Below are 71,141 nucleotides of genomic sequence, written 5' to 3' on the forward strand. Positions count from 1 at the left end.
CTGCTTACAGATTGCTGCTTGGAAAGGAGGGAGAACATAAAGCCTTAAGCAGGGGGGGAGTAGGTCCTACTTAGGTAAATTAAAGGACAGAAAGGCCCCAAGTCAGCCAAGAGTGAATCTCCCTTAGCAGCATTAAACATCCTTCACACTTCCAGCTGTGAAACTGAAGTGAGAGAAATATTTCCCCTTACCAAAAAGCAACCCTAGCAGATGCAGAATGCATGCCATCTAACCAGAGATATTAGTAGATACTCCATAGGTTAACCCTCACCCCAGGTACAGCTCTGCTAAAGCAATTGCTCATCTTGCTGTGGCAGCTCAGATCCAACTCCCATTACTCCCATCACCTCCTCTGCTTCAAGTTGGCTGCAAATGGTCAGGACCAAGGCTGACAACATCCCTTGCTCTTCTGTTAAATCCTACCCTGTAAGACAAAAAAATGCAAGGTCCTCACACATCCACAGCTGCTTTCTGCAGAGCAGAACAGACGTGTCTAGTGCATATGTACATAACTGCCCCCATTCTCAGTGTTTATCATCTGAGAAGACTTGCAGAATCACATTTGTTTAGATTTGTTTAGTCTGGGGTGAGATCCAAATCCAGTTTCAGATGCGGATCTGCATTTCACAACCGGCCTTTATTCCTCTCGTGCACAAAACCAACTGCACCGAGAAACCTGCAACCTTCAGTGGAGCCTTACAGCCAGAGCTCACCTGCTGACAGCTGGCGAGGTGTCTGCAGCCCTGCAGAGCAGTGTTTCCTTCGGTTCTCAGACACTGGGGGAGAGTTTCCCTGACTTCACAGGACCGTATTGGTACACAGCAGTAGCCAAATACTCTAGATAACCACATAAAGCAGGAACAGAAAGGCCAAGAGTGACTTTGGCACAACTAAAAGAGTGGTGACAGGCATAGGTAGGGATGCTTAAGAACAAGGAGCCCCCCATCCTTCACACAAACATACACACTCGTGTCCCCCATCCGTGCAAACACTGCTCTGAAACCAGGAGAGCAATCATGGCAGGCAGACAGCCCCTGGGCTGGGGAACCTCAGGAGACACAGCTCAGGCTTCTCTTTCCACCTGGCTGGGAAAGGACAATCCCAGGCTGGGCCGCCCAGCCCTGCAGGGCTCTGTCAGCATTGTTTGCAGCAGGGTGCAAGGCTGCCTGCCCCACCTGGCGCTCCCCTTTGTGCCTTTGCTGAGCTCTGATCTGACGGCGTCCATCGCCCTGGGGAGGGAACTGCTCACAAACAGAGCAGGAACTGCTCACAAACAGGGCAGACGGCTCCAACCTACTTTCGCTGGGTTTTGCACAGAAGGCAAACATCAGAGGCTTCAAAGCTCCCACATCAGCAAATTGTCTGGCAAGCATCTTGGCAAAGAAATGCCAGAGGGAGGGAAGTGAGGGGATTCTCTCCTGTGGGGCTGCTCAGCCTGTGGGCTACATTCAAGAACAGTTCATCTGCTGCTCCTTCCCTTTCCCCAACCCCCCCCTCCCCAGGCACAGATCAACCTGCTCCTGCCATCTCCTCTGCCCCTCATCCCTGTTTTGCCATCGTGCAACCACACTGCAGGTGCCTCTACCCCACAGCAGGTGCACATGCAAAGCAGTTCCTGTGCTGGGGGAAAAGGAGCCATTCTCCTGACTTATCACAAAGCCAGTCTGTATTTCTGCTACATGACATCCATAGACATATCACAGGGAGAGGAATTAGGATGAGCTTCTCCCTGTGGTCTCCCTCTACAAGACCTCAAGTTGAGCATCTCTGCTCTGTGGTCTGCAAGCCCACCTTTGTATGACATTACACTGAGGCTTCAGGAGCAGCTGCTGGGCTCAGCACTCACCTGCCCTGGGCTCAGCAGTCAGAGCAGGGAACCTGGTTCTGCCCCAACCAGTTGCTCTGCTGGAGACAACTGAGACTGTCACCAACCCACTCCTATGGAACAGCAGGCCCTCTGTTATCCCCCCATGCACAGTCTAGTATGCAGCTTCTTCTCTCCTCCCTATCTCTACACGCACCCACACCCACGCATACACAGCATTAACAGCTTTACTCCTGGCTTTACGAGCATTTACACACTCAATAAAGCATTCTTTTTGCCTTGCAGTTGTGCCAGCTCTTTGTAAACCCTCAGCACTCTTCCTTTTGAAGCTGGAAGAGAACCAGGCCACCTCTACCAACTCTCTTCACAGCAGCTTTCAGCTCGCAACTCCTTAAAAAGACTTTCCTCCCTTTCCCCAAACCTCTGCCCTTCTGAGTCACGCTCTGTGCAATGCCTGAAGTCAGCACTTCACACGAACCAGCTGAAGCTGGTCTCTGGAAAAATGCAGACACATCCATGCAGAGCACAGGGCAGTGACCAGCCAGGACCTGCAGACCTGGCAAGGAGCAGAGCAGGTTTGCTGGTGACAACACCAGCTAGAAATGCAGATCAAGAGAGAACACGGAGGAGCAGAGCAGCTTTCCTCCCCACCTCCCCCCCAAGGCAAAGCTCAGTGTTTGGGACACCGACTGCTCACCTGGGAAAATGGCTGCGGGGAGAGAAAAGCTGACACAGGCTGCTCTTCCTTTGCGTTGTTCCTCAACCCAGAGCTCAGGAAAATGGGTCGTTTGGCCTTACCCAGCCTGGGCTGGAATCCCCCCTCCCAAATCCATTTTACACGGAAGGCTAAAGGGGACCAAGCCACCAGCCCTCCTAACTTCAGCATCGATAGCACAATGCTCAGGCGCACAGATCTTCCCATGCAGAGGTGCCCCAGGAGCACCCAACCCCATTCCCAAGTATCCTCTGCATTTTCTCTCCCTTTCTCCCTCTTATCTCCAAAGCAGTGACACATCTCACCGCCTATGTGAGCTCCCTGCTTCCTTCCACTGAGCCATAGCCCTTCGGGACAGCATCTTTCCCCACTTGAAACCAAATGCTTTATTTTTGCACATTTCCACGCTTTGCTCTCACATGGCTCCTCCATGAAGGCAAGGCTTACCCTGAGCACCATGCAGAGCATTACAGAAGCAGCCACACCATTTTGGAAAGTCCCACAGAAAGTCCTGAGAAGCAGGGCTTGTTCCAGGTAAGGTAGGAAAGGGGTTTTCACAGCTCAGTGTGACTGCCCTGATCCAAAGGCAAGGTCAGCCACAGAGGTGATCTGCAATGGGATCAGAAGTTATCGAGGGCAAACAAAAAAAACAGACCTCTTCTTAGGTATTTGTCCTGTTTAACAATTGCTGGTATTTGAGGAAAAGACTAAGCAGCACCTTCTTAAGTAATGGTCAAAAAAAAGGCAGAGTTAAAATTCAATCTGAGTCAGTGAGGAATGCACTGCAGGCCCCGCTCTAGGGGCTGGAAGGCAATAAATAATTCAGCATCTGCCCTACTTTGGCCACCCCAGACAAGAGGAGTCAACACTGGGAATGTCCAGAACACAGCAAATCAGTCCCAGGAGACTGAAGAGCCCTGGATAATAGCCACCAGCACACACATTCCTGAAAAGCTCTGGCTACTTTCACATAGTGCCCTGCTAATCCACTTGCTTCCATGCACCAGCAATAATTAGGCTCCATTGCAATGCAGCAGGAGGGGACTGAGGTTCTCTACACAGGGCTGGGGGGTTGATGGACTCCAGACCCCACACGGAGGGGGTCCAGCTCTCCTGCACCTCTGTATGCATATTTAAGATGATGCATCTATCAGAAGGGTTTATGAAAGCCTTCCCTCTCCTATATGCTTTCCTCAAGGAGGATAAGAGAATTCTCAGCATGCAACCAAGGATCCCTTCCTTTGCACCTTTGCACTCACAGAAGTGCCACTTCATTTTCTCACCACCATCTTCCATGCCTGAAACAGGGATCTTTGAGGAGTTAAAGGAGATTAAAGGGACACAGAAAGAGTCGAGCAGCCTTGAAGGGCCAGCCAGGAGAGGAGCCGCCCTGCTTCTCCCTTTTGATCTCCGCGTGAGCGCCACAGAGCTGCCCTTGGCTTTTGATGTGTCACCCTGCGGATTGTTCTCTCGCAGCAGGACAGGCCTGTTGCAGCATGACTGCTCCTGGATTTCAGCTGCTGGGGGAACAAAGCTGTACTCCAGCAGCTTCTACACATTTCAGAGCCGTCAGAGTCTGGGCTGACCCCAGGGGTGGAGGGGAACTGAGAAGGCCAAGGAGGGACACCACCCTCAAATTCAGCTCTAACTAAATCCCTGCCAGTCATATGGAAGGTGCAGAAACTGCTACTCAACACTAAAATAGAGTGACTTAATCTGGCATCACAAAGCACTTCACAGATGGAAACAGGGCAGGGGATCTGCAGTGCCATGCCCAGTCTTTGGCCCACTGTACACAACTTAGATGAAGGGAGTTTAATCAATTGCACTTTAAATAAAGTGCATTCTATCATGGACAGACGAGTAAGATCCCTTCCTTACCCCTCCTTTCAGAGAAGTACAGAGAGCTCTGCTGCTCTGAAAACATCGTCCCTCAAAACAAAACTGTGCCCTGTTAAAGGCCCATGGATTTAGTGGCTTTGTTGCAAGTGAGAACAAAAATCCAAGCAGCTGATAATATGCATTTTTTAACCTGATCTACAACTGACCCAACTTGGATTCTCTGTTCAGCTCAGGTCTGCACATCACTGTGTATTCACTGAGCTCAAGGGCTTAGCTTAACACGTCAGGTTATCCCTCCCTGTGAAATAAAGAGCACAAGGTGAGCAGTCCGATGAAAGCAGCAGCTTGCCCCAGTCCCACAGGCGGCTGGGGACAAGGCTCAGAAAGGAACCTACATTTCCCACCCTACAATCAAGTTCTTTGAGACCTGAGCACCTACCAGTCTTGCCAAAGGGTTATAAGCATATCCTGAGCCCAGATCACGACTCCAGCTTTTTTATCCAAACTGGAGACTCCTTTGGACTCCAAGACCAGTGGTTGACTCAACTGTAAGGTAAAAAGGACACTCCTACATCAACTAAACACGAAAAACTCAGGAGGCAAGGCTTCTGCCTGTAATGCTACAAGAGATCAGTGTGCAAAGGCCTGTGGGAAACCAAACCTGCCCACATTAACACAAGCAAACCTAATGAAAAAGTTGAGGTGCCAGGAGTGAAACCCTAAATACTAAGAAGAGCAAGCCCAGTGGCAGACCACACACCACTCATCTACCTATATACTATTCCATTGGGTCCAGAGAGACTGCACCAAAGCCTTGGAGACTCCAGGAGTCCACTCTCACTTAGTCATCAAACCTAAGGGTACAAGGCTACACTGCACCCGTTTCCATAACCAAGAGGACACAGGGAAGTCAACAGGCAATCGTTTCGTTTCCCTCTGGCTTGCTCTGACATACCCAGTGCTCTCATTTGCAACTTGGCCAAACAGGACAGCCTTCAGCACAAGTCTGGAGTGAAGACAAGGGAAGCCCTCTCCCATAAGCCCCCCCCCAGCACTGAGGAAGGGGATCAGGTTCTTCACACCACCAGCTAACCTGACAAACCAGAACTTTGCAAGAGGACTGGCTCACACCCGGTACAGAACAGGCATCGTGTGTTTGATGTGTAGCTGTTCTTCTTTCAGGTCCCCAGCATGCCAGGAACAGATGCCCATACTTCACGTGGCTGACACCTCTCACTTTTCTCCTTTAATTCACAGGCTGCAAAGTTCCAGGAAGAACAAGAACAAACGTGCCCTCAGCTGAGCAAAGGAAATCCGAAAATCTGCAGCTCCTAACACACACGCTTGTAGTGGCAAGCTGCCGGGTTTCCAGCTAGAGGAAGCTGCTTATGGGAGCAGACACACTGCTGCCAACCCTCAGTTCCTAAGCTTGATTCCTCTGCTCCTGAGCTGCTCAGACATTCTGGGGAAAGTGGAGTGAGACCATAAATTCTGCTGCCATTTAGAAAGGCCAACGAACCAGCGCTTGCAAGGCTGTCAGTATGTGCGTGTGCAGGAATGGAGGCAGACAGCAGGGAGACAGGAGTTTACAGCACTCGTTTGATCCGGCAGCTGTTAATGTTAAACTGATAAAGCAGCCGCTGTTGCACCACGTTTGCACACTACATTCTTCCCCACTCAGTGCATTCCTTGCTCTCATCCAGCCCAAGATCCTAAGAGACAGAGAACTGCTCCTTAGCATAAGAGTTAAAGTGAAAAAGTTAATTAAAAAAAAACAGAAGAAAAAAAAAAAAAAAAAAAAAAAAAGGGATTTCTCATCAACTCAATTTAATTTACTTCCTACAAAGGCTGGAAACCACAGTAGAATCACCCAGAAATTGGAACTCAGCCCCAGCTTCAATAGTGACTTGCTCAGCTTTAGCTATTTGGTCTAGATTTTTCTACCCAAGGAAGGAGGATAATTACACACAACTCGCTACACAGCAGTGGTGTGAGACTTAATTAGTCAGAACACTTTGAAGGTACGGCACCTAATTAATATCTGAAGCGGCTGCAGTGATCATTATGTACAATGGCATAGCTCACAGCTGATGATACAGCTCAGCTCATCAGGACTTTTTCATCCTCAAAAGTGCTGCGCAAACATCCAGCCCGTATTCCACATCAGAAATCTCCACGATGGTGGGTGGATGCCAAACTCCTTTCATGGATGGAAAAACTGAGGCAAGGTCTGACGGGGCCCAGCAACAAACCACAGAGCCTGAGAACTCAACGAGGCACTCGCATGGGAACTCCCAGTTTGGTGCTGGGTGGAACAGGGCAGCACCTTGCTGTGAGTTCTGTAGGCTCCTGCAGACAACTGTGGAGCCATGGAGACGGAGGGAGCAAGCAGCATTTCCTTACTACCCTTCCAACGTGCAGGAGAAAAACATGACACAAAATGAGTGGACCAGGATGGCAAAGAAGGTCAGCACAGGCAGCACAGTAGTGTGAGCACGCTCCCATTTCCTTTGTTTTAGCAACAGCACCATCCCTGTATTGCAAAGATGAGCACAGAGGCTTCTGCACCAGCTTTGCCATCCCTCATCATTACACAGGTGTCCTCAAACAAGCAGGGACATCCCTCTGCTTCCCCAGCTCACGAAGAACAATGAGCACCCAGCTCTGCACAGCGAGAGGGAGAACAGGTGTCAGTCTTAACCCCCACCTTTACTCTCCTTATCTCCTGCCACCAGGAGACCTGTGAATACCTCTTAACCACGTTGCAAAATTTAAAGAGCACAGAGTATATAAGAGAAATATTCTCCAGAGCCTCACATAAGCACAGCAGATGAGATCCACAGGCTTTCTTCTGTTGCTGTGTCATGGAGCTGGGCTCCCAGCTGTCTCATCTCATGACACCTTCCTGGAGAACAAAAGCAGCAAGCTGGAAAGAAAGGAGATTCTTATTATTTTAACACTGTCTGCTAAAGGACTGACTTCATTCCATTCCACCTGGTATCTCAAGAACCACACAGGGATTTATGTTGACATTAATTTAAGCTGTGTTTGTGGTAATATCCAAAGGAAGAGAAACAAAACACGCTACTATGCCAAAGTCAGAGTAGTTTTGGAGCTGAGCCATTTCTGAGTGGGACATATTGATATTAGCAATTTAGAAGTCCAGACTTGAGACAGATAAGAAGTCACCGTACTGTTACATACACACTGGGCTGGTTTGCAGGTCTGCACGCAGCCAGCACATAAAGGCTGCAAAAGAAAGAAATGAGGAAATAAGAAAACAGAGTCTTTCAACAACGAGCAGACCAAAGGAATCACCCAGGCAGATACTATCAGTGCAGAAAGAACATAAAACAGGCCCTCTTTGAAGAGGAATGCCATTCCAGGTGGGTGCAGGGAAGGTCTCCTGTAATTCTTTGGGTTGTTTACCTTCCTAGCAACGATTTATTAAGCTTTTCAGACAGCTGTGCAAATTCCCACGCAGAACTGAAAGGCAGAAAACCCTGCTCACCCCTTTACAGCAGGCATTTTCAAATATTTCAAAGAGAACAGCAAGGAATGTTGACACAACCCAACACCTGTAGGCTGCATGATACTCCAGTGCCACCAGCTGCACAGCGCAGGGAACAGCAGTGGCTCAGCCACCACCCCTGAGTCATTGCAGCTCACCCATAGATTGCAGCCGAGGTCATAGGTGCTTCGTTATCAAAGAGATAAGTGGGATTCATTTATAACCTGAAAGAGAGAGAGAGAGAGAGAGATTGGGCACTTGGGTGAACCCTTAAGAAAATGCAGGATGAAGCTTTGCTGCGCTCTCCCACAAGGATAAGGGAAACAGCCCTGATTTTAAAGTCTTTGTAACAAAACTAACAGCTATCACTGGGGCTGACACCTTGGTTTGCAGCTGAGAAAGCAGACTCTGAGAGCTCCTCTTTCTGTGGCCCTTCTCTGTTCCTACAAACACTCTCACCCCCATAACCACCCTTTTTTCACTCTCACAGATCCACGGGTCCCAGCAGCTCCTCAACCACAAGCCCAGGGCAGCCCAGCAGAGCACACACCCCCTTCACTCTTTAATCTGAGCTCATTACAAAGGAAACTAAAACTTTCTGATTTCCTGCCACTGCCTCAGCAAACAACCAGGAAGTCCCAGCCACAACATCAACTAAAACAGCCTGCTCACACACAAGAAGTGCTAGACAAGAGCACCTCCTGGAGGAGATTCCCTTTGGGCACACACCTGGGCTTCCCTCACTGCACAGTAAAGGAGCTGCAGAACTCAGAGCTTTGGAGGAGTCATCACTTATCTATTCCAGTGTGTCACAGCTTACTCATACAAGCTGTTCATCTGCTTGAACACCCTGCAAGCATGACTCCTGCTGACTGTAAAAGCTAGCAAACCCACTGATCAGATATGAACTAAAGCCAGTAGGGAGATTAAGCACAGTAAAGTTAAGACACTTTACCCTTGTTTTTCCTTCTTTCTTCCCAGACCTTACTGAACAATAAGAAACAACCCAGATATTGTGATATTTTAACCTTACTCACAGACAGCATTCAAGCTTCAGGCTTACCAAAGTGGCACTCAGACCTAAGAATAAATGAAAATGTTCACCCAGCTACCAGAGCCTACAAAAACTGCCTGAAAAAATAGATTTAAAAGGAAAAGGAAAAAAAAAAAAACCTACAAAAACCGAAATGTTTACTGATAAAATTAAATTACTTTTATTTTATTTTAAGGATATTGTTACAAAGAGCTCCCACTTCGTTACACTCTTCAATGAATGCGTGCTCTGTCAAGGAAATCCTTCAGTCCAAAGAAAGTTCACATCACTGAGCCTCCAAACCAGGCAAATCCCATCTGTGAAGGTGCACAGGACACTGTGTGACCAATATACCAACCAGACACATTCTGCAATGATCCAACTTACTCATTCATGGCTGGTAAAGCAGGCTGTGTGTTTTCCTTAAGCCTTCCATCTAGAAAACACAACAAGAGGCAGAACAAACTGCATCACATTGAGTCAGTAGAAATGGATTTGCCTTTCCTTGAAAAGCTGTGTGGGCAAAAGAAAAAAAAAAAAAAAAAAGGCATGTTCTTCCTTCTTCCAAGGAACATTCTTGGTAAGAAATCACATGAATAGCAGCTTGGATTTCAAGAGCACTTCCTAGGATCGGCAACCTCAGAACCCACAAAATAGGCCAGAACTGCCACCACATTTTACAGATGTGAAGAGGAAAAAAACCAAACACAACAAGCAAAGACATTAGTTGCCTCAAACTCCCTAGGGAGGTCAAGGTCTGACCCTGATAGGGATGTAGGAATTCCTGTATGTGACTGTGTAGCTTGCCTACAAGCTCAGGAGCACAAGAGGCCCTTTGCCAGTCACTGCTGCTGTTCTGAAGGCTCCCTGCCCTCGTGATTCGAGCCATTTGATTTAAAAAGCAAGAGGCTTCTGTCCCAACTGGTGCTCCCAAAGCAGCACACCAGCTCCATGGTGCAGTCCCTCGTTAAGATCTGCGTGATCCTCTCTGCCATATCCCCATTGATGGCAAGAGATCGGAAGTGATCGAAGTCGTTCCTGCCCAGCTTCCGCAGGCGGCGGGCAGCTGCTCTGTAGCACTTCCAGGGCTGGGGTTCAATCAGCAAGTACCTGCACTGAGAGGACAGGAAGGCCAGGAACTCCACCAGGCCCCTATCCCCATGGTTCAGGTGGATCCACATGGTCACAGACATGCAAAAGCCGATGTCAAAGGTAGAACGGCCAAAACGGTTCAGGTAGGAGCTGAGAAACGGCTCTCTGGAGCTGGAGTCCATGATGTCCAAGTTGGCAAAGGATATGGAGTTAGGGAAGGGGCTGCTCTGCTGAGCCCTCTCAATGAGCACCGGATCAATGTCACAGCACAGAAGGTGCAGATCCGTCCCATCTGCAGGCTGCTCTGGGCTGCCTTTGCCCTCCTGAAGGCCGAGCAGATGTCGGTACAGAGCCACACTCAGCTCCTGCAGAAAGGAAAACAACAGGAGTTCACAGGGCCCGCACTGCTTCCTCAGCACATCACCGAGCACACGGATCCCACTCTCAGCAGCAAGGTCCACGCACCACCACAGAGCTTTCTCTCGATGCAGCTCAGAACAACGAGCTCACTGACATCTTCCCTTCTGAACTGAAAAGCACTGCAGCAGCCCTGACTACCAGAGAGGCAGTCAGAAACAGGACTAAACCCACATCACCCTTCAGGTGGTGTTTGCAGGAAGAAAACCTGAGTAAGATGAATGGGTTTTACTAACAAGAATCACGCTGAAGGTCCCCAACCGTCGTCAAGGTGAAGACTTCACTGGCTTCCCCAGGTGACCTCAGGACTTCCTGGCAAGACCTAGGCTGCTTATGTTTGAAGTAACACATTTCTTCCTCTTCTGCTAAAAGAAAAGATATTTCCTGACCATCACACAGCAGTATAACAAAGTTAAGGAGAGCTGAGCTTCCTTTGAATTTCCTTTTGTAGAGGTGCGCCACTCAGCGGCAACCAAATTTGTTTCTCATTAGAGGAGATCTGATGAAGCTCCTGAATGACAGCAAGGGAAACTGTAACAGCACCGAGCTCACACAAGCAGGCAGGCAGTGTCCTCTAGTGGTGCAAACCTGCATTTCAAAAGAACCACACAACATTTTTACCTGACCTATTCTACAAGTTCAGCTGAAACGGGACCTGGAATCGTCCTTTGTCAGTGCAGACTTCTAAGGCATTTAACTGGAGGCTGGGGAAAGGAGCCAAAGAAACAACAGCACTCACATCCTCAGCCAGAATGACTTTTCACCCCGAATAATTATTTTTAAGTTAACGCAAAGATAAAACTTTCATCTGGAAAAAAAATAACAGTTATATTAAGCCTTGCACTAGTGTGCATCTCAATTACAACATAGCAAAGCTGCACGACAAGGAAAAGCCAGGAGAATAAAAGCAGTACAAGGAACAGAAAGACAACAGACTCCCAGGAGAAGGGAAATTCCGTGAGATTCACCAGTTTGGTTGCAAAAATCTTCAAGAATGTGTGAGCAGGATGTTGATTTGAAGTCCTGTCTGAGCAATAACTGAGGTGCTACTGCTAAACTCATACCAGATCATGGTTTCCAGTTTCAGATCTGGCCGGTTCCCTGCCTTTTTGGTGCTGAGGACACCCAGCAACCCAGGGCTCTACATGTCCAGCACTTGGTGGGAAGGAGGACAGACTGAGCACAGCCTCCAGACCACTTCTCAGCCTCAGTATTTAGGCATGGGCAGCTCCACCCTTACCTTCACCGTTCTCTCACAGGAGATTTGAGGAGGTGGCTTCCCATACTGCAGTGGTCTGTGACTCCCACCCCAGGTTGATGCCCCACACCCCCCAGCCCTCCCAGGCTGTTTCATTCTCCACCATCTCCCTGGGTTACTGTTCCCACAGCCTTCACCACTGCCCTCACCACTCCTGGCCACTACACCCCTCTGTTTGCTCAGTCTGCTCCATTCCTCCCCAGATTTCCACAGCAGTGCCTCCTCCATTCCTTCCTCCCACACCCCCAATCACAGATTGCTCCAGTTTCCCCAGTCTGTCCCACTCTACCCCAGGCTCCTGCCTCCCCTAATCTCCTCCATTTCTGGACTAACACGAGTCACTGCTTTCCCAGACCCCCCAACTTCCTCTACTGTCCCCCAGCACCTGAGAGCACTGTCCCCCTTAAACTCCCAATGTCCTCCCAATGTCCTCCACTACTCCCAATGCCCCAGATCATTATCTTCCCTCCCAATCTTTGCCACTACACCCCAATATCCCAGGTAACTGTCTCCCTGCTAATTTTTCACTCAGCTACCCCGAGCTTTAGTCCACTCTCCTAATCTTCCCCTCTGTCCTCCTATACCCCAGAACGCTGCCTTCCTGTTCATCTTCCCCACTGCCCCAACACTCCACACCAATCTCCCCATTATCCCAGACCATTACCCATCTTAATATTTCTTCGCTGTCCCCCAATAGTCAGCACCCCAGACCACTCTCACCCCTAATTTTTCCCACTGACTCTTAATGCTCCAGATCTCTGCTTCCCCCTAATCTTTTCCCCTGCTCCCCATATTCAAGACCTCTGTCTCCCCTCTATTTTCTCCTACTGCCCCCCTCTCCCGTACTCCAGGCCACTCCTAACCTTTCACACTGTTCCCCCCAAGCCTTCCCATTGCTCCCTAAACCAGAAGCCACTGTCTTCCCGTGAATTTCCCACCATCCCCTAATGCTCCAGATCACTGCCCCCCCAGTCTTTCTCCCCTTCCCCCCATATTCTAGACCACTGCCTTCCCATTGATGTTTCCCACTGCCCACCAGTACCCCCAAACCAATCTTCCCCACTGTCTTCCAATGCCCCAGCCACTCTCACCCCTGCTCCTCAAACATCCCACATCACTGTCTCCCATCACTTCCTCATTGCCTCCCATATCCTAGACCACTCTCCCCCAGTCTTTTCTACTGCCCTCCAATACCCCAGCCCACTGCCTCCCCTCTAATTTTTCACTTTCCCCCAATGCCCCAGATCACTTCTTCTCCCAGTCTTTCTCCCAGACCCCCATACTCAAGACCACTGTCTCCCCTTATTATTTCCTACTGCCTCCCAGTACTCCAGGCCACTCTCACCCAATCCTTCCCACTGTTCCCCCCAAGCTTTCTGACTGCTCTCTGTATCACAGAACAACATCTCTAACCCAATCCTTCTGTCTGCCCTCCAATACCCCAGATAATTCTCACCCCTAATTTATCCCACAGCTCCATAACGTCCCAGATCGCTGCCTCCCCCAGTCTTCCTCTCCACCCCCCATACTCTACACCACCATCTCCCTATACATCTTTCCCACTGCCCCCCCCAATAGCCCTATACCAATCTCCCCATTGCCAACCCTCCTCTCCCATCAGTCTCTTCCGTAACCCCCACATCTGCTTGTTTGCCCGTCCGTCCGTCCGTCCCCCGCCTTTCCTCCCTTCCCTCAGGAGGCCCCACCAGGCCCACCCCGCCCCGAGGTGTCCTTACCCCGGAATTGCAGCCCACGTCGAGCCCCAGCAGCGGGCGGGCGTCCGAAGGGAACAGCTGCCGCAGGAGTCCTCCGGGTACGAGGCGGAGGCGGCCCTCGGGCGGATGGAAGCGAGAATAATTGGGGAAGTTCCCATAAGGAGCGGCGCCGGGCTCAAAAGCGAGACCCTCCTCGTTCGTGGGCGCCGCCATTTTGCCCCGTGGTTGTGCGCGCGCCGGGCGGGAACAGAGGGAGAGGAGAAAGGTTCCGGGAGAGAAAGGTTCCGGGAGGGAGATGTGCGCATGCGCAGAGTCTCATTGGGTTGGAGGTTTGCTGCGTGGCAGTGGGGGTGACAGAAAAAGATAGAATCATAGAATCATGAAGGTTGGAAAAGACTTCCCAGATCATCCAGACCGAGCCCAGCCCGGCTCACCACACCCACAGACCATGGCCCCATGTGCCACCTCTCCATGGTTTCTGAGCACCTCCAGGGATGGTGACCAGATTTTATACAGAAAAGAGTACACCTGTACAAGCCATGTGCTGCAGCCCCTCCGGGATATCCTGTGGGAGACAGAGTAAGAAGCTTTACTAAAGTCTAGGCAGCCCATATTCATAGCCTTGCTCTCATCCACCAGCCGGTTGCCTGGTCATAGAAGGAGACCAGGTTGATCAGGAATGACTTGCCTTTTGCAAACCCATGTTGCCTGAGCCTGATCCCCTAGTTGTCCCTACATCTCATCGCAGTCAAGATGATCTGCTCCATGACCTTCCTTCTGTAGTTCCCCAAATCCTCCTTCTGACCCTTCTTGTACATGGGCGTCACGTTGTCAAGTCTGTATTTGTATGGGACCTCCCCAGTTCACCAGGACTGCTGATAAATGGTGGATAGCAGATCAGCAGCCGCCTCTGCCAGCTCCCTCAGTGTCCTCAGGTGGATCCCATCCAACCCCATGGACGTGTGACACTTCAGATGGAGCAGCAGGTCACTGCCTGCTTCCTCCTGAATCATGGGGGGTTTATTCTGCTCCCATCCCTGATAGGACCACAAGCAGGGACAAGAGGACAACGCTGTCCTCCTTTAGTCCAAAGGAAAATGACGCTCCTGCTACGTGCACAGCCACAGCCATCCTATTCTAATCTTTCCAAATCCAACTGAGTGAAAAGTGGAATTCGTAGGGATTTTACCTAAAAGACCACTTCCCAGGCCCTGTCACACCAGAGCAGGCTGAAGAGGTGCTCAAGAAATATGAAAATGTGGCAATTAGGGAGAAGGGTTTTGGGGCATGGTGGTGTTGATTCAGTGATTGGACTGGATGACCTTAGTGGTCTTTTCCAACCTGAATGATTCAGTGATCCTATGAGTGGGCATGGTGGGGATGGGCTGATGGTTGAACTCGATGGTCTTAAAAGTCTTTTCCAACCTTAACAATTCTGTGATTTGATAGGCAAGCAGCCAGTGGGAGGTTTTACAGCAAGAAAAATAAAGGCCTTGGTAAAAAAGGAGTGAAGAAGACCCCCAGCTGCATCACAGGGGAGGTTTGAGGGGAAAGCTGACAGGGAATACAGGATTCATTTTAGGCAGTGATGTTGTTTTTTTATCACAGCACGAAGAGCAGAGGGCGCCAGGAACTCAAGAATCTGGGTGCACACCTGAGCCAAGGTTCAGCCCTGACTGAGTTTTGCATTGGGAAAAACAAGCAGGGTTGGCAAAGAGTCCCACTGTCCTGAACACAGCTCGAGGATGGAAGGGAAGGAAGATGGGAAGGGGAGCAAAAATAAATATTTCACTCTTCTCCTGGGAGAGAAATTTGTATTTATATACTTCAGGTTTCCTCTGACTCTCTGTCTGCATTTAGACCCCTCATATTCCTGCCTTATTTGCTGTAGGCATAGGAAACAGCTCAATGCCTTCCTCTTCTGATATCCTTCAAAATGGGGTCTGTCTCCCCATTTCCTTGCTTAGAATCAGAGAAACATTAACTTTGGAAAAGACCTCCCAGAGCATCCAGTGCGACTCCATCCCACCCCACCATGCCCACTGACCACATTCCCATGTGCCACCTCCCCACGGTTCCTGAACCCCTTTGGGGTGATCCCACCACCTCCCTTGGCAGCCTGTGCCAATGCATCACCACTCTTTCGAAGAAGAAATTATTTCTAACATCCAACCTGCACCTCCCCTAGCACAAATTGAGGCCATTCCCTCTGGTCCTATCACTGTTACCTGGGAGAAGAGTATCCTTCTCTCCTACATCCACCTTGGATTGGTCCTACTGTGCTTTAGGCCAATTGCTGTTTGCCCTATTGCTCAGTCCAGTGTTGAAGTTTGGCTGAATCATCAGTCTTTTATTTCATTTACGTTAATGATGGGAGCAGACAGCGATACCTCATACAAATGCTCACAGCCACCTCACTCTTTCTATGGCAATGTTTTGCTTCACTTATTTTTCCACAATCACTATCCCACAGCAGAGCTTAAGTTACCCAGAACAACAATGCAACATCTTTTCTTGCTGCCAAAAAAATGCGTCTGTGGGCAGGAAAGCCCATCTGGGCCCTATCTCACTGTTTAGCCACATTTCTTGGGAAACAAATCTCACACCTGCCTTTTGGGCACAGCTCCTTCTAAGAGGCAGAGATCTGTTGCAACAAGATGCTGTGGTCGGCATTGCTCCGCTCTGACAGCCACACTAATCAGCCCTCTGTGGCTGATGGAGAGGGATAGGAGTTTTCTCCGCCCACTGTAGGCATTAATTTACATCAGGTGAATTGCTCTCTGGAGGCTTTTATTTTTCCCACTGGCTCCAGAGAAGGTTTTGAGCGTCAGGTCACTCTCCAGAGACAGTGGGAAATGCTCTCTGCGCATTTGCTTGCAGCACTTGCTTGCCTCTGCTTTGTTGCTTTGGAATCCTACATCAGCTTAACCCACGTCTAAGAGAGTCTGCTCACACCCAAGGAGTCCTCTGGCTCTCAGTTCTCAGATACTTCATGCACGGTGGCTGTGCTAAAGCCATGAGCACTTTATTGCTTCACATAGGATGCATTCTTTGGCCATAAGCAGAGAGAGAGCAGTCAGGTCTGCACTAAAACCTTGAACTATGCCACGTCACGCTGCAGTCCTGGTTGTGTTTTCCATTTCAGCTGTGCAACCAAACCATCCATCAATATGGCCTCGCAACAGAACAATGCTAACAGTTTTGCAACAGTTTATTAGCAACGTTTGGAGAAAATACAAAATCCTATTTCTGAAATTGTAAGAATGGGTGGACAAAAGGAGCGCGGGGATACAGAGCCAGGGGCCAGGCAGGGAAGGCCTCAGATAAGGAACATTCACATGGCGAAAGAGAAGCAGCCCAGCACCTCTGCTGTGCAGCAGGGTGAGAATCCAAGGAGGAACCAAACGATGGCTGGTCCTCACCCCTAACCTTGTGATGCTCAGCCCTGTGGGGACTTCAACTTTCAAGTGATCTCTGTCTGGCTCGGGTGGGCAGTAAGCTTGGGGACAGCACAGAGAGGAACCAGGACACATGCAAGAAGGAAGCCCTGCAGAGGGACATATAAGTGATCCCTGCTGAGGTGGGCTTGAGATGGAGCAGATGCCATGCAAGCTTTTCCCACATGGGAGCAGAAAGCCAGGAGAGAGCAGCAGCAGAGTTACTCTACATCAGAAGGAAAAAGAGCAAGAAATCCAGAGTGGGCTGCAGGTTTTTGTTCTCCTCCCCAGGTCTGATTGCAAGAAGTCCCAGTGCAGGAAGAGGGCTGCAGATCTCCTGGTTTGTCCTCTTCCAGGGGAATTTTAGGACTGCTGTTGAGTCAGGACTCTTCACATTATGCTCCTTCCTGAAAAGCTGGAAAGCAGAAATACCCACAAGCTGCCTGCTATGAGCAGAGGAAGCTGCATAGCCTGTCTGCTAAGGTGTTGCAGAAGTGCCTGTGTGGGTCTGAGTGAGGAAAAATCCCTGTCTGAACTTCTACTTCATGAACTTTTAGGGTGCCTCCCATGCTGTCTTTTCTCCCAACTCTTCCTGCCCAGCAGCTCACAGCCCTTATTTGGTCACTATAATGTGCTGCAGAAAGCAGGGACTCGTGGACTTTGTGCTATCCTTGTAGCATTCCTTATCCCCAAACCATGGTTGTTTTTTCTCGAAGGGAGAGATGAAAAACATCAGTTCTGCTCCTGCATTACCAACGAGGTCAGTACAGCTGCTGAGGGGTTGAAGCATTATTTTTTTATTGACTCTTGTACAGTAACTTTCCTTTTCCTCTGCCCAGTTCGGGGCACGGAACACGTGCAGTGGGAGGATGCAACATGTGAGGGGTAACAGCTGGGGCAGCAGAAGCAGAGGAATGTGCAGCACAGAGCATTCTGGCAGAGCCTTTCTCTAAGACGTGGGGATTGCTAGAGGCAGCCCGGTGACGCACTTGCATCAGCATTCCAGGGAGATTGAAGATACGGGTTCTATCAGCAGGAAGGATCGCTTTCTAAATAAGAGCAAAAGGCCCCTTATCTCCACAAGGAGCTTTACGGCTAGAAATTAGCCAGCCAATCCCCAAACAAGGGAACGTGAGCAAGGGGAAGATGGAAATTTACCTGCGTGTGCTCTGCTATCCCTGTCTGGAGATGGCAGACACCTCTTTGTAGCCAACACCAATGTCACTGTCTCAAGCAACGGGTGTCCACCCCCTGTCTTTGGGTAACAACCACTTAGGACCATGGATCTCAAGTAACCAAGACACTTTCATGAAGGCATCAGGCCCTTGGGATAGATCACAGCACTTCAGACACTCACATCCCATGTCAGGAAGGCTCTGACACTCAGCCTCTCTCTCTGCTGTTCCCTGCTAACAACTGACCCATGGGATCCCAGCCTACCCACATGAAGAACACTGACATCCCAACCTCCCTGGGTTGGGAGATGAGACCACACCAGTGGTCCTACTGTCTGGGAAGGAAAAAAATGCAGCCTGATCTCCTCTACCAGCTGCAAAGGATACAGAATTCCCCCTGCAGAGGCATTTGGAATGTCCCCAAAGAACAACGGGTCCCTTTGAGCCTGGCGGGCTGACTGTGGGACATCCAGACTATGTGATCCCCTGCTCAGTCCTTCTAAGTGCTCGAGCATTTCTCTGCAGAGGCAGTGGGGCTCTGAATGAATGCAGGTGACAAGTGTGGGGATGGTGAGGGGAGGGGGCATTCCCTAGTTTTTGTTTTGTTTTCTCCTTTGTTCAGCTGTTTTTCTTGCCAGCATCCTAGCAAAATTCCTTTCCTCTCCTGCTTCAACATCACTTTCCCTTTGCAGAGCTGTTCCCAGCACTTCAAATCCAATGATGTGCAGGCAGCTCTGACAGCCTCTGGGGAAGAGAAAACCTCAGCCTTGTGCCTCCCAGTCTCTGGTTTGGTTTGAGCTCAGTAGGAGTGGAGGGAGCAGGAGAGACATCACACTTAAGCCCTGCTTTGCTGTCTGGGTCACAAAGGCTTAACAGCATATATACAAGCTGCATAAAGAAACCCAGGAGCTTTGCTCAGCTGATAGAATGGAGCCTGCTAGTGGGCCAGAAAGGGTGGGTTGTTTTGCTGTCGTTTTTTAAACCCTCTTTTCCTTTTAAGATTTCTTTTAAACATTTGCATCTAGCTAACGAAGAGAAGATACTGCCCTGCTGTGCTCACTCCTGGCTGGAGCCAAAGAACTGGAGTAAGAAGGAGAAGATGTAGATGATGTCCAGGTAGATATTGAGGGCTCCGAAGATGTATTCCTCTGGGCTCAGTGAGTATCGGCGATTCCCCATCAGCATCTGTGTATCAAAGGCCAGGAACTGTGGGAAAAGAGGAAACTCAGTGGCAGTCATGGGTCGATTTTGCATAGGGAGGCAAAAAGAGCTTTGCTAGGAGCTCTTCAGCAGCTTCACTGTACCCACAAGAGTGCTGCCACTCTTATGGGCCATATCTGCCCTTTAGAGGCTCAAAACTATGCACTGCTGCAACTTTCTCCTTCCTTCTTTTCACTCTCGACAGTCAAACCCTGACCCTTACTCCAGGCTTGCTTCCTTCGTACCTATTCCTAAAGCTCTCCTTCACTTCTCCCACACCAGAGGCATCCCCAAGCAGCAGAGCTAACGCCTTCCAAGCTGCAATCTGAATGAATGGTCAGTTGGCATCCTTGCCCTCCCACCCATCGCTACACCCCAAATCTCCCAGGGCATGGGCAGGCTGAGCTGACAAGCCTGGCACAACTTCTGACTGAAGTTTATAGGGTGATTATAAGATGTTTAGCTTCCTCGTATTTCGCAGAAGAGTCTTTAATTGTGAATCACAGAAGAAGTATCCGAGCTCACTTGAAATGACTTTATTAGCTAATAAATTAAATTGCTCAACTGCTTTTATTCACAGCATGCCCAATGGGCACCGCCTTGAGCCCCAAGGCAGCCCTCTTCCTGACCCCCACCTCAAGGTAGAGCCAAGCATCTTCCCAGACAATTCCCACACCCAAATGCAAGCAGGGCACTGCCAGGACATGCTCAGGGAGAGGGCAGCAAGGGAGCAGCCCAAGGAATGAATGGAGCCTGTTCATCTTCAGAGGAACTGCCCCATTTCAGGGCTTTTGCTGCCTGCAGTGAAGCTTCCCAATGCCCCTTGATCCCAACCCATGACCTCTGACTGCTCTCCTGGAGCTCTGTTTATGAGTGAATGTCACAATCAGACCTTGATCCACTCCAACCCAGCCAGCCCTGCCTTGGCCTTGTACACTTTCGTAGCCTCATTTCACTCCCAGTTTCCCCTCAAGCCCCACACTGGGCCCCTGCTGCTGTGCCAAAGTCTCTCCTCCCACTCTCAATTGCCTTTTGACCTGTCCTTACAATACTTTCTGCTGTTCACACCTACTATTGCACTTGCAGCATGGGTTTGCCCATCACACCACGCTCTGCAACAGCACCATCACGTACACCAACACCTTCCCAGGTCAAAGCTGAAGTCACCGTGCTAATTGCTATTTGTGAGCCATTTGAGGATGTAAAGCTCTCTACAGTCCTTTGATTCACTCTTTTCCCTTCCCTAAGCACCCTTCCAGGCAAAAAAAAAAAAAAAAAAAAAAAAAAAAAAACCAAAACACAACAATTATTCCATGTTTGCTTGCTTATATTTCCTGCCAGCACACTCCCAGCCCTGTGCCCAGCACCCCCACTTACCATAGTAAAGATGACGGCACCAAGCAGAGCGTAGATTGCATGGAGCCAGGGCACCTGGAGAAACAAACCCACCAATCAGTGCCCGTGGGAGAACTGGTTAAATGGGACCTGACACAGACATGCAGGGTATGAGCTAAGGAAGGTGCTCTAATAGCCCTGGAACTTGCACCACGTTCAGACCAAATGCAGTGCTTGTTTTAGCAAAGAGCAAGTCCCCATGTCTCAATTTCCTGCCACACTCTGCCTTGATGCCCATTTGGCTCATGAGCTGCCAAGGCCACATGTTCTGTTTCTACAGATGCTTCAACTCAGTGCCAGCAGACACTTCTTAGAACAACTCTGGTGGAAACACATCCTGCAGCAGCCCCAGGAGGTGTTTGCTTATCCAGGCGAGCTGATCCCGTGGGAAGAAACTCCAATTGCTTCCCAGAACCAGTCTGAGTTTTGTATGTCAGTGGAAGCGGAATGATATTTGTCTGTTGGAATCACAGAGATTCAATGGGCTGGAGACCCAGTCTCAGCCCTGCTTGCTGTGCATGGTAACCCAGTGCACTGCTATTCCACGACAGGTTGCCCACATGGATGGCTGATTCAACCCAGAGATTGCAGCCTGCCCAAGACAGGCAAGATCATTACATGCTGCCTCTAGCTATGCTTATCTTGACAGACTACAAGATAAAGAGCAGTTGTCTCGACGTTGTAATGTCAGCGGATTGGCACTACAAGCTGCTTTACCCTCATGTTGCAGAAGAAAGGAGGTTGATCTGAAGCCAACAAAATGCCAGCTTCCTTGTTTTGGAAATACCAGCCTGCTTTCCATCATCAGGTTAAGTCCAAGGCTGACGCTAATGGAGCATCTCCTGTAGGTCTGACTCTTAAAGCATGACCCAGAAACACGTGGAGGGTTCGGAGGGCACTTGAAGGTTGCTGTGAGCAAAGCCAGGTGCTGCTGTCGCAGCACCAGGAGGCGTTCCATGTGATTAATGGTGGTACAGAGCCCCACACACCTTCCTGCTTTCATCAGAACCTTTCAGAATCTGTCAGGCTTTTGCCTGAGTGACAGTTCACCTAATGAAGCGCTCTTGGATGAGGACCAGATGCTCCGTGCTGCCACGCCAAGCTCTTTGCAAGGTGTGGTCTCAGCCAACACCGAGTTCATGCCAGGAGCAGGGATGCACAGAGCCGTGTGCAAGGCTGGAGGGAGGGCTGGACCCACGCAAGAGGGACTGGAGGCAAGTGGAGGAGCAATGAGGTGGTGCCTTGTGGTCTGAAGCACCCTCCAGAGGGGCTTCTTTCTATAGGAGAGATGCAAGCTTCAAGACAAAATGCAAGACTCTGTCCTATACTGTGTGGCTACAGCCAGGCCTGGCCAGACAGCTTCCCAGCTGCACGCATCCAGAGTCTAAGTTCTTCCTAAATTTGGGCTAGGAGCCCACTTGGTTTGGGGCAACCCAACACAAACACTCTCACCACCCTGATTTTAGTGAAGGGGAAACTGAGGCACAAGCAGGTGATGCCATCTGCCATGGGGTCACTGTGCAGCTCCAAGAACAGAAGCAAACTTCCTCCAGCCCCAGGCCAGTGCTGTCCCACAACCCGATATCTGATTGTACAAGCAGGCAGCAGCCATGAGAAGTTTTTGGGGTTTTTTTGTGGGTTTTTTTTTTTGTTGTTGTTTGCTTGTTTGTTTTTACTTCTGTAGGTGTTCCTGTGCATTTTCAGAGTAGAGTGGGACACCTCTCTGAAACCAAGCCCCAGGACTTGATGCTGAGCACCTCCCAGCCTTGCAGCAGAAATGGGGGAACTGGAAAAAGGAACATGTCTCTTTACTCACATATTTGTAGGGCAGAATCACAGCCAGGATGATGCCACCGAAGAAGAGCACCATGAGCATCACAAAGAGGACGCCCTGGTAGGAGGTGAAGTCAAACTGCAAAGGCAAAGAGAAGCATTACAAGGGCAGGTAATGGAGCAGGGGGCATCGAGGGGATCCAAACACCATGCCTGCAGGCAGGGACCCCCCAGCACTACTCCCATGTTCTGCTGGAGGAAATTGCTTCATCTGTACCTCAAGTCCTACAGCCCAGCACCCACATGACTGTGTGGCAGAGCCGAACACTCACCATACCCCTCTTGTTTCTGTGCAGAAGAACCCAGAACCTATCACATCCCAAATATCCAAAAGTCCTTCCTGCATATTTGTGCCAGTGCCTTCCAGCATCCCAACCTAACCCTAAAAACCAAATCAGAACAAAAATTACAACAAGCTTCCTCCATACATTCGCATCTTCTGATCCCTTCTATACCCCTGACCCCTCCCTCACCTCAACATCTGCCATAACCTTCACTTTTGCACCCCAGCATCACTCAGATTGCTCCTACAGACCTGCCCCCCTCCACTCCTCACCCAGAGGGACTGACCTTGGTTTGGAAGCTGAAGATGGTGACAGACAGACACACCAAGGCAGTGATCCCCAGGCACAGAAGAACTGACTTGGTGTCATAATAACTGCAAAATCAACAGCAAAACCAATTTTCTGGTGAGGTTTCCACAGGTATGGGGGGAAGGAGAGGTGGAGACAGGCAGCAGCCCAGTGGGAACGCATAGGGAAAACACATAGGCAACACAAATCTTGGGGGCACAGCCTGCACCAACCATACCAACACTCCTCAGGGTCAAAAGGAAAGATAGAAAACACTGAGAAAGACCCAGATGGGTTTTTCCTCCTGCTTTAAATAGAAAGGATGAAGGTAGGCAGGAGGGGGCATATCTGTGCCTCCTGAGAGCTCAGGAGCAGTTAAGATGGGGCTGAGTATAAAAATCTCTCTGTGCATGGACAGATGGAGAAGGGGAGGATTCAAACTGGGAGGTAATAAAAATAGAGTGACAAACGTCACCGCAGCACAAGGAGAAGTCAGAAAGCTGCAAAAAGCCACTGTTACGTGCCTGCAACAAGGGGTTGAGCACCAATAATCTGCAGGGTGGGATCTGAGCAGCTAGAAAGACTACATGGTGAGATATATATATATATATATATATATATATATATATATATATATATGTATGTCTGTATCATAAAGAATGTGTATTTTTGTGTTTGATGCTGCCTTGGTTCCAGCACCATGCTCAGCCCTAAGAGCTGATGCTCCTGCTCTTCCCTCCAGTTTCATTACAGAGCACTGTCTCTGCTATTCTCCCCTGTTTTCTGGTATTTTCCCTCAGCTGCTGAAACCATCGATTTCTTTGTCTGCTGCACAGATCCATCAACGCCCACTGCCTCATCGCCGGGGCCCCATGTGAACCAGAGCTGATCTGAGCAGAGCGTATCAGCAAAAACGAGCAAGAGGGAGCACAAACCAAAACAAAACCGCTGGGAAAAATTTTTCCTTGTGTCACTCCAGCCCGGTCTGCTCATTGCAAAGGGTGAGATCAACCTATGGCAGTGCCCTATAGCCCAGCTGTGCAGGCAGGGGGGCTCTCCAGGGCTTTCCTATAGAGTTTAGCACAGTCAGGAATTACCCTGTGCTGCCCCAGCAGTGGAGAAAAAGGGGTTAGCACCTCTTCATGTAGAATTTCCTTGAGGGGGAAAAAAAAATAAAAATAAAAGGGGATATCTTGGTGTTTTCAGAGGGAAAGCTTCTGCTTCAGGTGTCTGCTGGGGCAGATGCCCAGGGCTCAGGTGGCCCTTGTGGTTCAGAAGGGAGGAAAGGTCACGCATGGGATCAGGACAGCTCCAGGACAGTGTGCTCAACCCACCTGGAAAGCATCCCTGTGAGATAAGCCATGGAGAGTGTCTGGGAGGAGAGAGAACAGTATTATTCTTGTGTTCACATCCCAAGGAGACACTGAGCAGATAGAGCACCTGAACTGCAGCAACAGTGATAACCACAAGGGCAGTGCAAACTCAAACAGATGCCCAAGAGAAGCATTTTTGCATAGTTTAAAACAGATCAATGATGAATGTCCGTGGGAATGGGTTAAAATGAATGAGAGCCATCCCACCTTCCCCCCTCCTGCACAGGACTGTCCCACTCTCGTGACCATGCAGCCTCCGCAGGCATTTGGCTTTTAACAGAGGCTCCCTTCTTCCCTTCTTATCACATTCTAGTTCAATTACAGCTCCTCAGCCCGGAGTGCAGGGCAATCAGAGGATGGAATTCCTGCAGGAATTCAGAGCAGGGCCTTTTCTCTCCTGCCTGGAGCTCTTGTGAAGCTCGCAGTGGTCAGAGCAGACACCATTCAGATGTACTTACAAAGATGCTCAGCAGAATCAGGTTCCATGGGAAATATCTCCTGCAAGCGAAGAAACGGGCTGGTCAGCGGGATGCAATCAGATGTGCCGTGTAATTAATGTAATTAATAGCCTATAAGTAAGTGGCAGGGCGGAACAGAGGAAGACACTCATTCCAGTGGGGGTTGGGGATGGATTTGTGTGTTCCAGAGCCAGAAGGGCATTAATGCCCTTCTGTTATCACAGCAGAGCAAATAGGGGGTCAAAAAGCAGATGGCTCCCTGCAGAATTTAACAATGAGCATATAGAGCAATACAGCAGTTCATCTGGGGCTGCAACTCATCTCCCACCCCCAACAGCAACACGAAACTGCACCAGGCCTGGAAACACAGCCCCGTCCCATCTCTGCAATGCTGTTGGTCATGTTTGAAGCAAGATAACATTCATCCTTCACTGCATTGCATTGTTCTAAACCCAGAAAGAAAACATTTTACCTGGGCCCAGAGCAACAAGCAAGAATCAGGTAGGTCACAAAGAAAACAGCACTGCAAAGAGAAAAAGAGCAGATCAAAGGGCGAAAACACAAGCACTGCATGCTGATGCAAGAGAGGAGCTTCCAGGTGACAAGTTTTAATGCTCCACTGCACTTCTCAAATGCAGCACAGTGCAAAAGTTGAGGCTGGGGCAGAAGCTGTTTGCTGCCCCAAGCTTCCTGCTTTACACCCATCGCTGAGGTGGGACAGGGCACCCACCCTTGAAAAAACCCTGAAGGATGGTTCAGAGCAGAGTCAATGGAGCACCCAAAGGCGTTTGTTACGGACACCTCCCCACTGCTCGTGGGGCTTGGATGGATGCAGCCAGGTTGTGCCCCTCATTTCCATCACTCATTTCCCTGTTGGGACCAGGTCACCAGAGGGACATTTCTGCAGCCCTTCCCCCCAGCCCTATGAATTCTGCTTTAAGCAGCTTGCTTAAGGACAGCGGGATGCTCTGTGCTGGAGAAGGGACGTGACCTCCACCCTTCAGCAAAGCAGCAATCCCTGAGCAGAGGGATGGTCCCCGTGCCCCGCTGTCATGCTGCAGTGTTTTTCCACCACGCTGATGGGGTCCGGCGCAGTGGGAACCTGCTCACCTGCTTTCACCCTCGTGCCTGGGGGAAAGCAGCTTCCAAGCATGCCGATGGCAGCATGATAGCCACTCACCTTCGGTCTAATAAATGAACGTGACGGCAAAGGCCACGGGCCATGATAAATGCACCAGAGATAAACCTGAGCTGAGCTCTCCCGCAGGGAAACCAGGAAAGTGCTCACACAGGGAGCAGAGAGCGAGCTCTGCTGCTGTCCATCTGCTTTGCACCCCCCTGCACTCATCATCTGCTCCTGCATTATTCCTTCAGCAATGAGAATACACCCTGGGGCATCCACTTGTACTGTGAAGGTGCAGATACGCAGGTGATATCTCTGCATGAAGGAGAGCCAACCAGGACAAGGACCTGGAAATGTGGGGAGTGGGGGAGAAAGGTGGGCTTGCTGAAGGGGGCAGACCAAAATGAAATCTCTCTACCTGTCCCCAGATGCATTTGCTTCTCCTGAAGGCCAGGAGGCAGATGCCCACTGCTGAGAAGGCTGCAGGTGTGCCCAAAGGGAAAACCAAGCCCAAGTTCTGCTCAGGTCTTGTCTCTCTGCAAGACAGCGCAGCTCTCCAACCTATCAGTGGGTCAGGAAGGAGCAAATTCTCCTCTAAGGTCAGTGCTGGTGCCAGTTTCCTCCTATCACTGCTATTTTGGAGCTGTTTTCTAAGTTATACAAGCAGGCATCTCATCTCCAGGCTTGGACACATTTTGTGATTTGGGTGTAACTAATTAAAGACAGGTTCACAGAACATCATTCATGGGCAATTGCATTGCACTCTCTGTCTGCTTAATGAACAGCATTAACACACACAGCAACCAGAAAACAGCACCACAGCAAATGTATTAAAGCACGGGGTGCAGCCAAACTCCTTCCTCTCTGACCTTTGGGACCAGGCTTGCTTAATGAATGGAGCCCCAAATTCCAAGCACTGAAAGCTGCTTTGTGATGGCAACCTCAGCATGATTACCACCCCCCTGCCCTCCTCCCAGTGCACACTCAGGCAGGGCCAGGAGACCACAGTGTCTCCAAATGCCCAGATCAACACTGCCTGCATCCTTTCCCCATCTCTTGGATATCCAGACATGGGACATAAACCCAGGCACCCTCCTTGCTTTCAATGAGAGGATCCAAAAATGGGTTGGACTGGATGATCTTAGCCATGATCTTTCCCAACCCTAATGATTCCATGAAAATTAAGCCTCTAAGGCACCCACTGCATTCTTTCAGCTCTCCAACTGGTTCTCTGCAGTGTTTACCTGGGAGCTCCCCAGTTCTACTGGATTTGCTCTGCAAGCAATACTCACGTATTTACTTTGACGCTGGTTTGTAGGGTGGCAAGCCCTCTTTTAGGAAGAATTAGGAGGTATCCAGTCTATTTCATGACTTAGGCTCATTTAGGTGAGGTTTCTCATTTCTATTTTCACCTACCCATGACCTTCCCTGTCTCCCCCTGCACACACATTAAAGCAATTACAGAACCACAGGGGTTGGGAGGGACCTCCGGGGATCAGCAAGTCCTTATACACAAAACACAAGAGTGTTTGCAAAGCATCTCCACACCACCACAGCCATGTCCAGAGCTGTTTGGCACATGCATGGCTATAGAGAGGACAGATACTCACTAGGAAGCCCAGTACCAACCAGAGTGCACCTGGACGTACCCCTTGACTGGCTCACTGCAAAACAGAAAGGAACACTGAGCAGAGGGCATTGAAATGCCAATCACTTCACAGCTTACTGCTGAATTAAACCTGGGAATGCTCACGGGGTGACACAGCAGGAGCTATGCACAAAAACACAGCGGGCTCTACCCACAGTGAGCAAACAGAAAGTAATCCAAGCTGTCACAGCAAGGAGACAGCCCTGCTGCTATCAGTGACCCCAGGCTTGTGGTGTTGCTGAGATGTGATGGAGGAGGTCATCTCCTCAGGCTGACAGTGATCCATTATTCATTCCACTGGCAACGTGAGCTGCAATGCCCAGGATGCACAGTCACCCGAGCTGGAGAGCTGTGGGGTGTCTGCCTGCTTCTGCAGGAGCATTAGGATGGAGTCTGATAGTGCTGATAACTCCAAGGGAGGAATGAAACAGGGACAGAGCAGCAGCAGCTGCTGAATGTGAGGATAAGAATCCCCATCTCTGCTGGGGGTGGCACCCAAAGGGGCAATGCATCATTCAGGGGGTATCGCATCATTCAGGGGGCATCCAGAAGGGACACCCACCCAGCAGAAGGACCCCGTGGGGGCCCTTAGTCTTAGAGTACATGGAATAAGCATTCACATATCTAAATAAAAAATAACCCAGAATAACAAGTAGTACAGATCACAGACAGGAAAAAACACCACTGCAACACAGAGACCTACCAGAAGGTGAAGAAAGCAACAATGACGAGAGTCACCAGGAGCTGGACCATCAGGATGGCATAAACCTGCAATAAGAGGCACCCATAGGAGACCCACTGCATGCTCTTGGGGGGCCACAGCCACTGCAGCCAGGTCCCAGAGAGCAGAGCAGGGCTCACGATCCTGCAGGAGGCTTAGTAGAGGGACACAGCTCCAGCTCTTACCTTCCTGATGAACACTCTGCGCACGTTCCGGTCATCCCAGCTGAAGGATGTGAGCATCTCTGTGTCTCCAGGGTATGCCCCGCTGCCATAGCTGGGGCTTGTGCCTGAAGGAAAGGCAGAGATCAGCCCCATCCAGCTTTATTGTTGTGTCCTTGGTGACGGATTTCAGCTCAGGAAGACCCAAAGTGCAGGAACCGTAATGCAGAACTGCGCATCGTGCAAGGATCATCTCCAAGGATGAGAAATGGAATGACCTTCCACAAACCCCAGCTCAACAAGGACACCAGGGTTGACCCCTATCTGCAGGAATAGGGCATCTCTAAAGGTAATTGGAGGGCTCATGCCATTTCCTCATTCACCTTCTGCTGAATATTAAAATATTCCCAAGAGGAGCTGTGACTCAGCACCTCCGTCATTCCCGTCTGGAGCCCCAGTGCAGGAGGATTCCCTCTCAGCTCTGTAATTGCCTAAGCTCAGGTTGTGGCTGCATCAGTTCTTATGCCAACAGCATGTTCTTCCCTCTGAGAGCAGCTCATTTCAGCTCCATCCTTACATCCAATTTCTATCCACGGAGTCAGAATCATTTAGCAGCAGGAGGGAAACAACCGCAGTGCAACCTTTGCTGAGCACCTTCCCCAAAATTTCCACACTTCTGCACTGCCCCTGTTGCTGCTGGAGCTTCTTCCACTCAAGAAAAACAACACAAAACACATATACCAAACCCACTGCAGCCTTCACACATCATCTCTCCACGCTACTTCTCTTCCAAAAACCCCCATCTGTGTTTCTAACCATCTGCAAGCTGGCTTTCCTATGGGAACAGAGCTGATGACATGACATGTGCTGTACGTTCCCATCTCTGCCTGTTTGGCAGATGCCTCTGCTCCTCCTCAGAGCTTCACAGCTCATTGATAGTCAGCTCCTTTGGGCAGGTGGAGGGAAGACCCACAAAGACACTGAGGAGCGCTGCAGTAAAGCCCAATTCAGAGCCCTAGCCCCCAATTTCTTCTGTTTTACTGGCCAAAGGCTGCCTGCTCTTATTGCAGAAGCCTCATCTCCAGATGCCCCTGGCAGCAAATAAATCCCTTGTGCTCTCTTGGTGCTTAACGAACCCCTTGTGCCTTTTTCCCCAGAAGGAACGTGCTCCTCTGTGCATCCTATTTCTGCACGGTCCGTTGTCACAGAGCACCTGAGGTCTGTGCCCCTGGGGCACCGCTGTGCCTCCTGCATCACAGCAATCACAGCATCCAGCACCACATCGCACCTCAATGCCTCTGAGGAATGGAGGGCTTTCCTCCTGCCCAGAAGCATCCCCAGCACCAGCCACCTCCCAGCCACGGCCCTCTTTGAGGCACAGTGTCCCCATCATGAGACTCCAGACAGCAGCCCCAAAGCCATGTGTCACTGCATTGTAGCCTCATATGAGCCATTAAGCAGAGCCCCATTGCATCCCCCCCTCCGAGACCCACAGCATGGGAGCAGGGAGAGAATGTGAAATCAGGGAGAAACAATAGCAGGGATGAGTGCAGGGTGCACAGGGAAGAGCTGCAGAGGGAAAACCCAGTCAGGAGTGTCAGGATGGAGCAAGGGATGACGCAGCACCAAAATGAGTCCTCTGGGAGCCCCAGAATGCTGGCACCCCAACCCATTTGGGCTTCACTCATCCTAATCCATCATAACAGCAGGAAGACCCAGATGGTGGTTACAGCCAGCTGCGAGGTTATCTATCCTCTTTTTCTGACCCCTAAAGGCAGGCATGAATGGAAAAAGACTGTGAAACCTCCAGGCCATGCAGGCACACGCACCTCAGCTTAGCTTGCTCTGCCCCCTAACCCTACAGCTCTCCACCCCTACAGCTGTGACCATCCCTGCTGGCTGGAATGGGCCAAAGAAAAACAGAAGAAGAGGATGGAGTGAAGAAAGAGGGCTCAGGACCCCTTAAACACAGTCCCTTTGGTGTTCCTTGCAACTCCAGCCATGCTGATGGAGCAGTTGCCCCCCCAGCAGCTTTTCTCCCGCTCTGCAGCCAGCAGCCACCTCCTGCACCTCCAGCTCATAGCCACAGGCAGACTTTGTCTGCTTGTCACAACCCCTGCAGAGGGGAAGAAAAGCTGTTTGTTCACCCAGGGCTGCCCTCACTGCCCTGCAGATCAACGCTGCAGCCCTGGATTGCAGTGGCGTTTCCACCTCTGCTGGCTCTGAGTGCTTCCCTGCAGCCACGGGGCATCACTGATGTCATAGCTTTGCACATTCAGCTGCTTCTCTGACAGAAGGAGATGGAAGGGGTGGGGGGAGGATGAGGCTGCATCACACCAGGATAGCCCCAGCCCCAGGAGGTGATATTGCCCTGTGCAGCAAACTGGGATTTCCTCATCCCTATATTGGAGAGGAGCAGAGCACTGGGGTTAGTCCCATGTATGAGAAGAAGGCAGTGTATCTGAGGCACTGGGCAAGCCAGATTCTTTTCCCCACTAATTCAAGTATTTTTTTATCTTTAATATATTTTTCTATAGTAAATACAGAAATATTTAATATGTTTTCCTACATTTTCTATAGCTAATAGCCATAACCCTATGAGCATCTCTACCACAGATGACACCAGCTCCCCCCCATCCCTGGCTCCTCTCCCCTCTACAAGCCTGGGGAGAAACTCTGCACCCCCCTCCCAACGTGGGTACTCACTGGGGTCAACATAAGCCCAGCTGGGGTGCAATGGGACGGATGGAGGAGGAGGGTAAGCGCCCATCTTCACCCCCTCTCCCGCTGTCGCCTCCTCATAGGTTGGAGGGGCTGGGGGGGCCGTGGCATTGGCATTGTCCTTCTTCTCCCCCTGCCCCTCGGGGTTTGGGGGTTTGTTGTTCACTGAGAGCTGCACAGGAAGGGGAAAAAAAAGGAAAAAAAAAGAAAAAAAAAAAAAAGATTAGACTACAAAATGGCACAGAAATTACCTTTCAGTGTGAAATTAGAAGGGCAGAAGTGGAGGTCTGGTGCTCTATGGTTTAGTCACAAATTGCAGAGAAAGGTGACCCAGCAGCCCCCCAGCGAAGTGCATCCTCTGACTGAGAGAGAAATAGGAGGATACAACATGACAAAGGGTATGAAAAGCTGCAGATAAAATCTGGGGCTGAGGCTGCACAGTTGTGCCTCAGCTCTGGCATAACACAAGAAAGCATCCAGGTCTCTTTTTTAGCTTTTTAGCCCACTCCTTTTTGAGCTCTCTCTGCCTCAGAACAAAAACTTTCAGTTTTTAGACAAGAAACACCCTCAGCTCTTCCATTTTCACTGGTACCCTCACTTTGGGCAGTTTCCCCCATCCCCACTGAAGCGTTGTGATTTAGGCCTCCAGCATTTACCTCTGCCTGCACCAAAGATGCACCTTTGCTCACCCAAAGATGCACAATCTGAAGATGCACCAAATGGATTTGGGAACCAGCATAGCCGGAATAGGAAATCCCAGCAAACAGCCAGCCACAGACCACCCGAGAACAGCATCCATTTAACCTTCCAGCAATATCTCTGTTGTCCCAGATTGAGCCATGAACCTGGTGTCCTGCTCCTGCTGCCAATGTAGGCGCTAGCTCAGCATCAGGGACCCCATGGGCCACAGGGATGTGGGGCTGGAAGCCCCAAGAAAGAAGCAGAACAGTGAACTGGTACCGAGACAGACAGCACAGTTCCTGCAAAAAGGTCTTTAATTAAAGCCAACCCTTAGAAATAAGGCTAGATGCCACACTTGGACACAGACACATCTGCTTTGGGATGAGAGCGTACTACATCCTCTGCTCTGCCCTCTATGGTGGCCAGGACCATGCAGACCTCCCCGAGATGCCGGAGGAGAAATGCAGGGCCAGCACCGCATCCAGGCAGCCTCCAGCATCGTTGCCATGGCAATGGTGCACTGTGCTGGCAGAGGATGCAAACCAACCCCCTCCCCCAGGATCAGAGCATCAGTGAACCCCAAAACACAGAACTCCCTGCATTAGGAGGTGCAGTGCCAAGGAGTGATGGGAAAGCATGAGCACCCCAATATCCAGGATGGGGAGGCAAGAAACAGCCACGGATGGGCTGAGCTCCACATCCTGCACCACGAGAAACAGCACCAGCTCCACAATGACTGCTCCATCACCTTCCTCTGCCAAAACACCACTGTCACAGGCACCTCCAAACCAGGCTTTGCTCAGACACTCCAGTTACCCACCCCCCTGCAGCAGCTTCTTTATCCCTTAAACCCTCTCCATCCAACCCATTCCCCCCACCCCCACCTACCGAACCATGCAATAATTACGCATGCATGACAACTCACCAGCCCAGTGTTGACCTCCCACCTACCTTGCCCTGGGTCATGGCACCTCACTAAGGTGCTGCCAGACCCAGAGGGAAGGGACAGAGCCCCGCACTGAGCCCCTTCTGCTCCCTCTCCGAGTGATTTGGGGCTGCCTGCAGCCGCTGCAGCTCACACTGATGCCTTCACCTTCTAGCAATATCCACGGAGCAATGGGAGCTGGAGAGAGGACTGTACCATTCCCAGCCTGCAGCACAGGGGGAAGCTGGGAAAGAAACAGCTCAAAATGAGGGCAAGCACTCACTGGCAAGAGAGGGGGGGATGCACACCAGGGAGGATGCGTGCGGAGGCAGCAGTTGGGTGGGAAGCAGCTGCCTCAGAGATGCTGAGCTCGGGGCAGGTATTGCAGAGGAGAGGGAGATGCAAAGGATGCTGCGTTGCTGCAGCATCACTGCTGTGTGCCAGCCCCCAGCTACGGGCTGAGGAGCAACAGCCAATGGGCCCTGCTGTATCCAGGTGTGGGGCTGCAATGGGGCAGAGGAACGCCAGAGTTGATCTCTCCATCACAAGAGCAGCAGGAAGGAATGGTGCACAGCCCTGGTCCCTCCCTGGCCCTTCCTAGGCTCTGCACAGAGCAGGGCAGAGGCTCGTTTCCCCCCCTTGCATTGCCCTCTCCAGGGGGCTGGAGGTGTCCCGTGTGTGTGCATCAGCCCCCACCACTGACAAATATTATTTCTATATCCCATCCATGAATGAAGGAGCTAAATGGGGTGCCCGGCTCCCAGCACATCAAAAGCAAAGGGCACTGAGCAAGAGAGATTTCCTTTCCTTGGAAGGGGTCGATGGAAGGGTTAAAAGAAAAGCATGAGCTGGAAGTGAAGGAATGCGGCCCAGCAATGTACAGCTGGCACCCATACAGACCAGCCCAATCAGCTACTCAATCAGATTACTGCAAAGACTGCAAAAACTTGTCAGGATCATTCAGAATCAATTAAGTGCCCGTTAACCACAAGCTCCTCAAGGGCTTTCTTTCTGCTGGGGTTGAGCAGAGGCATAGAATTGGGCAGGTCCAAAGCTAGGGCTGGAAACCTGAGCCAGAGGGGTCAGGTCTGTGCTGCTGCAGCTGAGCATGAGGAAGTGGTGATGCTCAGCTCAGTGACATCACCCTCAGTCCCCATCCAAGATTTGGGGACAGAACCTCCAGGTGACACGTGGTGAGAAAGCAGATGCAAGTTTTCTTAATGGACCCCAGAGGGGTTCACCAGCTGCAGCCCCCAGCCCAGCCAGATTCCTCCATGGGATAACATGGGGCCCCACACACTCCATCCCAACCTGAGAATGCTTCAAAGAGCCACAGTACTGAGGCTGGAGGAAAAAAAGCTGTCAGCAGAAAAAAAAGCCAGATGGCATTGCCCACAACAACAGCCTCCCACTAAATAAAAAGCAGCAGGGAATGGAACCACCCCCCTCCATTGCCCATTGTCTAAAAGGGCCATTCCCACCCCAGAGCTCAGTCTTCCCTCATGGCACAGCCCCAGAACCAATCTGACACCAGCAAGAGTTGTTGTCACTGGGCTCTGAAATCCATCGTGCCTTATTCCAACCACAAAATGAGCTGGGGGAGCCTACAGGCTGCAAGGCTTCAAGTGGCTCCATTTCTACCACAAAACAGCAGAGGAAAAGCAAATCCCTTCAGCCTTCATGAGAAGCATCCTCCTCCTCCAGAACGAGCTGCTCCCAACTTGATTCCTTGCTTTCCAAGTTGGAAGGGCTCAAACACAGCAAAGTCCCACCATGAAGGTTATTTTCTCTAAATATTTGCCATTCCCCACTCTCACAGATTCATCAGGAGGATAAATGCAAACAAGGTGTCGAGCACAGCATCCCTGCAACTGCTCAGCATCCTCAGCATCGTGCTGCAGCTCCCCACCAAATGCTGGTCCAGCACTGAGCCACACGAGGCAGCTGCTTTCCTGCACACACGCAGCTTTCAGGCTCTATAATAACAACACAAAAATGTATCTGTCAAGGTCACACCCCACCAAATCCACAAGGGATTCTGCAGGGATTACAATAACTTCGCTGAACACTCAACCGCATCAAAAACAGTGCGAAGAAAACCAGATGGGATAATTATGGGATCTGCTGCATCAACACACACCATGGCACACCCAGGAGCAAGTGTGTTTTCTCCTATTCCCAGCAGGGAAAAAGCCCCCACTAGCAACAAACGCTCTGACATTGCCTTCAAAAAGAGCCAGAAAAACAGGAATTTACTCGAGGCTTTCAGGCTGCTGAATTATCCATGGATTATTAATGCTAAGTCCTGCTGCTTGGTTTGGTTCCTGGGTGGGAGACTGACAGGCACGTATGGAAAGTAATCTGAAAGGGAATAGAAAAAAAATCCACATGTGCTTGAGGGTCTTTGCCCCGTCATTATCAGCACTGTCAGCACCCAGGCAGAGCTCCCTGCTGACCACTGATCCCATGTGAGCTGCCCCAGAGCTTCACCTCCACGAGAGGTGCGAACTGGGTCCTGGGAGTCAAACACCAACCTCTCCTTGGCAGCTCAGACCTTCGTCTCTTCTACAAAGCCCTTCAGGTGAAATAGCCCTCCTCTTTACCCAGGCTCAAAGAGCAGAGAAAACTTCTCTTTATTACACCATTTAAGGAGCTGAACAAACCAAAGCTATGTGGGACAGGCTCTCCCCACCAGCTTTTGCAGAGAACACAACTCTGCAACCTAAGCTTTGATACCCAACAGCTTTCCACCATCCCCATTATACCATCAATTCTTTGTTGCCTGTAAGGAAATCCCTACAAAAGCCCTGCTGATCACAACACTAAGTGAGAATTAGGCCCTCCTTTAATTAGAGCAGGCTTTCAATGAGTTGTTGGGCAGCACCTGGGGGTCATCATCTGATTGACTCCCACTGCTGCTTGCAATTGTTGCCCATGCCATGGGTTTGAGGCAATGCTGGGGACTGGTGCGCCCTGTTCTTCTCAACCCCGTGATTGTTGAGTTCACTGAATTACAGAAAACGGCGATGAGGTTAAAAAATAAACGGAAATGAGATCTGTGATACCCACAAACCACGTCAGCGAGAGGAACAGCACATGTGCGTTCACCAGCCAGCAAGACAGATAAACACGAGGGCAGGGCACTCCCTGGGATTACGTTGTTCAGCCGTTCAGGAGTGCACTTCACTCATCACCCCCAGAAGAACATGTTCTTAGCACCATCATGTGCATCAAATACTTTTAAACGAAAGCAATTGCACAAATACGTCCGTGCTGGGAGTGGGGGAAGAGAACAAGTTTGGGTGATGCATGAAGTGACGCCCTCATGCTGTGTGCAGTGTCCTCTTTAGAACACGAGGAATGCACTATATATAACATAATACGGGGATGTGCATGCAGATTTTTGTAATTCTTCAGAGCCCTTGGAATAAATGGTCCGTGACACTGAGGTGATGCAGCGGCCTGACAGCCAGGATGCAAACAATTAGCGGGGAGAAGAGATGAAGAGAAGAGAGGTTTGGGCAACTTTGCTGCACCCTAGAGTTCTGAAATTGGCCACAAACCCACATTTGTTGGTGCCATCCTGGGAGGAGTCTTTGCGCTGGGAGCTCAGCCTCAGTTGGAAGCTGAGGAGTTTCCCATCCTGAATTACATCATGGTAGTAGCTCATAACACGTTCATGCTCCAGGCCCACAACATTGGCCTCTTTGCCTATATTCTGAGCAAGCATCTTTGCATTTCCCCATGGCTGCAGAGATCCCAGGGAGCCACTTCCCCTTTTTCCTTCTCCTCCCAAAAGCACATCTTTCCCATCACATTCCTGCACATGTCATGCTGTGCTGGGAGATGGGTCCCTGCCTTGCTTCTCCTCAAAGTCATCCCTCTCTTTGTTCACTATCATCCTGTGCATCCTATGGGCTGTGAGCAGGGCTCCCGTGCCCTGCAGTGCCCTTAAGCAAGAGATTTGCTGTCCTGGTGTTGCTCTTTGCATGGGATTTTCCCCATCACTGCTGTATGACAATGGTCCCCCAGTGAGCCCTGGCTCCTCCCAGGTTTGCACTGCAGCCAATTTATAAGCTCCATTCAACCAACAAAAAGAAACACAGCTCCTTGGGCAGCTCCATCACACCCAGAGAGAGCAATGCTCCCCACATGCCTAGCTTGTCCTGGAGGAGCTGCCAACACTGTTCCCCGATTTGCATGCTATGTGGATCTCCAGATCCCACCCATGCAGACGTAAGTGCAGAAGGAAGTCTCTTCAATTGTCCACCTATTTAAAACAAAAGGAAGAACAGTAGTAACGAAACCTACTCCAAATTCTTTCTACCAGAGGGTTGTAATTCACCCTGCTGAAAGCTCAATCTTTGCACCGCACCCAAAAACCCTCAGAGGAATCGAGTAAGTAACCACAAATAAAAATATCCCAAGATGAGCCTTTATTCTCCGAAGTGGAAGAGAGCCAGAGGCCTTATGAAACCAGCTCTGTGGTTCCCTTCTTATTACTTTTTTGGCATGGATGTTGGTATCTGCATAGCACCATAGATCAGGGAGAGAAAGAGGCACAGGAGGGAAAGGAGGACGAAGGGTGACAGGCAGACAGCCAGAAAAGGAGGATGGGAGAGGGAAGAAATACAGCACTCTCCTTTGCAAAATTAAATGCAACTTGTTGCATCTTTTCCAGTCAGTGTGTGCTTTCAGTAAAATCAGAAGATTTAGGAGCAGATTGGGGTCTGCCCGAGGAGTGGTGATCACAAACAGGGAGGCTGTGCAAAACCCAGGCTTGGTGGAAAGCACCAACAGCCAACAATGAACACCACTGAGATCTTTCCTCAGGTGGTATCAGATACATCTCAATGTTCTGCTCCTATCCCTGCCTTTACCACCTCTTAAATATAGCATAAATCTCCATTTGATATGCAAGAAATTCCCTGAAGCTATGCAGACACCATAAAAAGCACAGAAGTATTACTTTATAGGAAGCTGACCTTCACCAAAGCTGCTCTCATTTTGGGAGATTCATGAAGAGGAACATTGGGGAACTCACACAGCACCCTAACCCTCTTCCAAGTGCTCTGGCAGAACAGATGAATGTTTTCTGTCCAGTCATAGCCCTAGCAGGGATAATTTCAGGCAAGTGGGTCCTCATGACCCTTGACCAAAGCCAAGCTCCCCACAAGACCGCTCTTTCCAGCATGATGTGGGGCCAACCATCCTGTTCACTGCTGCACTGCTGGTTTCCCAAGGCCATGTGAGATGGGAAGCCACATTGTTTGTTAACTGTTCAGCAAGTTCTGCTAAAAAATCCTTTGGGCAGCAAGCTACAAGATACTCCTGGGTGGAGGACACGCCTGCTGCTGTTGAGATTGTTGAGCATGGATCTCTGTCCTCTACTAAAACAAAGGCAGAAGCAGCTTCAAACATGTTCCTGGGTTCTAAATGACTTCTCAGGTTCACAGAATCGAGGAATTGTTAAGGTTGGAGGAGCCCTCCAAGACCGCCCAGTCCAATCCCAACCCACCCCACCCACTGACCATGCTTCCAAGTGCCACATCTCCACAGTCCTTGAGCCCCTCCAGGAACAGTGCCTCCACCACTCTTCTGGGCTGCCTGTGCCAACGCATCACCACTCTTTCAGAGAAGAAATTGTTCCTAATATCCAACCTGCACTTCCCCTAGCACAACTTGAGGCTGTTTCCCTCTCATCCTAATGGCTGGGAGGGATTTGATGCAATCTGACATCACATTTGGCTTTATCTCCCTAGCTACTGCACTGGAACCTGAAAGTGATACTTCTTTTCACCAATGGGCACAACATGCATCAGCACTGCGGTCCCTGAGGAGAGATACTGAGATTGTAGCCTCTTCCTAAAGGTCGTGCTGGCAGACTCACCCCTGCTTCTCTCCCAGCAAAGAGATTGCAGGCAAAATGTCCTGCAACACAGGCAAGAAGTCAATACACAAATTGGTGCCCACAACACTGCTGGTGAGAAAACATCTGTGCTGCAACAACCTCTATAATATCTTACAGCATCTCACATCCATGAGGCTGCAGAAAACAGGATAGGAGGCGATGGGGGGGGAGGTGGAACGTCACTTCTAGAGCCACCAGGACAACCCCTGACAGTATCTAGACTTGCATTTAGAATAGTAATAATAATAATCCCAGAGAACCATCTAAAGACATCTGAATTCAAGGCTTTCAGCCTTCTGATGAAGCTTAAGAAGTGTGCAGTAGACGAATGGACAGTGAGGTGGGCTGAGATCTGGTGACCAGCAGAGCTCAGAGGGCTGCAACAAACCGTGCCGTCTGGTAGGAGGCTGTACATAGTGCTGCTCCCCAGTGATGAGTGCAGGTTTCGGTCTTGTTCAACGTCTTCATCAGTGACCTGGATGAAGGACAGAGTTCACCTTCAGCATGCTCAGTGATGGCACAAAGCTGGGAGGAGTGGCTGAGGCAGCAGAAGGCCGTGCTGCCATCCAGTGAGCTGGACAGGTGGAGAGTTGGGTGGAGAGGAACCTGACGAGGTTCAACGTGGGGAGCACCTGGGGAGGAAGAACACACACATCAGTCGTGGGTCAGGGGCTGAGCTGCTGGAAAGGAGCTCTGTGGAGGTGTCTTGGTGGTCTACAGTTAGAGCACAAGGCAGCAGTGTGCTCTCATAGCCAGGAAGGGCAATGTTGTCCCAGCTGACCAGCGATTGACCAACAGTTGACCAACAGTTGGCCAAAGGTTGACTGTGAGCCAGCAGTGTGCCCTGGTGCCCAAGGTGGCCAATGGTTCCCTGGGATGTTCTTGCCAGCAGATTAAGGGAGATGATCTTCCCCCTCTGCTCTGCCCTGGGGAGGCCACGTCCCATGTCTGGAACACTGTGTCCAGTTCTGGGCTTCCCAGTTCAAAGCAACCAAGGATCTTCTAGGGAGAGTCTAGTGGAGGGCCACAAAGGTTAGGGGCCTGGAGAATCTCCCATTCGGAGGCAGGCTGGGAATGTTCAGCCTGGCTGAAGGGAGATTGCAGAGTCCTACACCTGGGTAGGAAGAACCATGTGCATCAGTGCAGGCTGGGAGCTGAGCTGCTGGAAAGGAGCTCTACAGAAAAGAACCTGAGGGTCCTGGTGGCCAACAGGATGACCACGAGTCAGCAGCGTGTTTTGGTGGCCAAGAAAGCCAATGGTTCCCCAGGGGGAAATGCTTTCCTGTGATGCTGTAGGGAACCTTCTTTAGCATTAAGGTTGGATTCGATGACCTCCAGAGATCCCTCCCCACCCCTGTGATTCCATGATTCTGTGAATCAAGCTTGTTCACTTCTCCTTCACGGACTTTTGATTTATATCCAAATGAGGAAAGCCATGCAAGAGTCCGATATTGGATGCTCCATGACGGATGTCAAATCTGTGTCCCCCACTTACACCCTCTGGGAGTCTGGATCACAGATGTGATTTGTTTTGCAAACTTGACACAGCGTTTGCAGTGAAGGGTGACAATGAGGTCTCCTGCTCGCTCTTGTCACCTGGGGATGATGTTGCAATCTGATTTTAACTGATGTAATTCTCATGCCTGAGTAGGCAACACTGAGTACAAATTACTCGCACAGTCTGATAAGACCAAGGGGTCTATCTCAGATCAAAATCTGATGGCTACATGGGTATCCCGGTCTATGGCTTTGTTTTATCAATTAAAGGGAAAAAGCAATCATTGTTTTCCTACAAACGTTTGTGCAAAGTATGCCATGCGTTGGCCTTGAACTTCATCGCTCAGACGAGGAAAATGTCCTCCTTCCTGCACCCCTTAAGAGGTGGTTGAAGGGAGCTCATCCCCAGGCTCAGCCCTCTCTCTGACCTTGCAATGTGCTGGGATTGGCCACATTCCCTCCATGCAGTCCCTTTGCAGAAAAGAAACCGTGATTTCTCCCTCTCCCCATTTCTGTCCATTACGGGACTCATTAGCAAAAGAAAAACGATTTTTGTTTGCAGAAAGGCCAGCAGAGGAATGTGGTGATCCTGCCATGATCCATAACCCAGCTCCACCAACATCAGTCTTGCTATGTACCTTGAACAAAGCCCTGGGCAAACATTCAGGACTGAACTTGCAAGTTCTTAAAATGGGGTCAAAAAATAAAGCAAAGCCCCAGCCCTGTTCCTGGTCTGTTCTCAAGAGCAATTCAGTGAAGTCAGTGAAGGAAATCAGAGCTGCATTAATCCCTCTACTTCAATTAAAACGAGAACAATAAACACTGTAAGAGCCAGCAGAAGCTTTTGTATGAATAGGGGTTTAGGCTTTGGCCTGAAATGTTGGAAAAGGTGTTGATTTTCTTTCATTTTACTGTGCCCTTCTGAGGCAACATGACTATGGCAGAATATGATTACTCCTGGTGGCCCCCTGTCCTTGAGGGATACAGACATTATACCCCCATCCTTGGAAAAAAAAAAACCCAACACATCACAAACAGCAGAACCCCTCAGAACTGGGTTGCTAGAAAGTTTTCTCGAGATTTAGTGCTGCTGTGGGTTCTCCTGTGCTTAATACATCGCCATGCATAGTACTTGGATCCTTTGCTGTCTAATAAACAGTGCACTGGGATTCTCCAGTGTCGAATATTTGCTGCACAGATGAGGGTTCATCTGTTAGAGGAGTTGTCTGCAGCCTCTCTCTATCTGCAGAAAAGAGCCAAAAAATGGAAATTAGAGGTCTGGGCAGCACCTTCATCTCCTGCATCCAAGCAAGAAAACCCACACAGCTCTTTATGCAATAAATCTTTTATTCTCTGTAGCTCAGAGGTATTTCAGATGGAATGGAGATATCTGAAGGATGTTTATACTTTCCTGAAAGCCAGGGGAGCAGAGATATCTGAGCCATCTAAGTCACTTGAGAAGTACGCTGTTGTGCAAGCGCGCTTCCCTTGCTTGCAAAACGTTCTTCAAAAAGGTGTTCCTGGGCCTTGCTCTGCCATCAGGAGGAGGCACAGTGCATCCCCATCCCCAGGGGAGGGCTGACAGTACCGCTATGCTCCACGGGATGTGGATTGAAAGGCAAAATAATGACGTTCCCATCTCCATTTCACTGCAGAGCTCTTTGCTGCTCTTAAGGCTGCAGCAGCAACAAGGCTTTGTTTCTCCAACCAGCACCAGCAGCTCCAGAAACCCCTCCTTGCTACAAGCAGCCCCACACCAGGCTCTTCAGTCTTCCCCATCTCCCATTCTGTTTTGCAGTATGGAGGTGGCACAGCGCAGCAAGGCAGGAAACACAGCTCTGCCTGGATCGCTGCCTGGCAGCAGCAAACCTGGCTCCGTTCCATGCTCCCTCTCTGCAATCCAGATGGATTACGTTCCCTGCAATGCTGGAGCTCTCTGGGTGAAAGCTGGAACGCGTCGCTGCTCTTTGCTGGAATGCAGTGATGGTTTGCTCGGCCCCACAGCAGAGACTGCAGTGACAGAGCTTCCTTTCAGCCCATACAGCACAGCACGTGATGCAACATCAAGCTTCTTCATACCCATTGCACACAGAAATCCCAAAGCACCGGGTATTCAACAGCTGCAATCAGCCTTCGCATCGCCAGCTGAAAGCGAGGAGCATGAGGCTGTGTCAGGGTTTTAAGTTGCTCAGAGCTAATCCTGCCTGCTTCTCTTGCTTTTTTAATTAGTCTTCATTAAGCAGAGACACATCACGCCTTGCTTGCCGTGAATAACTATTAATCAAACAGGGTATCAGCGCCAGGTAATTGCCATATTAGTTATCTGACATTCCCTACGCCACTGGCAGCCTGCACCTGTAATCAGGCCCTGACGTAATGCATTTTTGAGCAATGCTAAGTTTGCAAATCCACCCCAGGCAGAGAGCAGCAGGAGGCTGCAGCTGGGATGTGACCACATTTCTGTGCCTTATCAGCACCCCAAACATAGGCAGCCTCACAGTCTGCTGTATAAGATCTGCTTCACTGCTGGAAAACCAGAGCCTGGAGCCACAGTCACTTCTTGGCACTGCCAAAGTCACCGAGGAAGTCAGGCAGAGGAGTTTTCAGAGGAAGGGGCTGAATCCACATCTTCCATCCTCACCCTGGCCTTGTTTTCCCCACAATTTCTCCTTTGTTAAGGGCAATGTTCTCATCGGAGTCTTTATATGTAAAGAGAGGGCCAGTATTGTTACCCACCTTCTGTGGAGGAAGAAGCAATTTGAGAGATATGGAACATTTTATGCCAACTTTTCACATCCATTCAGTGGCACTCACACAGTTCCTCTGGAGGGGAAATGTTTTGTCTTGCAGCGGAAGCCTCTGTTGAAGCCAAATAGAAGATGAAACAATCCTCTCATCTCCAGTTCTGCCCTGGGGGAGCACTCTTCCCAGGATGGCTTAAGAGTCTGCTAATGAGAGGAAGAAAAAGAGGGAAAAAAGGCCATTTTTGCAGCAAACCAACCTGTCCTTATGGCATAGGGAGCAAAAGGCTTTAGTGATGGACGTGGCCAGTCCTAAGCAATGGAATAGAAGGAAAAAAATGTTGAGCAATTGGTGGATGGTTTGATGGGAAGGGACCATACTCTGGAGAGGAAAATGTCAATGGGGATCAACGCCAGGAAGTAAAAAAGTGATTCTGAGCACCGAGGTGGCCAAACAGTCGAGTTGGTACTCCAGCTGTGAGTGCCATTTTTTGGACACTAGAATTTCTTTCCTGGCAATCATTTCTTGGGGCTGGTTCCCATTTTTTTGGTGTAGGAAATCTCTGCCTGAGCCATATAATTCTGATTCTCTGAGTTCTAGTAAGTCACATGGAGGTCGGTGCCTCTGTGCATTCGGTTTTGCCTGGGTGTTCAATCATGGCCCCCTTCTCACCACAACCTGAAATTCTCCATACTCATCAGCAATACCCATGGAGTGTATCACTTTAAGCTAATAAAAGCTTAATTGGAAATGCACAATCTTGAGTCGAAAGCACCAACATCAGTCATTGTCCTTAAATGGATATAGCTATAGATACTAAGGAGAGGAGAAGGGAAAAATCTATATGTATGTGATGCAGGATATGAGATGGTCAGCACTGAAGCAAGTTGTCCATGAGGCTGGGTGGGCGATGCAGGGCTCCAGCTCAGCTCCACCTTAGCCCTACAGACTCCTCATTCACTTTCTCTTCTCCCCATGCTGCAAGTGATAGGGAGACAGAGCAAGGAGCACTTCCAATGGCTTGGTAAGAAAGCACTGGGAAGAGGAAACAGCATTTCCTGGCATTGCTCAAGGCTGATTTATGTCCTCCCAAGGATGGTGAGCACTGCATTCCCCAGCTTTAATAGCGGGGGCAGGCTCTGAAGTTCCCTCATCTGGAACACAAATGAAGGAAAGCATCGGGTTTCCCAGGACCACAACCCCACCTCCTTCAGTGGGCAATCCTCCTGCATCCCATACCCTTATATATAGGGCTGGTACCCCCATCATCATCTCTGGACCCAGCAGTGCTACAACGATTGTCTGAAGTCCCTGCAGGCAGGGCCAGTCCTTGCAGCCTCCATGATGTGGGAGCTCCGCTCTGTAGCCTTCACCCGGGCCGTCCTGGCAGAGTTTCTGGCGACCTTGGTCTTCATCCTCTTCGGCCTGGGCTCTGCTCTGAACTGGCCCTCAGCTTCCTCCCCGAGCATCCTTCAAACTGCGTTGGCTTTTGGCTTGGCCATCGGCACGTTGGTCCAAGCCTTGGGGCACATCAGCGGAGCCCACATCAACCCGGCGGTGACGGTGGCTTGCCTCATCGGCTCCCACATCTCCTTCCTGCGTGCAGTCTTCTACGTGGTGGCCCAGCTCCTGGGGGCCATGGCAGGGGCTGCCATCCTGCACGAGATCACCCCAGCCGACTCGCGGGAAGGCTTGGCCATCAACAAGGTGAGGCTGCAGCCCATGGCGGGTGAGAGAAGGAGCTGAGAGGTTTGGGGTGAAGCTTGGGGAAGGCTGAGGGATGTGTAGAAGGGCTTTGGGATCAGCAAGGACCTTTATTAAACACTGGATTGGCAGGGTGAGATGTAGCATGGATTCTACCAGCAGCAGGGATGAACACAGGGCTCCAGACCTGCTCCTCTGCTTTTAGGGACTGAAAACAGAGGTGATCCAGCTGGCTGGAGAGACACCTAGGTAGGAGACAAACCCTCATCTCAGCCTTATCTCAGGCTCTATTGAGGAAGATCTTGATTCTGTGGAGATACAGGTTAGGGAAGGACATGGGTTGGGTTAGGTTGGAAGTGGATGATTCTTAATTTCCCCTCCAACCTCAGCCATTCTATGATTCTGTGACAGAATTCTATGATTCTCTCAGCTCCTCCTGCCCCAGTCCCATCCCTTCTACCACTCTTGGTGTGGGCAGGGGAAGCCTTTTCTCCCCTCTCCATTACATTGTGCCACCACCTATAGAGCATAGCTGTGCTATGAGATTCCATGGCACTGGGGATGATGAGCCTGGATTTTTTTTGTCTAAGCTCCAGCTTCTCATCAGATAGCACTGTTCATTTTGCCACATCCCACTGTGGAGGGATGGCCGTCGCAGTTCCACCTGGGACAGAACATAAAAGTGCTCCCGCAATGCCACCAGGCAAAGACACAGCATTCTGCAACCCACAGCACAAGGATCTCCCTTTACAGATGCGAGGAGAATAAAGAAAATGAGGGAACACCAGGAACCACAAAAACTCCCCAGTAACATCCCAAATCCCCTTCTCACACCATGCACATTGTATGAAATTGTATGAAAGAGAAAGTCAGCGTTCACTGTAACTCCCTTCTCCATGGGTAGCAACAGCTGTGCTTCTGCAGAGGTGTCCATGCCAGCAGCATCATCATCCAGAACTGGTGAGGAGGAGGAAGGCAGTGTGTTTCAGGAGGAAACGGGGAAATCCTTTCTCTTGCAGAAGTCAGCTGGCACTGCCAGACCCAGCTTCACTGCCAAAGAGATTGAAAGGGTTGAAAAGGAACTGAGGATTAGTCTGAACAAGACTATTTATATCGATAGTAGCTGAGGTTTAATAAGCCCAACAAAGCAGTATGAGTTCTAAGAGACTTTCAAAATGCTGTTTTAAAACACAAAGCACCTGAAAGAAGAGATTTTGATTTTCTTTTCCCCTGTGGGCTGTTCATCATGCAGCTGCTTGCACAGATCATCCTTCAAAAATTAGGGGAATATCAGAGAGAGAAGAGCGAGATCCCACTCTGTGTTTGGGCAGGAGGATGATTGCTGCTGTGCTGTGTCAAAGCGTTCTTGGGATCAGCATTTGGGGGGACACCCAAAGCAGGAGTGACATGGGGCAAGAACAGGCGGAGATGTGGCAGGATGGGCTGAGGGAAGAGAAAGCTGCTGCCAGATCCACCCAGATCCAGATTAAAAACCTTCAAGGATTTGCAAAGTGCCAGAAACCAGAGTTGGAGGAGAGGGTGTGCAACAGGCACAGCTTCGGACCAAGTCAGAGTATTTTTGTAGTCAAAGAGTGGGAAGCAAGATGGGATTATTTTTTTTTTTCTGTGCCAAAATATCTCTTTTTTTTTAAAAGCAATTCGTATTTTTTTTTTTTTTCCAAAAGACATTTTGCATTTCAAACAAGAGGCAAAGAGAGAAAAAAAATCCTCTGGGGGAGAGAGTGGAAAAAACAATGCCCAAATGAGTGACACAAAAGCGTTTCCTTCCATGTCCATCAAACGTTGCCCACTGAGGCACTTCCTGTTTTTCCTGGGAAAATTCTCCCCCTCCTCCAAAAATCTCACCCATTTCCTCTGCCTTTCTGGGTTTCCTCTCTAAATCTCCAGTCCAGGCACTGAATTTGCCCATTGCTGAGATGTCTTCTCCCCTTCCAGCTGCACAATGAGACGACAACGGGGCAGGCGGTCACTGTTGAGCTCTTCCTCACCTTCCAGCTCGTCCTCTGCATCTTTGCTTCCACTGATGAACGCCGGGAGGACAATGTGGGGTCTCCTGCACTGTCCATTGGCTTTTCTGTTGCTGTTGGCCATCTGCTTGGAGTGAGTAGAACGGGTTAAAGAGCAGTGCTTGGTGGAGTGTCTCTGTGTTTCTGCCAAGAGGTCTGTAACTCGTGGGGGATTTGTGACTGATGCAGTCAGTACTCATGGTTTAGAAGTGGGTACAGCAGGAAAATTCCACCAAAGCCATAGTACAACCATAGCCTGAGCTGAGCTGTTATTGGTCACGAAAAAAATCCATAACCTGCTGTATCTGCTGCTCCTCAAGTCCCTTTGAGAGCTCCCACAGATCCATGGGGTCTTCTATCTTGGAGCGAACATGTTAGCAACTGTGACTCTCAAGACCGTGACAAACTGTGAATTATGTAGGATGGATAGCCAGGGAAATCCCTCACAGCTAACTTTTGCAGGGAAAAAAACACATTATCCTCCAACACTCCCAGCCTCTCAGGATTAGAACAGCAGTGTTTGCATCACATCTTCCATCCTTAATGATATGCAAGCCTGTGTGACTTGCTGTGGAATTACTTTCCTTCAATCCTCTGTGGCAAGGAGTAGCAATGTGCTCCAGGAACGGGCACGGCAGAAACGTGTTCCCATTGCAGTATACGTCACCCAACTTGCACCATGCAGACACATCAGCTTGCACCAGAGATGCACAAATGGGACTCAGGTGTGTTGACTCAAGTGCTGGAAGCTGGTAGCATTTCTTTTCCTGTAATGGAGTACACTGGGGTATGAAACACTGGCTTGGAGGATGAATCATGCTAATAACACACCGGGGTATATTAAAATGTGGTAAAAGGGTTCAATGCTAGCACTAAGTGTGGTGTTTCTCTGCAGATCCGTTACACTGGTTGCTCCATGAACCCAGCCAGATCCTTTGCCCCAGCTGTAATCGTTGGAGACTTTAGTGACCATTGGGTAAGAATCGTGCTCTTGGTGTTGGGTCAGTGGGATGGGCCCCCCAGGTTATCAGCATGCTTAGAAAAACAAAAAGCCAACCAGGTCCAGCATCTCAGCACCAGCTCCTGTTTAGAGGAGAGATGTAGAGATTTGCAGAAAGAGGTGGGGCTGCCGGGTGCTTAATTAGCTTATCTAAGCAAGGTGAGTTGCAACAGAAAAAGGGGTGTGTTTTGTTGACCATGACTTAACAAAAGAGATAAAAGCAATGGAGAATGAACCTCTTCTCACCATCCTGGATACCTTTCCTGGTTCCAGTTGGATCCAGGCATGTATTTTCCATCAGCTCTTTTAGGGACACTTCCAGGCATTGCCAGCTCAGCATTGAAGCTGTGGCCATGCTTAGTGGTGTCCAAGCTGGGAGCCTCTTCCTCTCCATAGGATTGTGTAAATGGGTAGGATGATGTCTTCACAGCAACCCAAACCATGTCGTGCTCACAACAGTGCTGTCATAAGTGGAGGTCTTACAGCATTCACTCTCAGAGGAGGAAGAGACAGAAGAAGGTGGGCATGTACATTCAGGCATAACAGCAAGGGAACAGACAAGAGATGGCCAAGTCAAAGAGAGGGCCAGAGCAGATCTGTCTTCTGTATTTGGTCTTAACAGCAAAACAGGATGAACAGGTCCATAGGATGCCTGTAATGCTCTCAGAGACCCAGAGACCCTCTCCTCTTCATCCTCCAAGCACGGGCAGGCTTCTGCTTACCACATTCTTCTCTTTCCTTTTTCCATAGGTCTTCTGGGTGGGCCCCCTGGTTGGGGCAGCGGCTGCATCCATCATCTACAATTACATTCTCTTCCCACAATCCAAAACCTTCTCAGAGAGGCTCGCCATCTTCAAAGGCATGGAGCCAGAGGAGGACTGGGCAGAGCGCGAGGCACGGCGGCGGCAGTCAGTGGAGCTGCACTCCCCACAGACCCTGCCGAGGGGGAGGTCTGAGAAGGTATAGCCGAGCCAACCCAGGGATAGGAGAGGAGCTGAGGGAACCCCGATGTTCCAAACAGTGCTTCACCTCTCTCCTCTCTCTGTTTTTATTTTGCTGGGGTCTCGTGTTGCCTCATCATGGGGAGATGTGCTGTGATGGCCCAACTTTGCCACCCAGCTCTATGTCTGCAGGTTTTCTAACTTTAGAGGAAAGCACCGTTAAAGCAAAGCCACCAGTGCAGCAGCAGGGACGAGCACATGCTGGAGTCCCACCTTCAAGTCCCCCTCGCAGGAGGCAGTGCGCGGTGGAGCTCATTGCCCTTCTCGAGGCGCTGCAGAGAGGTGTTATTAGAGGTGTTTGCTGGGTGTGGAGGTTGCCACCCGATGCCTCATTGCTTTTGAACTCTGCTCACCCTTCTCCCACTTCTTCTCGCTGCCCAGCTGTTTGCACACACTGAGAGCATTGCTCCTTGCCACACAGATCTCACAACCTGCAAGTTTTGCTGCTGCAAGGAACTCAAGCACATTTATGACCCACAGTGGAATGCAGATGCTCTTTGCTTTTGCAGACTGGAAGAGTGTCCTCGCGTTCCCTCTGACCCCACTGGGGAGCTCTTGCAACTTCTCCCTCCTGTGATGATAGGAAACCTCCTAATTTTCAGCCCCAGATAATCCACAGCTTGGCTGTTCCTAGACCACCACTGTCCCTCAGCTTCAGTGCTTCTTCTTTCTGCCCAGATTTTGCTTTTCTTCCTCCATTCCTATCCCACCCTGATTCGAATGAGTAATACAAAGCATTTCAGATATGAGCTTCTCTGACTCTTGCTTTCACAGATGCACCACACCAATGGCTCTTGACCATCCCATCCTTTCATCAGAACCTGGTTACAGCCACTAGAATAGTCAAAGAATTTGGGTTTGTCTTTGGGACATGCCTTAGCTCTTTTAAGCATTAAATTTAATCTCGTTTCTATTACTCAGCCTCAAAGTTATGCATTTCCCGCATGACATCCTCATGCCTCTTTCTGTTGACGACGTCTCCCTTGCATTGCACCGTCACAGAACATCACCACCTCATTTGGGATTTTTTCTGCTAAGGTTGCTAATGGAAGTATTCAACAAGATGGGCTCCAATTCCAAACCCTAGAGAAAGTTACTGATTGTTTCCCTTCTCCCACTCTTTCGACTGGAACCACCATCAAATGGTGCTCTTCCTCTGTCCGCTGTTCTCTACCTGTACCCATCTCCTCCTCCTCTTGTCCCAGTGGTTCTAGTCCTCCACCTTGGTTGTTCAGCGACAAAGGAGCACTTGAATACTATTTCAAAAATAGTTTGTTTGGTTTTTTAAATAAAATCTGTATCTGTTCTTAGTCTGAGCAATGGGAAATGAAATCGTAGAATCATAGAATCCTCAGAGTTTTAAGGGGCCACTAAAGGCCATCCAGTCCAACCCCCTTGCAGTGAACAGGGATACCTTCAACTACATCAGGTTGCCCAGGCCCTGGGCACTCATCACTGATCTCCATTCAGACATGGAGCCATTGGCCACCACTCTCAAGATTCGATCCTACAGCCAGTTGTTCATCCATCAAACTGCCTGCCCATCAAACCCATCTCTTTTCAATTTGGATGTTGTGGGTTACGGTGCCAAAGACCTCACCGAAGTCCAGATAGATGACATCAGTGTCCCTTCCCTTGTCCATTGATGCAGTGACACCATCATAAAAGGCCACTAAGCTGAAGCCACACTAGCTCTCTTGTATCACCTCCCTGTCTTCCATCTTCCTTAGCCATATTCCAGGAGAATTTGCTCCAATATGCAGGTTTTTGCTCCCGGACTTCTCCTTTCTGGTTGAGGTACCTGTAGAAGCCTTTCTTATTCTTGGCATCCCTTGGTTCAGTTCAAGCTGGACCTTGGCCTTTCTGACCCCATCCCTACACAACCTAGCAGCTTCCTTATGCTCTTCCCATGATACCTGTCCCTATTTCTACCAACTGTGCATTTCTTCTTGCTCTCCAGTTTGACCAGCAGGTCCCAGTTCAGCCACGCCGGCCTCTTGCCTTCCTTTCCTGACTTGCTATACCTGGAGATGGAGAGTTCTTGAGTGCTGAGAAAAGCTTCCTTAAAGATCTGCCAGGTTTCCATTCGATCACGTTTCCATTCAAACAGAGTGTAAAGTCACGTAAAAATCACCAATTATTCACGTTTAAAATTAGTTCATATTGCTGCTGCTGTTTGAAGGAAAAACATTCTATGTGTTCCAGGGAAACCCAAACAAATTTACCCAGAATTTATCCTGCCAATGAGCTTCTATAGACAGCACCATACAGCTGATTCATGATTATTTTTTTTTCTTCAATGTTGAAGTTAATTACATGCCCTCAGATCCAACCATTTAATTTATTATGTACCATGACAATGTTTAAGACACATAAACTGTGAAGAGCCCTACAAATGAGTTTTAGTGTCTAATAACTCACTGTCCTCTTTCAAATAAAGTGCTTTAAATTTACTTCTACCAATGAATTTATACATGTGTCATTATTCGGTTCACATTTCTGGTCATATAATATCTATGTGGTCATATATGTATTATGCAGCCCAGCTTCAAGCCAACAGCCTATTGATCTGCAAAAATAACAGTGAAAACATAGCCCCCATCTTCCAACTACCGTCCCACCAAATAAGGACCATTCCTCCTTGAGCACCTAGCTCTGCTCCCATTCCTGCCCTGGCTGGATTCAGCTCTTGGCATGCAGTGTTAACATGAAGCAATCTCACTGAACCAGATTTTCAGATGGCTAAAACAGCCTGAGTCCTCTCGAGACAATCAGGCACGCAAATTTTCCCTCTCCATGCAGCTATCATTGTCTTCAATGACACTTCCAAAACTTGCACTGTCAGGAAACCAAGCCAGTCATTCCAGACTTACACCAGTGCTGTTCAAATTAGAGATCTCAGCCACCCAGAGATCAGAGCTGCCACAGACCAACCAAAACCCTCCCTAAGCTGATAACGCTTTTTGTATTAGGCCTCAAGAGGAACGCTTTGGCCCAGGATTCAAAACAACCTGTGCATTCCCACCCATGAATTCATGACTCCCCACGATGAATATCTGCAGTGTTCATTGCACCATAAATTAACCTTTATTAGTGTCATCACGGACTTGTGATAAATAATATGACCATGAAATCCAAGCATAAATCACTGTACAAAGTGCCTCAGATCTCATTGCTTCCTATGCCCCGCCATCGCTTGTGACCACAGACCTTTTCTCCCTCTCCTGTTCTGTTGCTCCACCTGTACACTGTCATCTTGACCAGTTTTGGGGCAGCCATCCTGCAAAGCCTGTTGGCGGTCCTGGAGCTGCTGTGAGAATTTAAGGGCATTTTGGACTTTCCTCGACCGCTTTCCTTGGTTGCCAGATATTCAGCTCAACCCATTTACTTAAGACATCAGTGAAGTGCCAGAGTACAGTAGGTGTTCAGCAGGAAAATGTGATTTCATGTAGATACCAGTTGGACCACCATGTTGCTACCCAGGGGCATGGTGACACTCTGCAACATGATGATTTTAGGATGAGAGGGAATGGCCTGAAGTTGTGCTAGATTAGGTGCAGTTCGGATATTAGGAATAATTTATTCTCCGAAGGAGTGGTGATGCATTGGCACAGATTGCCCAGGGATGTGGTGAGGTCACCATCCCTAGAGGTGTTCAAGAACGATGAGATGTGGCACTTAGGGACATGGCCAGTGGGCATGGTAGGATGGGCTGGGGTTGGACTGAATGGTTTGGGTGGCCTTTTCCAACCTTAGTGACCCTATGATTCTACAAAACCTTTGGCCTGAAGAAGTGGCTGGCAATAGTGGGGGTCCATAGGGAAAGTCAAGTCCTCAGCTAATTCCTACAGTTCCAGAGAGGCCTTTCTCCCAAGACTCTGACAATGAATCTGGGTATGAGACCAGAAGCTCTGCTCCAAATTTCAGCATGGTTTTCCAGGAACGTGAGGAATCTGACGATAATCAGACATTTATCCAGAGACCACTCAGTGCAAGCCTTCAGCTCCAACAGCACATGATCATGAGTCTCTTTAAGCCCCAATCAGTGTAAATTATGGGGTGTAACTTCTTAGGGTGAGAGGTTTCTCAGTGCCTCTCGTCTGGGCCTCAGAGGCAGAACGGGGTGAAAATAATTGTTTTCTAACCAACATTTTGCTTGGCAAATCCCAAGCTCTTGGAGCCAGGATGCAAGAATTTCAGCTTTTAAGAGATTCCAGACTATGCTTTATTATGTTACCTGCTGCATCCTACTTGCTTTGGAGGCTGGTCTTGTTCTCCAGGTCCCTTCTGCCCTGATGCAGCCCAGACTCCTTGCAACCCTACGAGGAGACTATGTGGGCAAAGATGAGACTTCCATGGCAAATACATTTCAAGAGGAAAGCCATCTCACAAATGCAGGTCTGTCTAAATCCCAGTGAGTGGCTACTGGCCTAAGAATGCAAAGTATTTACCGAGATGAGCAGAAATGCAGCCTCCCAATGTCACAGGTGCAGGTGGCTTCACTGGAAAGGGCTAGACCTGAAAATCAGGACACCAGGGTTTCAGGCCCAGCTTTCATCCTGGATGATCTGCAGAGATCTCTTTTCTAATCAGGCTTTGCTTTCCCTACTATACGTGATTATCCCCATGTGTCAATTTAATGATTATTATGATGCAAATTAATTATTAAGGATGCTGGCATTTCCATTGCAGACCAGTACCAAAGTGTTTGCATCCACTTACTTGGATGCTTTAGAGACTGCCAAGTAATTTCTAAGCGAGGAGCAGAGCAATGCTGTTATTAAGCATTAACACTATTCAGCATTGTGATGGCATCAGCCCAACTTACACACAAGGTCTTGGTTACAAGGTCTGTGACCAGCAAGGGCTGGATGGCAACTTTGTGACCACCTTTGCAAGCCAAAGTGGCACCTGCTGCATGGTGGGATGGCAGCAAGAAAGATGAGGACATCTCAAGAGTAAACCTGGCCTGCAAAGTGCTTTAGCCCATCCCTACTGCCTGTCCCAAAATCAAGACCCAGAACTGAGTGCAGCTCAACCAACCCCAAAGCTGCCAGTGTTGGACACATCCACAGCAAAGGCTCCTACAGTCAATTTTGGGTGTTGGTTGGTGGAGCTCAAGGGCTTTTTGCTCCAAAGCACCAGATCAGGTTGCTGGGGGAAGCCAAAGCCTCCAGGGAAGGAGAAGGTGGAAATGTCACTTGCCTCAGGCCAGCAAAATAATCCCTCAACTTTAAAGCAAGCATGGGCAGATTGTGAGGTAGATTAGAGAAATCCTTGAAAGCCTCATCTGAACCTGCCTGCACAGAGACACCACGGTGCAATGAGGCTTCGCCCCAACCCCACCACAGAAAGCAGCAGCCTCAGGAATAGAATGAAAAGCAAAATTTTGCTTGCTCTGCTTTGAATTCCCCACCTGGGTTTATTTCATACCTTGCCGCAAGCTCCCAGAGCTGAGCCAGCAAGAAACAGCCTTTCTTTAAAAACAAACCAAGGCAAACTTTCTCCTCCAGCCATCTAATCCCAACTAATCACAGATTCCAGCAGAAGGAGTTGGTTGCTGTTGTGGCTTGCTTGTATTCCTGTGCCAGCTGGAAGGTCCTTGGTCAAAGTATGGAGCCAGGTGAGAGGGCCAGCCCAAAAACTGGGCTAGTCTGGATCTCAGCAGCACTTATAGTCCAAACTCAACTCCATGCAAGCTGATAGAATCATAGAATTACCAAGGTTGGAAGAGACCTAAAAGATCATCCAGTCCAACCGTTCACCTATTACCAATAGCTCCCACTAAACCATGTCCATGATCTGCCGGGCTTTGAGGTCTGACGCAGAGCTGAACCCGCCAGAAACTGGGGCTGCTGTGGAAAAGATGAATTAATAGAAGCATGGTACAGGTTCAGAAATGCAACCAGCAACCCAAGGACGACAGGGGCTGGCACACGTATCCAGCAATGACACACACACCTCCGTGGGTGAGGCAGAGCTGCAGGGCCCCGGGCAAGGATGAGGCATGGCTGCCTTCCTCCCTTTCAAGCAATGCAAGCAGTGGGTTCAGGTCCCTGTCTGCCTCCTGCATACTGTCCCCAAGGTGCCACCAACCCATGTGGCCCTGCAATGAATTGGGATAAGTTGGCTGTGCTTTGTTTGCTTGCACATGCCAACAAGAAGAGTGGTTGAAGCCATTCTTCTCGTGATGGCAAAGCCTCCATGTCTCTTCACCTCCTAAACCACTGGGAGAAGTGAGGTATGCGTGGCCCTGGCACGTGGGAGTCCATCTGTCAGCAGGGCCCTGTGCAACGCCTGCTTGCCCAATTCAATTACATTTGACGCATCCAAGACACTTTCAGCTCACACAGGTTCTTTGGAGGGCATATAGAAGGGAAAAGGAAGGAAGCCTTCCCAACACCTCGACGTCAGACATCAGAGAAGCTGAGCAGGAACACTGTGACAGAGTAACAAAAATCATAAAACCATGACAACCCTGGAAAGTCTTCAAACAACCATGGGAAAACCCATTTTGCAAGGTCTGTAGTTTGAGAAACATCCTGCATCTCTCTCTGTAAGATTTTCCCCATCATATTCAGCATTATTTCATCCCCTAGCCTGGTGGGAGGACTTTCTTACTTTTGGAGGTTCTTATCCGCAATCTGGGAGGTGAGTTCAAGCCGGTGTTGAGCTGAAGCCACACTGTCACCTGAAATCACCAGCCTATGTCAATACACATGGCAAAACTCGGCCACCACACACGGAGAGCCGTGCTATGAGAAAGGTGGGAGGATGAGAGCAAGGTGCATCCAATCCAGGAGGAACCACAGGAGGATGGAAGGGAAGTGGTGAGCAATTACTCCAACTGGAATCTGGCCAGGGTACCTTGAAAAACCAGCTTGCAAAACTTTCACCAAAACACGCCAACGGACCAGGTGCTTCTAGGATAACAGAGCTGGTTTTTCACCCGACCAGATCCCCAGGACCAGTAGAACCGGGAGGAAATGATGAGGAGGAATTGTGCTGTAAGGAGCGCTGGATCTGTGTGCTGAGCTCAGGACTCTGGGCCCAGCTGGAGGAAAAGGGCTCCTTTATTTCTGGCTCTGTAGAAGGGAATCCCTCCTGGCTTTGACCCCAAACGGAACTGGCTACATGCAAGTCTGACTGCACCCAGCAGAAGGCAGCAGTGAATGCAATTTTTCAGCACTTTTTAAATTCAAAGAGGGATTTGAAATGCTTTTTACCAAAAATACACGTGGAGCTTTGACTGCTGTGTGCTGGAGAGTGACTACTTCTGCAGAAGCGCACTGCAGCCTTGGATATTCCCTGCATGGAGAGATCGGTTTGCCTGAGGAAAGCAATATGCAACCTATCAGCTGTGCTGAAGAACAGCAAGGTGAGCAGAGGGGAGCACTCAAACCCATTTGAAACAAACGTAAATCCTGGCACACAACTGCAAACGAATCAAGAAGTCATTGTGAAGCGTCACCGGAGCCATTTTCTGCCTCCAAACTTCAGCCCCCAGCAGCTCCCTGCCAGCCAAGGACTTCCAGCCAGATGGATTTGGAATGGAGACCGGTGCCGTGTGAACATGAGAAGAGACATGTAAACGTGGCTTGTGTCCATGCAGTGCCTGTGGCTTTGTGCTGGCATTCCCATGAGTAAAATAATTGACTTTGTTGAGCAAGAGCTTGGAAAGCAAAAAGAAAAAAAAGGACCTGAGATGACGGGGTAGGATTCACCCTCCCTGGTATTGGCACGGAGCACCACCGACTGCCAACACTGGTGAAACCCACACCCGATGCTTATCGGTCTCTGGAAGGAGCAGCAGAGTAGAAAGGCAGCAAAGGGGCTCAGAGACTGAAATCAGCCTTTCTGTTCTTGGGCCATACCATCCCCTCCAGCCCCCGTGTGGGCACTCCGGGGAAGCTCCAGTTTGACTGTGTTCTCCAAGCTCTGCCCTTGGGGTGATCACAAAACACTTGCTTTCTGACTCTGAGCTATCTTGACAGCCCGGGAGCAGCTCCAGGTGCTTAACTTTGCTTAACATTTCGTTTCTTATCTAAATTCAATGCACTTGGCCAAGCGTGGGAGCACAGCCCTGGGACAGCTCCTCCAGCCCAACAACAGCAATGGGAGTTTTCAAGCAAAGCTGCAGTGTTCTTTGTGCCATGAGCACATAGAGGAAGGGAATAACAGCTACACCTCAGCTAACAAAACACTCGGCACCTGACAAGAGGTAGTAAAAGGGAAAAGCAGAGGAGGGAGCGCAGCATCGTTATGCAACCGTGTTATCTAACGACCACGGAGACACCCTATAGGGGCTCTTTGTTTGCAGAGGGAAGAAGAAAGAAATACCACCAATATCTGAGTCATTGGTTCACCAAGAGGCTCCGAAGTTATTTTCAGATGGAAACTTTTCCAGTTTCACATGATAATTTGGGAGGACTGGCTAACTCCTCGGCTCCACCCACCGCCTTGTAACACAGCTCCCTGCTGCTGTTGCATATATAGATAGGTATGGCCCTACAACTCGGTGCAGACAGAAGAGCCTGGAGACAGAGGAAACCTAAACTTTCTTCCTTCCCAGCTGCCCTCCACCCACTCCCACCATGAAGAGGGAAATATTAACTTTGGCCTTCGCTCGAGCCGTCTTCGTCGAGTTCATCTCCACTCTCATCTTCGTCTTCATCGGCCTCGGCTCGGCACTGAAGTGGCCATCTGCACTCCCCAGCATCCTGCAGATCTCGCTGGCCTTTGGCCTGGCCATTGGCACACTGGTGCAGGCGTTCGGCCACATCAGTGGTGCCCACATCAACCCGGCTGTGACCATCGCCTTCTTCGTTGGGAATCAGATCTCCTTCCTCCGGACACTCTTCTATGTGATTGCTCAGCTGGTCGGGGCCATCGCCGGGGCTGGCATCCTCTACGGTGTGACACCAGCCAATACCCGTGGCAACCTGGCCATCAATTCGGTAAGTCTCTGACCTGGAGATGATCCACCTGAATGTTCACCTTCTGTGCAATCTTTGCTTCCCTGGCACCGGTGCCGACCTGGAGAGCCAAATCCTTGAGGATGGTTGGTCTTGGCGTGCTGTCCCGTACGCAGAGGGGCTGGGAATGAGATTGGAGTAAATGCCGAGGTAGCCAGAGAGCACTGACAGATTTATTGTGTTATGTGATGGATGGTGTGGTTTTTTTCTCCCTTAATGAGCGCTTCCTTTATCCTAAGGGCCCCAGTGAGTCACCAGCACCATTGAGCTGTTCTTGAGCGCAGCCTCTCCACCTGGAGATTAGTGTCAGGAAAGGAGCTGCGCCAGGAGACAGAGGGGGGCAGGGAGCAGAGCCCAGCCAAACCAGTGCAGGCAGTGGGAGCTCAGCAGGACCACAGGGAGCTGGGAATGGGAGTGAATGGAGGGGGTCTGTGGAGAAGAGCTGGAGCATGTGCAATGAGGAGCAATGCATGGGAGGGCACAGAGGGGCTGTGAGGGGCAGGGACTTCTCCTGGCAGAGGAGGGGATGTGGTGAGACCCTGAGACCCTGCAAGAGCAGCAAAGGAAGACAGTGTGTCCCAAAACCTGGGGGCAGTGCTGGGAAACAGCTGAAATGGGAGCAGTGGGATTACTGTTCTGCCTGATCCTGGTCCGGACCCCTCAGAGTAGTACAGACACTGTGCAGAAGATTGGATCACTGGAATGAGGTGCCACAGAGCATCCTGCTGCCATGCAGTACGTGTCCCAAATCGGTCACCTTGAGGTAAAAGAAAAGAAAAAGGAAAAAAAAAAAAAGCAAAGAAAATAAAACAAGCTCAGGTCACCTGGCTTTTTCCATGCCTGACGAGGTTGAGTCCACCTCACAGCAAACATCCCTCATGTGTTATCCCAGTGACATTCCCTGTTCCTCTGGCAGTGAGAGACCTTCATCTCAGCCCACACTCTTCCTCCTGTGCCCCCCTGCAGTGGCTGCTCCCCCACCTCCTGGGGAGTTCCTCCGCAAAGTGGATGGGGGATGAATCAGGTTAACATGGCTTGCAGTGAGCAAGATGGGGAGAGAAATGCAGGGAAAAAGTGGATTAAGCATGCAGGTGGGAAAACATCAAGTCCTGAGGGAGCAGACTCAAATCCACCGTAAAAGGAGCTGAGAGCCCTCCCAGCCTGGCAGATGGTTAATTATTTTCATTCTCAACGGCTCACAGCTCAACAACAACACAACCCCTGGCCAGGCAGTCGTGGTGGAGATGATTCTCACCTTCCAGTTGGCTGCCTGCATCTTCGCATCCACGGATAACAGGAGGAATGGCAACGTGGGTTCCCCAGCACTGTCTATTGGCCTTTCTGTCGCCGTGGGCCATTTGGTGGGGGTGAGTGTCCAGGGAGGGTGATGGGGCTGGCATTTCTCTACAGTGGGACTCCCCAAAATAGCCTTGTGCAGACAGCCCTGGAGGGATTTGTATTAAATAGATCTCATGGGCTCTTTCTCCATACCACGGGGATCCCCACATCTCTGCAACAGAGGGCTGTTTCAGAATTGGGCTAGAAGGGTCCTTAAAGATCGTAGAACCATAGGATGGCTGGGTTGAAAGGGTTCTTAAAGATCACAGAACCATGGAACTATAGAATGGTTGGGTTGGAAGGGATCTTAAATCTCATCTAGTTCCAAGTCCCTACTGCAGGTAGGGTAAAGTCGCTCATATTTGTTAAGTGACACAGCGTCCTGATCCCCATCTCCTTTCCTTACTGACAGATCTACTTCACTGGCTGCTCCATGAACCCAGCACGGTCCTTTGGGCCTGCAGTTATCGTGAGGAAGTTCAGCTCCACGCACTGGGTGAGCCTCAGCTGCACTCTGGGGTGGGCAGGGTGAGGATCCTCCGGAGCCAGGCATGAGTGACAAAGGGACTGGACAGTAATTCCTATGGGAATACGGGACTGGGATTTTCAAAGCTGATTCTGGAGCTGAAAGAATAAACAGAGGGAGGTTGTTCATCCCAAACACAGAGGGAAGAGAGGAGGTCAACCCCTGGGACGGAACAGAGATACAAGGATAACCCTTGTTATGGAAAACATCACATAGGGAATCACATGAGGTCAGCGCAGCGCGCAGAAAAGCCCTGCTCAGGCTTTCCAGTCACCCAGCAGTGCCTGCAGGCTCACCATCATCCTTCCAGAACATCACATCATTGCTCTCAAGGAGCTTGACATCTTCAGTTGAGGGGACTTCAACACAAGAAGTCCACTGGAAGGGGTATTTGCACCTATGCTGGGGACAGGAGATGTGGAGTAGTAGTGGATGCTGTGTGATGGCTGCATCTGGTGTGCCAGCCTCCAAGACCCGCTCTCACTCTCTCCCCTATTGCTTTCTAGGTGTTCTGGGTTGGGCCCATCCTTGGGGCTTGCCTGGCTGCTCTGCTGTACTTCTACATCCTCGTTCCCTACTGCATGAACATGTCAGACAGGGTGGCCATCGTCAAGGGCACCTATGAGTCAGAGGAGGAATGGGAAGAACAGAGAGAGGAGAGGAAGAAATCCATGGAGTTGACCCCACCATAGGAGCTAACGGAAAAACGAAGCAGTATTGGAGGAGGAAACTCCACACATGAGCTCATGTGTGCACATGAACACATCCAGCTACAGCAGACTCTTAAGCAAAAGCCTTCTAACTCAAAGGCCATCCGTGACCAAGGAGGAACGGAGCATTGCAGTGTGTGTATATAACCCCTCTACATGAGCATGAGCACTAGTAGCTCTCCCAGCTTTACTGCAGCCAACTGAGCCCAGCAAAGGAGGTTGCCCAGAGCAGCCCTCCGTGGTGACCCCACACCCAACAGCTGCACCCCTTCAAGCCCTTCAAGCTGTCAGATCTGCACAAGTCAGGGATGCCTGAGACCAAGCATTTGGCCCACGCAGGATCTCACCCCGCCTTTGGTGGCCCAGCAGATGGAAGTGCGGTGCAGACACCAGCAGAGAGGAACGACCACTTTGGGCAGGTGGGCACAGCAAGTCCCCTCAGTTCTCTCCCCACCTATGCTGCTCATAGATGCTCTTTCACGCGTTAGTTGGTGCTGGTGCATCCTGTTTATTTGTGGCTGCAGAAAGAATGCAATTATTATTATGTATACATATATATTTTTTTGATTTTTGTGTGAGTTCTTTGTAATGTCATCTATTATTTATTGTGAATAAAGGAAATTCAAATCAAACCATGGGTGCAAGCACACTCAGATATTAAATTTTAGGAACAAAAGTGGACTAAATCAGATGCAAAACATCCCAATGAGTGGCACTTGATCCCAAGTCCTGGGGCACCCAAGCCACATTGGCCATAGGGGAAGCAGAACGTCAAGGGCTGCCTTCCCCTGAGGGCATCTCCCAAAGACTGGAGCTGAAACAGAGGTTGCCTGGAGAGGTTACATCTTCAAATCATGCTAGAAGAAAGCCAGACCTGGGCAGGACCCAGAGGGGGATTTGGCAACGCAGATGTCTTGGACACATGAAGCAGAAAAGCCCATCCCAAGGTCTGGTTTGATTGTATTCTTAGAATCATAGAACTGTTAAGGTTGTAAAAGACCTCTAGATCAACTAACCCAACTATCCACCTACCACCAGTATTGCCCACTAAATCGTGCTCCTTAGTACCACATCTCCACTCTCATCTTGCTGTGGGTAAAGGAGGGCGATGAGCAGGGTATAAAGGCATTGATCCTGAGAATGGAGGAACAGGCAACAGTGTGGGGTGAGAGCAGACTGTGCCCAGTTCTGGGCATCTTGAAGCCCATCTGGAGGAGGGTGCAGCTGGGAGGAGCCCCGAGCAAAGCTCCTTCCCTGCTTTGACTCAGGCATGGCATTCTGCCATTCCAGTTCTCCCACACAGCTCCATGGATGCCCTGAAAAACTGACCTGCACCACTCCCCGGCCCCCTCGCCACTGCCAAACACACCCCTTCACCCTGACCTTCACCAAGGGCCCTGCTCTTCCAGTTCTGCCACAACCTTCTGCCAAAGCACCTCAGTTCATCTGTCCTGGGCTGCAACACGGCACGCTGTGCTGGCACTGCCCGCTCATTGCATCCACCCTGGGCAGAGCTCGACCACCACAGCCCCTCCACGTGCTGCAGGGATGAAGAGAACGATGCTTGCCTGTGTGTGCACCCCAATACCATTTGCAGCCTGTCTGCAATAAGACAGGTTACCCCCAGCTGTATTTTAGCATGCCAAATTGTGTGCCAGCCAGGTGATGGCACTGCGTGAGCCTGAGTAGCAGCACATCCCCATGCTTTGTTTTCCTTTCCCACCTCCACATTCTCTGTAGGAGGGGGAGATGCCAAGCAGGAGGAGAAAAGGAAGGGGAAGAGACTTCAGATCAGTGGCAAGCAGCAAAACCACAGTGACCATGTGAAAGATGAGGCCATGGAAGCATCCAGCGGTCATGGAAGCAGGTTGGCATCCCCAGAGCTGCAGCACACAGCCTCTGAACCTTGAGGATGTAGGGATCATCCCTGTCCATCACTCCTTGCTTCACTACTCCAGATCCTATCCACCTTTATGCTGAAAAGAGACACAGCATTGCTCTGGCAGACCACACACCCCTTCCCATGGTGGGGAAGGGCAGGAGGGGATTGTACCCACTGAGGAGCTGAACCCACAGCAGCACTGCCATGTGATCCCAACAGGGAGAAGAAGCCCAGCCTGGGTGTGAGCCCTCCATGGGATGAATCAGAGGATTCTGAAGCAGCAGCCCGGTGTCAGCACTAAAATCACCCAGAGCACAGATGGGAAACACGAGTGGGATGGCCCCACGCAGGGCTGGGGGCAGGTGGAAGGGGGGCACTGGAGGTGGAGACCCTTCCCTAGTTCATAGGAGGGACTGGTCTCTGCTAAGGCAGAGGGAATACAGGACATGGGTGATGCCAGCAGCATCCCCTCGCAGGGGAATGCCTCACATCCTTTCCAATGGTCTGTGCTGCATTAAATCTGGGCAGAGGTTGCATTGAATTCATCCAACAGACACCAGGATGGGCTCAGGGCTCATCCCCGGCCCCAAACAGAAACTCTGAGATCCCCCCACCTGCTCTCACCCATCCATGGGAGGAAACAATGCTTTAAAACATATGAAAGATGGATTTTTGTTTGTCCTCCTTCCCCCAGCTTCACCCCTCCCCCTCTCCCCAGCATTCACAGTTTGTCCCTGCTTTTAATGGGATTATTACACCCAAACACCTTCCAGGGTTTTCTGCACCCCTTTGCAAAAATCTCCATTTCACGGAAAACAACAATTTCAGCAACTTCTTAAGGGCTGGTATAATCCCTGCACGTTTGGAACCAGATTTACCTGTCGTGCCTATTATGGGCTGCGTTACGCAGATGATAACACAACTGTGGCTGTGCCACACTCGTTCCCCAGCTCTGCCAGAAACAGGAATTTCAGTGTCAGGAACAATATCCCCACTCTTACATTGACTGCATCTCCTTGTGGCCATGCACGGTGCTTAGCAGTCAGCCACAGTGGTGGTTTCCATTATCAGCTGTCTGGTTTTAAGAACACATAGATATACAGTCAAGCAAAACACATAAATACACCCCGACACGCCGTTCTCGTCCATATGTGCCGTAATTAAGGGGTGGGAATGGATGCAGTTATTTCCTAAATGTACCTACAAGCAATTTTTTCACACTAAGAAGATTATGCAGGTTGTTTCTCATCCTAGAGCATCTCTTCCATTGGTCGGTAGTTACTGCAAAGCTTTCAGGATTTCATGTTTTTCTGGCAGGGAGGAAATACTCAGCCATTTTCACATGATGTGACAGCTCAAACCTTACGTGTTTATGTGCACCAGCGGCCTTTATTCTGTGCAAAGAAGGTCTGCAGAGGCTGTTTGTGAATCACTTGGTGCCCATCATGCTGTTGAAAGGGCAGGGGTGGACCAAGTGCTTGAGAAACAGTGAGATCCAATGGGAATATCTCAAGCAACCAAAGGTTTTCAATGTGTTGCATGGGGCTGAAGCACAGAGGAGGCTGCAATGGGACAGTCCCTGCTCACTCCAACACCACCCAGGTGAAAAGTGCTGATGTTTGGGATTGTGTCCCTTCTGAGAGTGGGCTGCTCTGCAACCCTCAATGCTTTGCTTACAGCCATGCTTTCCAGCTTCACAGGGAAAGCATAAGGCTGTTTTTCAGCTGGAGAGCAAAGCAGAATGCTGCTGGTTGGAAAGAAGATGACGGATGAAAAAAGGCAGAATGACGCAGCGCTGCAGAGATTTTGCAACACTGAGTGCTGCCAGAAAGTCAGAGCAGCACAGGACAGCAGAGTCCCCTCCAGGAGCAGTGCCACTGCTTTGCTGCAGAGCACAGAGCATCCAGAGACCAAGGTAGGATCTCCACAAACCACCAACAAGCAGAGACATCCTCCCTCTGCATTAGGAGATACCCAAGGCTCGCAAATAAATAGAAAACTTCCAGTGCATCCTGCAAGGATTGTGCAGAAAACCTGCGTGCAGGCATGGCACAAGCTGGCATGGGTGTTGGCATGAGTCATGGTACAACCCGTACTAGCACCCATCTCCTGCTGGGCACAGAATCCAACCTCCCCTCCCACTCAGCCCCTGCCCAGCCCATGGATGCTGAAGTGCTGCTTTGTTCCGAGACAACAGAGAGCTCACAGCCACCCTTCCTGTTGTCAACAGGCAGCACCCCAGCTCCACAGCCTCCGCCTGAATATCAGATGCTGCCATTTGTGTTTGGGTTGCTGGCCACATACCAGGATTTGTCTGGGGTTGGACAGAGCTGAGCAAGGAAGCACTTTGAGTCAGATTGTGGTGGATGTGGGGCACTGGGGCCCTGCTTGGTTCCAGCAGTATGCCTAGTCCTTGTGATTGCATGGGTGGGATGAGGACGTGCAGCACTAGCACTGGAAATACAGGTAGATATGAGTACTGCACCTTAAAACACCTGCAATTATGGAAAAGATTGGAAGGACTTGTCCAGAGACCAAGTAGGATTGAAATAGGTCTTCATGGAGTCTCGGTTCCCATCTCAGCACCTCCTACAGCCCAAAGTGCCTCTTCTTGGCAGAGCTTAAAGTTATCAGCGCCATTGTGGGACTGGAGAGGATGGGCTCAGCACACCCCAAAACCCAAAGCAGCACCCATGGGCACCTCCTGCTGCCCTCTGCTGGGATGCACCAAGGAAATGGGAAGCAGCACCTGGAAATCCTCACTTGAACACATGGAAAATCCTAATGCTCCCATCACAAAGCTCAGGCAGAGACCTTGTGTGAGAGCAAGGCTTCCTTGCCTGGCATGTGGGAGCACTGCCTGGATCATGGCTGCTTTCCCTGTGCCAGCATTCCTCTTACTCACAACTTTGGCCTCAGCTCCCCATTATATCTCCCACTGCTGCTCCTAATCTCCTTTTTGCCACCAAGCAAAGTCCGGTGATATAATGGGTCCTTGTGTTGCTGGGCGGTGGTGACATCAATAAAATAAAGAGTGATAAAGGAAAGAAGGGAAAATAACAAAGCAAACCTCAGCCCCAAGGTCTGTCTGACAAAGAGGCTTTGTTGGGAAAGGTCAGCCCAAAGCCAGGAGGGTTTCCCCAAGCAATGAGGATGCAAAGACTTAGCAAACAAGGAGAGGATTAAATGCATCTTTGTTACACCACAGACCCAGAGAGCCATCAAGCTCCCATCCAAAGAGCAATACACGCTCAGCATTTAGGTTTGCCGCAAAGCAAAAGGTTTCCCAGGTCAGCGCCTGCCCTCAGCCTCCAGCAGCACAGCGTTTTGGGATGATGAAGAAACAAAGAACAAATGCAGAGCTGCACACAGGGGCTGGGAAACCAGCTCCAAACCCACCCTGAGAAGCAGCCATCAAAGCAAAGCCTCTGGCACACATCCTCCAGGATACTCTGCTGGCACAGCACTAATCCTGCTTGGCACGCCAGCAAGAGCTCTGTGCCCATGAGCAAGGTGCAGCTGCAGGTTTGTATAATGCCCTCTTGTGCAGCCTGGAAAAAAAAAACCTGGATGAGAACGAACTCAAAGCATCCCGCACAATTCACCCTTTAATGCGAGGCCACAAATAAATCAATTCCCCTTCCCCAGTGGTTCCTTCAGCTTTTGGCAGCTGCGATTTTCCGCCTGTCCCAGGGCGGCATTTCCTTGGTGGCAGAGCAATGGAGCTGCAGGCAGCGAGTCCTGGCTCTGCTCCTTTAGGAGTGATTACTTTTTAATCTGGTTATCAAAACGGCCAATTGCTTTCCCACACCGAGAGCCGTTGCCCACCCCTCCCCTCCAAACTCAGAGTTCATATGAATTATGGACTCTTTAATCAGCGCTAATTGCCATCAGAGAGGAAAAGGATATAAACGCTATCAGCTTGCTTTGTTCCAAGGGCATCAAAAAAACACTTGTCGGGTGTTTCATAAAGAAATCCCATAAGAGCACTTAATCAGCAGCTAAAGCCTCCCATTTAAGTGGAGTGTGTAAATATGCACCTATTACCACCGCTGACATCAGCAGGCTTGTTTTCCATACGGCTTTGCCCTTGTTTTTGCCACGGTGACCATCTCATGATTTTGCTTTGGATTTTGAGCAAAAAGCCGCTGCTGAACGTCAGCGCCCCGCAGGCAGCATCCCTGCTCTCCAGTTTACTCATCCCTTCTGTATCATCCAGCCTCAAAATACTCTTTTTTTAAAAAAAAAACATGGAAATAGCAACGCACCCAAAGAACGCATCTTTGCACCGGCAACCGGCGCATCTCAGCAGCACGAGCTTCCCAGCGGTTCAGCAGAGCAACACGTTCTGCGTTAATAAGGCTCTTCCTCACCACAGAGCACATCCACCCACATCAAAGCGTGCTGCAGGACTGTCTGTAAATGAGACTTCCTTTGGCACTAGCATCACCGAGAGCTGATTAGCTGCTGAGCTTCAGCTTGTGTCATTGCCACTTAGCACCGGTCCTGATGTCTCAGACACAGACCAAAGCAGACGAAATGGGTGTCCGTGGCCTCCAGGAGGGCACAGGAGCTGCAGGTCTGGAGGCGACCACTGCCTCCTACCTCCCTCTGCTCAATTCCTTCTGCACAGGGCTTGAGCACGTGTGGAGTTTGGCAGACAATAAGCCCCATGCATTCTCATTTGTCTTCAGAAGGCTGGGGGTGGCTGGGAGTGGATTCTGAGCAAAGCCCAATTTGGGGCACAGGGGTATCATGGGGGATGGAGGGGACCTCTGGAGACCGTTGAGTTCCCCTCCTGCTAAAAGCAGGTTCACTCCAATAGTTAACACATGAAAGCACTTCAGATGGGTCTTGACTATCTCCAGGGAAGGAGACCCCATCGTTTCTTTGGGCAGCTTGTTCCAGAGCTCTGTCATCCTCACAGGAAGGAAGGTCTTCTGAGTGTTTGCATGGAACTTTCTGTCTTCCAGTTTCTGCCCATTGCCCCTCATCCTGTGCCCATCCACACCTCTCACAAGGGCCTGGACCAGGCTGCCCTGGGCCCCATCCAAGTCTGGCCTCAGATCACAGGGATGTTGTGGGAGACAGTGCCAAAAGCCTTTGCTGAAGTCAACTATCATGATTACAGATTTGCAAATAGTGCACTGCCCGATCCATCTAGCCATGTTCCAGTGGGCTTCTCTCAATCACCCTTAAGGAGTTTGACCATGCCCAATGAGATCTCTCATGGCTTGATTAGTGAATAATGCATTTTATTAAAGCAACAGAATGCACATTGCTTTTATTGTCAGCAGAGCATGTGAAGTTAACCAAGAACATGAGTAATACGGCTGACTACAATCAATTTAAACCATGGAATAACTCTACAGAGATTTTTAGGTTCTCTGGGGGAAGCACTCAGCATAACTGAGTACGCAAATCTCACCTAATAGCCTTCCCTATAAGGGTGAAGAGAAGCTCAGCCCATTGGCAGGTCCTGGAAGTCAGCAGTGTCCTCCCAGGTTGTACCTTCTTCCAAAATCCCTCTCTTAAGCCATTTTAAACCATTTCTTACTTTCAGGTGGAGCTTCAGTGACTCCAAACATACCTTTGTCTTGTAAAGTTTACTTGAGAACGTGTTTTTGAGTAGGTGGAAAAGTGCTGGCTCAGGGCTGGCTCAGAACAACAAGATAGTGTATCAGTTCCAATGGCCCCATCACGGCTTCATCCCTGCAGCACCTCCACCCGCCCCACGTTTCGTGTTGGCTTTATCTTCTAGTCAGCACACCAGGCTCCCAGGTGTTTGCTAACAGCAAGGTCGCAGGTCATGTTGCTTAGGGAACTATCACAGAATGGATTATCCCCTGCATTCCACCACGGAAGTTTACCTTCTGTTAAGAGGTGGACGTAGGAATAAGTCACCTCCAGGAAATGCTCCACAACGTCGCAAGAGTATTTCATTGAATCATTAAGGCTGGAAAAGACCATTAAGATCACGCATTCTGCACTCACATCATAAAGGAAAGCTCAGATATGCTGGTTATCCGAAGCAGCACCAATGCTTGGTGCAGGCAAACCTTGCACTGATGCTTGCAAGCAGACAAACCTCCAGTCTGCAGGGCAAGGAGATGGAGCTCTGAGCTCTGAGATGCTGCTCCCCAAGTTTATCACTCTGCATCCCCTGGGGTGGATTGAAAGCCACAGCCAAACATCCCTGGCTGAGCAAACACAGCTTCCCTATCTAAACAAGCAAGTGAATCTCGAGGCATAATTTGTCATCTAATTGCACAAACACACCCAGGATTAATTGTTACATTTGAATGCGAAGAAGTTTTGATTTATGGCAAGATCAGGTTTAATCAGCTGGTTAGCAGAAGTGGCTGCCAAGCTGGAAGCTGCATTGCAAACAGCAACAGGAGGACTTCAGGAGGTGTATTTTTGCAAAGCTGAAGGGTTATTGAATCACACACAGCCTGCGAGGGGCACATAGAGACCAAAGGGTGAAATTAAAGTCTCTAATGCATTTGTTACAGACTCCACTGTGGACTTTTTAACCTGTGCACAAAGGTAAACTTCTCTTGTTAGCTTATATAAGATTTTGATAACATTATGGACAGAAATAGAAAGCCAATAAGAGAAGGCTGCCAAAGTTTTCCACATATCAAAGCCATTAACCACCACCCCTCTGCCTCAGATAAGAAAGTGTAATTAAACAAGAACCTGCAGCCCTAAATTGGGATTTTGGCTGCAGGCACACAGCCGCTGCAGCGAGCCAAGCCCCACAGCCTCACAGCCCCAGGAGCACCCAGCCCCACGCGCAGCTCCCCATGTGCTTTGCACTTGTCCAAATGCAACAGGGAAGCACCCACCTTTCAGTGCGTTGCAGGGCATCGTGCTGCGTGCCCACTGATGCATGGATTCACTCAATAGTGAGGACAGAGCCTCTGACTTGGGCTTCACATGGCCCCCAGTGACCATCACTTCCCACCGATGAGAAGGAGCAGAGATGCTGTGCAGGAGGTGCCACTGGTGTGGGATGGGATACACAGTGGGTGTCCATCTCCCAGCTGTGAGCTCCCTATGGCCCCTGCTTACAGTCCTCCATTAGCCCACCCATCCCTGCTCGGTTTTTGAGTACAAGCAACTTTCTCCTCCCTCTACCAGCTACCAAAATCAATTCCACTTCTCCAGGCTTGCATCCCCATATGGAATGCATGCCCTTGGCCATGACAACCAACAGCATTCCTTTCCATGCATGTGGTCTTTTGGTGCTCGCGGAGGGTGCTCAGGGCTAGGAGAGCAGTGGGAGCTGGGAGATCCAGAGAGATCTCACCCAGTTTCCTGCTGCTTTGCTGGCACTGAAGGGAGAAAAACTACAGATTCATCCAAAATGGGGATCCACCTTGAGGGTGGATACAGCCTGGGAGTGCTTTTAGGAGGGGCTGCACAGCAATGATACCCCGTTCTTATGGAGTTATGGTTCCCACCCAGCTCATGATAGCCTGCCCCACAGCTCAGCCCCATCTCTGCCCCCTGTTGTACTCCTCCTCCTGGCAGTGAAGGTCAACTATGAGCAGGAGGCTGCAGCATCAAAGGCAGATACTGGGTTCTACCCCAAAAAAACATGCATGAAGGTGAAAAAGGGGCAGCAAAATAAGCCAGGATCCTCAAGAGTTGCCAACATACCTTGCTGGGAACACAGAGTATCTTTTTTAATGGCTTTCCTTTTGCTTTTAAAGAACACCTGTGAAGGAAAACAGGTGAAAAAGTCCGAAACGATGCTGAAACTGAAACCATGACCTCAGGGTCACCCTGAAGGAGATGTTTCAGGTGAAAGCACTGACCCAAGGAGGGCTTTCTGTGCTCTGTTATGCCTTGGCAGCAGCAAGCTCTGACAGAACGGGTATAAAATTGCCTCTAATTGTGGCTGGGGAGGGGGAGGCCAACAGCACCTTCAGCCACAGGGGCAGGGAGAGCACAAAGCTGATTCACGGGGCTCTCTGGCGTGGGTTAGAGGCTGCACAGGGATGAGCTTCCCATTCTCTGCTCTTTTCAGCTGGGTTGGACCCGACATGCTCCCCACAGAGCTGTGCGGAATGGCAGAGGATCCAAGAAGGCGAATCTCAGCCTTTATTCTTTCTTAATCACAGTAAATCCCTCCAAAATTAACCACTGCTCAGTTTGGCTGAGCCTGCAGCTACAGGATGGGAGTATCGGGGTGGTTTGTTGCTTTTAATGTGCCTTCATGGTTGCCTGTGAGCTTTTGTAAAGGATGCCATCCTCATCCATGCGCTCCAGGCAGGGAATCCAAGCCCCAGAGCGGCTGGCAGTGTGATATTCAGCAATATTCAGCATGTCTTTGCTGCACTTCAAGCCTAAACTTATTTTGCTTCTGGCCTGATTTTGGACAACCCTATAAGACTGTGTCCCACTGTTCCCATTGGATCCGCATGGCTACTGCTGCTTCTCCCAAAGATGCAGATACCAAAGCTGGTAGATCAATCACATGCTCAGTCCTGGGGGAACTCGACGGGAAAATGCCCTTCTTCAGAGGATGGAAGAGCTGATCCAAGCACTGATGAACCTGAAGTGTGCAATATGGCCCAGGCGTTTTCTCAACCCTCTTTCCTTGCAGGCAAGGTGCAGCAAGCAGGACAAGTATGTTCTTTGGGATCCACGGAGAGATGGTGGCAGCGAGGCAGAGGAAGGGCAGATAGACAAAGGGCAGGCAGAGAGAGGCTGCCACCTGCTGCCCATAAAAACCTCTCCGAGCCCTAAAAAAGTGCAAAATCCAGATCTGTGCGTGTAACTTAACACACGGCTCTGTGCCCCCACAGTGCCATCGTCCAGCATGGGAGAGACACTAATTGGTGGGCTAAAGATGCCTAGAAAGGGAAGACTATCATAGGAGTTGGACTCAGTGATCCTTATAAGTCCCTTCCACTCGAGACTCTCCATGAATGCGTCCCAAAGGGCCAGAGAAAATTACCTGGGGAGGGGAGAGGAGGAGCCCCA

At 50.0% G+C, this 71,141-nt stretch overlaps 4 protein-coding genes across 4 annotated transcripts; 2 read left to right on the plus strand and 2 right to left on the minus strand.

Moving 5' to 3' along the window:
- Positions 1–9,768: 9,768 nt before the first annotated feature.
- Positions 9,769–13,621, minus strand: BCDIN3D (BCDIN3 domain containing RNA methyltransferase; the record flags this gene model as incomplete). Its single annotated transcript, XM_079547737.1, has 2 exons — positions 9,769–10,383; positions 13,430–13,621. 2 exons carry the CDS (start codon positions 13,619–13,621, stop codon positions 9,769–9,771), a joined length of 807 nt encoding a protein of 268 aa, XP_079403863.1.
- A 5,455-nt stretch (positions 13,622–19,076) lies between these two features.
- Positions 19,077–32,872, minus strand: FAIM2 (Fas apoptotic inhibitory molecule 2; the record flags this gene model as incomplete). Its single annotated transcript, XM_079547740.1, has 12 exons — positions 19,077–19,226; positions 20,598–20,651; positions 22,432–22,527; positions 23,019–23,106; positions 24,355–24,392; positions 24,852–24,891; positions 25,324–25,374; positions 27,585–27,638; positions 28,326–28,390; positions 28,529–28,632; positions 31,211–31,397; positions 32,858–32,872. 12 exons carry the CDS (start codon positions 32,870–32,872, stop codon positions 19,077–19,079), a joined length of 942 nt encoding a protein of 313 aa, XP_079403866.1.
- An 11,450-nt stretch (positions 32,873–44,322) lies between these two features.
- Positions 44,323–48,678, plus strand: AQP2 (aquaporin 2; the record flags this gene model as incomplete). The annotated part of the gene is made up of 4 exons (XM_079547738.1): positions 44,323–44,688; positions 46,642–46,806; positions 47,608–47,688; positions 48,463–48,678. The coding sequence occupies 4 exons, from the start codon at positions 44,323–44,325 to the stop codon at positions 48,676–48,678; spliced, it is 828 nt and encodes a 275-aa protein (XP_079403864.1).
- Positions 48,679–57,307: 8,629 nt separating this feature from the next.
- Positions 57,308–60,244, plus strand: AQP5 (aquaporin 5; the record flags this gene model as incomplete). Its single annotated transcript, XM_079547739.1, has 4 exons — positions 57,308–57,670; positions 58,891–59,055; positions 59,439–59,522; positions 60,059–60,244. The coding sequence occupies 4 exons, from the start codon at positions 57,308–57,310 to the stop codon at positions 60,242–60,244; spliced, it is 798 nt and encodes a 265-aa protein (XP_079403865.1).
- Between the last annotated feature and the right edge of the window lie 10,897 nt (positions 60,245–71,141).

The sequence above is a fragment of the Tetrao urogallus genome, assembly GCF_951394365.1.
Source record: "Tetrao urogallus genome assembly, chromosome: 31".
In the NCBI taxonomy this organism is placed as follows: Eukaryota; Metazoa; Chordata; class Aves; order Galliformes; family Phasianidae; genus Tetrao; species Tetrao urogallus.